Below are 72089 nucleotides of genomic sequence, written 5' to 3' on the forward strand. Positions count from 1 at the left end.
AATCTTATCTTCAATTGCGGTCACTTCCACTTTACTTCGGATATCCTCGTTCTTAATCCTGTAATTTCTCCTATGCCCCCACGTCCAATGAAGCATTCTCATCTCTGCTACATTCATTTTTTGCATGTGTTGCTTTTTGATCACCCAACATTTTGTGCCATGAACATTGCTAGCTATATTGTCGTCTTGTAATTCTTCTTGAGCTTTAGTGGCATACGATGATTGCACATCACAACCAATACACTCTTCCACTTTATTCATCCAACTTGTATTCTATGGCTGAGATATCCATTTATTATCTATTCTAAGCCCACTATAGTCAAAGTATCGAAATTGATCATAATCTAACTGTCGAGCACAGAATCTCAATTCATCTCCTACATCGAATTCAGATCAAAATCCAATCCATTTAATAATGTCAACTGTACTAAGTAATCTTGAGAGAAAAGTCGAAGAAATCACAGAAGTCGAAGAGAGAGAAGAAATTGAATAACCGTTTTTCACTTTCATTCAATTAATGGTGTTATAATTACAATTTACAACTGAGAGTATTTATAAATTACAACAGTATACACTCATATAACTACATTAAGACACATCCAATTGAAGAAAGTTGAGGTTATAACATAAAAAAAAAAATTAGCAATATAAGGAGTAGCCCAATTATTTATAAGCGCATGCAAGGTCACTCATTTCCCTGATATGGAATTTACTCTCAACACGTCCCTCACGTGTGACGAATTTTCAAGCATAAATGTGGACAACACAAATAAGGTGACGTGGAACAAGGGTGGCCGTTGGGCTTCATACATAAAACAACCTGCTCTGATACCATGAAGAAAGTTGAGGTTCCACAATAAAACCAATTGGCAATATGGAAGTAGCCCAACTATTTATAGGGAACTTTAACGAAAAACTCACGGTACTGTTCAATTTAACGAAAAACCACATTTTTACACTAAAAAGTCAATCCTGGTACTATTCACTTTACCCCTTATTTTGTCATTATCGTTAAAATTTAAAGTTTTTAAGTCATTTTCATTAGTTTTCCTCTATTTATAAGCATATGTAAGGTCTCTCATTTCCCTAATATGGGATTTACTCTTAATACGTCCTCTCACGTGAGACGAATTTTCAAGCATAACTGTGCACAACACAAATAGAGTGACGTGAAATACGTGTGACCGTTGGGCTTCATACATGGACAATTTACTCTGATATCATGAAGAAAGTTGAGGTTCTACCATAAAATCAATTGGCAATATGAGGGAGTAGCTCAATTACTTATAAGCACATATAAGGTCCCTCACTTTCCCAATGTGAGATTCACTTTCAACACCAATGACACAATAACACATATCATAATCCTAAGTAAACATATTCTCTATCGAATTAGAGGTCTTAACCGTCAAACCGTAACAAAACAATATGTCCATTTGCAAACCCCCACTTGATATGCACATGCACAATCTTAATTTGTTGTGCTTGAGAAGCAACATGCTCACCTTTGTTGCTTGGTGGGCACAACAACTATGTTGGATGGGGCGCGGGTTCCAAACTTAACTGTTGGTGGTGTGGGTGTGGTAATCCGCGACTCTAATGGAAGTTTTATTGGGGTTGCTTCATTTGTTTTCCAGGAGGTGTTCTTCCTTGTTCAAATCGAAGCGTTGAAGATTAGAGTTGGTTTCGAATTGGTTATTGAAGGAGGTTTACATAATATAGTTTTTGAAAGTGATTCACTTCAGATTGTTTCCGCATTGAATGATTCTTCTACTGATTCGTCGACTATTGGACCTATCATAGAAGATGCCAAACCCTTTATGGAAATGATCGCTGAAGATTCTATTACCCATGTTCGCCAAGATGCCAACTTTGTAGTCCATAGAATTGCTAGGTTTGCTCTTCATTCGGAGGGTAATTGTACTTAGTTTGGTAATCTTCTTTTATTTATATGTGATCTTCTAGAGGAGGACCTCCTTTTTCCTTGTACTATTTAGCCTAGCTCATAGCCTTGGAATGAAATATCTAGTCTTTTATCATTAAAAAAAAAAATTTAAAAAAAAAAAAAAAAAACTATGTTGCATTTCATTGTATTATCAATTAGTTAACATGCAACTTCAACTGAACTAATCAATTTTTATAAGGGAATCGATAGTAATAGATTACAATTTTTTAGAAACTCAATTAATGAATTGGTAAGGGAAAGAACGTGTTCCATGTGTCCAGTTTGCAACAATACAACGTCTAAATAACGTGCGAATAAAGTATAGCCGGGACCGTTGATAATACAGAACACGTAAACAGATAAATTGCAACATGTCAATATATATATATATATATTAGGTTAGTAAACACTAACAGCAACGACGCTTTGGCCGAGTGGTTAAGGCGTGTGCCTGCTAAGTACATGGGGTTTCCCCGCGAGAGTTCGAATCTCTCAGGCGTCGTCTCCATCTTTTTCCATTTTTCTCATTCTTTTTGGTCAAAGTTTTTTGTTCATTCTTGTTAAAATAGAATCTTAGCAGGTGAGCAAGACTTAAAACCAAAGCCGGGTTATCAAGCCCAAAAACCAATAGCTAGCCCATGAATCTTAAAGAGTGGACTTTCTATATCTAATTTTCATCTTTGAACACCTTGTTTCTTTAGATACCTACAATTTTATTTTAAGAAACAACGGATAGAAGTTACGATTATTCACATCTTCTGGGAGCCGGGATTCGAGAAGACTCGTATATGCATTTCAACCTTTTTTTAACCATAAATCTGGCTTCCACACCAACAACGGATTTTAAACCCAAAACCTTCAGTTTTTAGTTTAAATGAATTTTTACAATCCGTCGTTTACTGAAACACTCATGTAAATTTATAATATTTCTAAGTTCTTCCTACTAGAAAATAGAGAAAAAAAATTGGCACAACCATTCGACCCGCTCTGCCATACCCTTCTTTTTCTTCTTCTTCTGCATCTCATCATTCTTTTTCAAAAACAGCGAATCTCAGTCCAGTCCAGAGCCCATTTCCATCTCTGGTGATCGCCATTAGGCACTCCAGTCTCCACTGCATCTGGGGTTGACAAGATCCACCGCAACCGCGGCTTAGAAAAGGACGACGCCATTTTCTAGATTCTCATTCAAGCACCCTCTGAAATCCTTATGGCTTGGAGCACCAAGAGGAGGTGGTGGACCCACCTACAATGGGATGGCTCTTGACGATGCCGTCCCCTTGCCCTCTAAGGAGGAGGAGCACCACGGCGTCGGACGGCCAAAGTGGGAACTGGGTTTGAAAGATTTTACACGTGAGGTCTCTCTTTCTCTACCCAGGAGAGAGGAACAGCATGGGGCAAGAGTGGCGACGTTGCATAGCTTCCTAGGGAAGATGACCGTGGAAGGTTGACTCTGAGAGAGGAGAGAGAGATAGTTGGGTGGCTGCAACACCGTTTCTGCGTTCATTTTTTTATTTTATTTTTAAAATGTTAAGAACTATTACCTAAAATTTAGTTGGGTATTTTGGTAATTTTACCATGGATACAATGGTCTTTAAAATAAAGAAAAACGTGTGGTCCATAAATAAAAAAAGTGGTGTACAAAGAACCACTCAACTTAAAAATTATCAGAGTATACTGTTGATTTTCTACTTAATTATCATGTGAGTGAAAACGTTCCTACACTATTTTTCGTTGAATTAAGTCCTTAAAGTCATTAGACACTGTCAATTTCATCTTTAATATTCTATTTTTTTTCAATCAATATAAATCATGTGACTTGCAAGTGGTAATATCGTCATTTTCTCACCCATAAACTCTTAATATTTGCATATAGATTGCGAATCTAGCTATTAATTTACTCTCCAAATTTAACTTCATTCACTATTTTCTCGTAAAGTTAAATTCTTAAATTCACTAAAAATAGCCAATTTACCATTAAAAAGTATCACATTCAAGTGACTTGACTTAATTGATTAATTAATATTTAAATAGAATAACTTTGAGTATTATAGTAGGGGAATGAAATTGACAAGTCTTAATAAGGTTAAGGACTTACTTAAAAAAAAAAAAGTTTAAAAACTTAATTTGTACTCAGGTAATAATTCATGAACCAAATTGACACATTACCTCATTTATTATTATATTTATATGCCACATGGTTAGCATATAAAATATTAGGTTTATTACACTTAGTATCCCTCTAGTTTATGATTTGTAAAAGTTAAGTACCATATTTATTAAAAAGTTTACAATTACTATTCTAAGTTACAATTTTTTACACTATATGTCCTTTATAATGTTCAAATAAGTGGGATAGCAAACCCGGTCCACAAACCTTTATTGGGATGAGGTGAGCATAAGCACTTCTCTACTCTCCTTTACATTGGCCAATGTTATCCCGAGCTCACAATCGATATATAGCTTCACCAAGCTTTCCTTTTCGACTCCTGTATGTGAAGAGTGTGAGGAATGTGATGTGTATGTATAGAGAATAAGAAGACATGATAATAGCGGAAAATATATTGAGTGTATTAAGATAAACTGTAATTGAAAAAATAGAGGTTGATTTCTTTGGCTGCATGATAAATCTGAAAAAGAAAAAACATAGTAGTGAATAGGAATCCCATGGGTGGGTGAGTGGATGGTTTGGATTAGGCTAAAGATACTGTAGGCCGATGCGACCATGGTGGGGAAGAAAGAGTGAATTTTTATTTTTATTTTTATTTTTACTTTTTAAAATATTAAAATATGTTTAATGTTGTTATGCACACATGGCAATGATATGGAATCACGTAAAAATAAGTGGGCACCAATTTTGCCACGTCAGTAAACTTAACAGAACTTTTATAAATTGACGGAAATTAAGTTTTCGAAAATAAAATGAATTCGAAGTAGAGTTTTAATGGGCATAACAAAAAATAAGCATACATTGTAATCTTCTCGCCCTTAATAGAAATGTGATAATAATATGATATTGCAGACCATAGTAATGACCTACGTGAGAGACATTGTATTATTAGGAGGTTACATTAGTATATGTACAGGCATTACACATTATATTATACAAAGGAATTTTTTAAACAGTGGTAAAATTTAAAAATAGTTTTTGCTATTTAATGGTCAATTTAATTTGTTCGTATCTTATATTTTAATCTCAAATTCTTCAAGTTGCTAGCGCTTAAGATTTACAACCCCATATATAAAATTATAAATTAAAAGTTCACATTGGTTGACATTGTCCAATTCCAAAAAATAAAATTAATACCGACTTCTGCTTGTGGATGGTATTCGAATTTGAATGTTCCAATCATGTACGATATGAACTCAAATTACCTACTACCTTCTTTTCTATCCCAAGTGATAGCGATGTTTCGTTAAAAGTTATAACATGAGTACAGAAAGGGTGACATATTGGATGCATTTTCTCTAGTGATCAAAACTTTGATATGAAGGGAGTAAAGCGCAACAAAGAACATAATAAATCTCTTATATGATCGTCACAAACAACACAATACATAAGAATAAGAGGTGCAAATCTGCCACAATAGATCAATGATGCAAGATTCGAGATCGAGGAACACAGAACCATGACGGAAGTGACGCCAGACAACAGCTTGGCGGCACAATCAAACACCAATTAGGAAACCACCAATTCATCTCCACAGTTAAAAACAGGGCAGCGTGTTCGGACCATCAACAACATCACCGTACCTCGAACAATCCGCATTACCACGACCAAAGCAAGGAAACCCGCTGCCATTCCTGCCATGGAAGGCTTCATGGCCACAGATCAAGCCATGATTCCGCCGTGGGCTCACCCCACCACAACCACAATACCGCATAAAAACTCATGAATTAATCTAAATTCGGAAGAGAGCGTAAAGGAGGGTTTGAGATGGAGCTAAATTAAATTATGGAGTGTTGCTCCAAAACAGTGGGTGAAGAAATGGAGAAGGAGGAGGCGCGGGATATGGCATGAAGGAGAAAAAAAATTGTAGAGAAGAGGATTGCTGCCGACCCCAAGCCCTGTCAAAGGGCCAGCAGCTAGAGGAGAAAAGGTTTTCGTTTTTGTTTTGGTCGCAAATTACCTACTACCTAAATATTTATGTACACAATTTTATTTTTTTTTGGGAAAAATACGTATGTGCGCTTTTGACCTATAGTTAAGCTTGTTAAAATTAATTAGTACTCATTCTTGTCGATCTCTATGCCATTCTTCAATAAAACCAGAATTTGTCAACTGAAATTCGTAAATTATTAATTATGCTCCTCACAATCTTTTAAGTTTTAGTCGTTGAATTTCAGTTTTTACAACTCTCATTATCTCTCTTCTATAACATATATTTTCTTGGTAATTTACATTACATGCATTGCATGTTCATGTTGCTCGTTCACATGAAATATCTGAAAAGGAAAAAGGAGAAAAAAAAAGAAGAAGAAAGTCTTGGTGTTGTGGCATATTGAAACTCCTACTCCAGTACAGGTGTTGCACGTACGCATGCATAGAAGTGCAGTGCTCAATCTGCACGTAGAATTTCATACGTTTCTTAAAAACAATAAAAAGGGATAAAAATAGAAAACTTTGTACAAAATAAATAAAGAAAAGAAAAGGTTAACATAACAAGCATGATATGCATGTTGTTCAAGTCATTCAATCTAACGTAATGGACAATATTGTCCTCTTAAATATCTTGACAAAACAAAACTTCATAAATATAGGAAATTAATTCTTGCGCACAAGTTTTTTCAATTTTTGTACACTTTTATTTTTCTCATCATGCACACTCCTATTTGTTTTGAGCTTTAAATCAACCAAAACAAAAAAAAAAAAAAATTAATCGACATAAATAAATATAGATGTGCAAGAAAAAGAAAAGTGTGCTTAAATAGTTTTCTCAAATCCAAAAAGAATTCAGAACAACAATTCAAAATGAATGCATAAAAATATATGTACAGAAATCACTTTTATGAAATTGATCATTTTTCTCTCAATAAATCTGATTAAGGAAATACTCACAGATTTGATTCCAAATCAAATCTCAAACCTTAATTATTTAATGGCCCCACATACCCCACCGAAAAGAGGATGCTTTTGTTCTTATTTCGTCAACTCATTCTTTTATATGCATAACCTCATCAAAACCTCCCCCTACTCTATGCTCCTCACGCCTTCCACACCCCTCACCCCAACACAACCACATGGCTCAAGATCATGATCTCCACCGCCAAAGCCAGCCGCTTATACGACGCGGGTTCCCCATCCGGCGCCGGAAACTCCCCTTGGTCCGTCTCGGTGGGCCAAAGCCGAGGCGAGGTGTTGTGTTTGCTAGAATGCTTAAGAAGATCAGACTAAGGTGGCTGAAACTTCACTACTTGTGCATATTGAAGGAGCTCAAGAAGTCTTACAGGAACATGGTCAAGGACCTCATGGAAGCTGGGGCGAGCTTGGAGACCTTCCACCAGAGGGTTTTCATGGAGAGTACATTTGCTATTCCAATGGGAGTTTCTCTCTCTAGCTACCCTTCTGTTGCTGGATCAGATCGGCCTCGAACCCTTTTCATGTAGATGTAACTCTTTAATCTTATCAAATATCATCAAGCTTCAATACATGCATTTCATGTAGATCTTACCCTTTTGTTGTTTCTGTTTGTACGTTTTAAAAATAAATTGTTATTTTATTTTGTTGAATGAATCTCTACCTCTGTATTATGAGTAACAAATTGATAAAAATGTATAGTTTATTTCGGTTTTAATTTGGAGGGATTGTTTGTGTGCAATGGATCTTAATTTTCGTGTTGTCTTGCATGCGGCTTTTTAATTTGCAATCAAACAGATATCAACATTTTAATTTCTGGCAATATACAATAATAATTCAATCATCATCTTAATGTCATTTAATTTACAAAATTTAGTCTACATTTAATAGCTCCCTAGCATTACTCGAAAAGAAAAACCATATATTACATAAGGGTAATGCTAGTTAGACCGGATTTTTGAACCAAATATTGTAAACCAAATTATGTGGTTGTTGATGATTGGATTATTATTTAAGTGTTGATTAGCGTGCTTATTTCTTATTGGTACCACATTATTTATTTTATAAATTTTGTTTAAAAATTTGGTTTATCTAGCATTACCCATTACATAATGCATCTTTGCTCTGCAGAATCAACAATTGTACACAATTATATGTATATTTCTCCTCATGATCAGTGTACAATTATATATATTTCTTATTACGTAATTATATATCTTTCTTATTACGTGATTATAGAATTTTATAGTGAAATAATTGCACCGAAGAACTTTTAGACGGTGCATGCAAATTTCGGCATAAGTAGACCATCTTCAAGGGAGATGTCAAATTTTAAACATAAAGCTTAAATTTGATAACTTATGTCGCACTTTGACATCTTTTAAAGTTTTGCTCTCCATCCGAGATATCAAATTTTAAACATAAAATAAAAATTCATATTTTTTTTTCTTTGCATTCGTAATGAAAGAAAATGACTTAAAATGTATAAAGGTATTTAAGCATTGCATTGGTCATAAAAATAAATTAAAAGGCAAGGCCTTAAACTAATAAAAATTAATAATAAGCATTTAATAATTAATTAAAAAATTGAAGCTGATGTTAAATTTGGCAGAAATGTTATTCTATGTCATGTCACATCAGATTTGGCTTATCAATTGGAAAACATTACTGCTGTCTTTTACTACTGTTATTGAGTAATTGGACATTTTAACATCTATTTTGAAGATGCTCTTAATTAAAAGTTACTTACACATACAACATCGCATTGCCGAGTTTGGAGTTATTTACGTTATTATTTAATGTACATTTAAAGGAGAAGATCTTAATTAGTTATTACGTCTGTGGCGCCTGATCACTAAGGATGACAATTCTAACCGTTAAACTCGATAATCGTGGATAACCGCCTAAATGGATTGGATTTGGGTATGGAAATTCGGGTATATTTTGGGTATGGGGAAAAACCGTGAATATTATTCAGTTATGGTTTTGGATATGGTTATAGGGGTCCCCAATCCATATCCGTACCCGAATCTGAACCGAATAATATATAATATAATTATATATAATATTGAAGTATTATATAATATATGTGTGTGTATGTGTATTCATTATTCACCGAATCCATTACCTTGAGAATACAAAAATTGCATTGTGTGAGTTGCATTTTATAGCAAAGTTCAATAGTTTTGATATGAATCAAAATCTATGAGAATTTAATGGTATTTATGGGCGATATAAAAGATCAACCAACATTATCAATGTTTAGCTTTAATTTTCATGCTCCACAAGATCCATTAATTAAATCATTTTAAACATCAAATATTTAATAACAAAATTAATATTTACTAAATTATCATGCGTCAGTTGGGCGAATATATTTTTTGTACTAACGAAGATGGATAACCGTTAACCGATGAGGAATCCGTTATCTGGTGGGTATGGTTATGGATAATACCCGATGGTTAATTTGCGATTATGGATATAATTAATTTTCGTAATTATGGGGATAAATTTAACATTTCCGTCCCTAAACCGATCCATTAACATCCCTAATGATCATAATTCAACTTATATTATATGTACCATTAAATCGGGCTTAAATCAATGAAGTAAAATAACTCCTTTGCAAATCACTAAGAGCTTTGGGAGGTACACCCTGACTGGTTTGGGAATCAAAACATTTAAGCAGAGCATCTGCACAAGATTCTTTGTTATATGTCATCGATGGAAGTTGACATTTCACCGTAAATTCTATTCATAATATAGAGAGTAATCCAACTATTTATAAGTGTATGTAATGTCTCTTCTTTTCTTGATGTGAGATTTATTCTCAACACATTTCATTACGTGTGGAAATTTTCGAGCCTAACACATAAACAACACAAATTGGGTGACATGAACACTGTGATCATTGGCTTTACACATGAGACAATCTGCTCTAATACAATAAAAAATTTGAAGTTCTACCATATCACCGATTGACAATATAAAAAGTAATCCAATATAAGCACATGAAATGTCTTTTATTTTCCTAACATGAAATTCACTCTCAACATTTCTTATATATACGAGATGAGAGATAAACACAGAAAGATATAGGACCAGTTATACCAAGCACATACTCCGACCATCTACGCAACGAGCGGAAATTGATATTAGCTTGAAAGTAGGGGCAAGGTATCTTAGAAAGCCAGAAAGTAATAACCTTGCTGATAGAGAACTGTTGATAAATAAAGATAACTGACAGATTAAGAAAGCATGCAAGAGATGGTAATACTACATATATGACGGTGAAATTAGATTGGTATCTAGTGCTCAAAATAGCAGGATGAGATGGGATCCAATGACTTCTTCAATAATTTTCTTCTTCCTTGATGAATTATTGAAGTGCCACTCGCAATAGCTAGCACATTGTATGCTTTTGTCTGTCTGAAGTGATAATATATGCTTTTGGTCTTGTACTTTGTGTTCTGTGTATCTGCTTGATCTTGCTTAGCAGATCTACATTAGATCCTGAAGTTTATCAAACTAAACCATGACTAGAAAATTTCAATCCAAAACCTAATTAAATTATATATCTGACAATTGTTGCAAAATTATATTAAATTAGTCTGTGCCTCTCTGCAATTTTGCTTATTTGATTGGAATACCACTTGCTTAGTGCTTGATTTCATTTTCGTTTATGCTTTGTTTGACAGTTGGGAAAGTACACAAAGACCAAAATAAATTGAAAACTCCGAATTAAAATGCATTAAGCAATCGATTCCGAACGAAATTTATATTCTACACTAAACTAAGGAATGAGACATTTGAAGCCCAACTGCAATGGATAGAAGAAAATGTAGAAACTCATGATTCCGAGAGAATATTGAAGGTAGAGAGAGAGAGATAGGGAAATTGTAGAGAGAGAAAGTAATTGAAGTTGTGTGTTTTCCATATATCCAAATGAATAAGTACACATGTATAAATACATTACAATATTGGTTGAGTCACCATAACAACTAACAAACTCTAACGGATTCTATGAGCTAACAATCCTATCTTAACAGCTAAGCAAAGATTTAATCTGGTGAACCTTTTTTATCCTTAACAGAAAAAGCCCTATCACAAGTGGTGGCATTAATACTGAAGAGTACTAACCATTTGCATGCCCAACAGGTGTGACCTCATATGACACACAAAGCTGTCATGAGATTCCAACGTTTGCTCGCATTGCTTGTCTACCTACCTATAGTTTTGAGCTACTTGTCTTCTTTTAGCTGCTCCACCTACGGGTGAGTTTGATTCCAATAGGATCCGTATTTTCCCAAACCGAGCCGAAATTATTGATCGATTCAGTTTGGTTTGATTTATTTTTTTATTTATTTTCTATTTTTTTGGTTAGATTTCGGTTCGATTTTTTCTAATAGATAATAAACAGATTGACGTGCGAATTTAAAGCACTACCTAAACAGACGTCTCTTGTATGCAAAAGTGAACAAATGTGGTATTTACATTGACCAAGCAGCATCGTCAAGAGAATTGGAAAAAAAGGGAAAGGGATGTGAGGACCTCGAAAAGAGCATCACATTTGGATATCTAAACAAGATAACACAACACTGAGTAAGCACCAATTTTGGCTATCTAAAAACAGGCAGACCTCCAAGCCAATGCAAAAAGTGTGTAAATGTGATTCCCACTGGCATGCTCTTGAAGGTGTCAAACCTCCTAAACTCACTATTCTAAAAATCCTCACCTAGGTCTCGCCTAGGCGCTAGACAACTGACTACTGTCCTAATTAATGCATATGTGTTTGAAAATTAAGAAATGACATCTAGACCTGTTGAGGCGCCCGCCTAGACTGCCTAAGCACCCCCTAGCTTGCCCAGACCTGCCTAGGCAACCACCTAGATTGCGACTTACTTAGACGGAAAATAGATAACTTTCATTTTGCATTTTATTTTTTTCAATAAATTGTAAGAGACTTGTTGAATACTTAAATGAGTACACCTTATATGCTTGTTCCCTATAGTTTCATTATGTTCCAGTACTTCATAACATATATGTCATTCTATTTTGTAGTCTATGATGAAATTATATATATATATATATATATATCTATATATATATTAAGTATAAATAGACACTTATTTACACAAAATATAATAGATTTACTTAAATCCGCCTAGTCTGCCTAAGCTCCCGAAGCCCTGCATAGCCGCCTGGGCACTAGACCCCAACCCGCCGCCCGACTAGCGCATAGCATCTTTTAGAACCTTGGCTAAACTGCAAATAGGAATCAAGATTCGAGTTCAAGCAGATCATGTGGTAATGGGAAAAAGAGGCAGAAAAACAGAAGGCTGGAAAAGGTGGGACGAGTGTTGTGAAAGTGGTCATGGTCACGGTTTCACTTGTTCAGATAATAAAACCTTTGCATTAGCAGCTGCATTAGGGCCTTTTAGGCACAAAAGAAATTGCTGTGTGTGCACACTAAGAGGGATTTTGGTTGGTGTAAACATTCTTTGCTATTTTTTTGTTTTCCTACTAGTATCACACTGATCCATCTTCAAGGGCTGAAATGATTGTCGAAATTTACCTTTGTAACCGTATATATCAGAGGATCAATGAGAGAAAAAAATCCCAAATGATATATGAGGAAATAATATGTAATGGAATTGTTCCATCAATTACAAAATGTTACTGGAGTCTAGTCAACTGTGGACTATATCGACTCAAACCTAGGTTGTGAACTTGTGCCTCCAAAAACGTTGTGCAAAAACACATAGCTTTTCTCATGGAGTGTTCTCTAAAGAATTATTATTGTTTATTTATTTATTATTAAAAAGCTTTACCTTGGCACAAAATAGATGGACATACATTGGCCTTCACAATTAAATACTCAACATAAATAAATAACTAAAATTAATATATATTTAATTTGATTCGGTTCAGTTCAATTCAGTTTCTAAACTATGAAAACTGAAACTAAACCAACCAATTTCGGTTTAGTTCAGTTCTCACATTTAGTTTGGTTTTTTTTTTTTTTTTTTTTTTTTTTGTTTGGTTTTTTCGATTTTGGGGTTCGGTTCCATTTGTTTTGATTTTTAGTTTTTTATATCTACCCCTAACTCCACCATGGCTACAACAGATACACTTAAATTATAGCCACTTTTATTTCGAGGTTTTGCACGCAACTCGCGTTTTTGCTTCATCTCTATTATTACATAGCATCATAATTAGGACAAGGAACTTGAGGATAGACTCAAACATTATATAGCATAAAAAAAAGATTACGAGTTTATTAAAATCCCGAGTCCTGCTCGTATGACGACATGCAGGTGGTGAGTACTATTTAAGATGAGTGGATCTGAAAGATCCATCCGCCGTATAAGACAACAAAGTCCGAAATTTCTACTTACATATTCACCACAATATCACGTCACCTTTGGAATGAGAGTTTGAGCATTTTTGAAGTTTAAAATCCAAAGCAGCAGATAAAGTTTAACAAGTATATGACTGGCTGTGTGAAAAAACAATTAGGGTTTGTTTTCAAGTCGAAGCCCCACTGACTGTGCATGCAATAGATAAATAGTTACAGTTGTTTAAATGTCATAAGTCAATTCTGATCAACCCTAACCCATCTCTTTCTACTAAGAAATAAAAATGATGGAAATAATAAAAGGAATTTTAACGAAAAGTTCTCGGTATCGTTTACTTTAATGAAAAACTATATTTTTATATTAAAAAGTCAATCATGATACTATTCACTTTACCTTTTATTTTGTCATTTTCGTTAAAACTCAAAGTTTTCAAATATTTTTCATTAATTTTCCTAATAACAAACCCTACATCCACCCCCTGAATTACCAGGAAAATAATATGGTCAATTATTCACTGAATCTCGGGTCAATAAGTTAAATAGTTGACTTAAGTCGGGCAAAAAGTATTCTCAAGAATGTCAACCTGTACGAAAAGGTCAAGAACTACATATTTGGCAATTAGTTGATGGATTCAATGGCACTTTGATGTAGTATTATATTATCTTGTTAGTCTATCAATGTCATAAATAATTGACAATACTCAAACTCTAGTTGAGAAACACGAGGACAATCACGCTGCAAAATTTTATGTTCTTCGGTTCATTTGGTAACAATATATAAAGCGGTCTTCAGATTGTGTATATACTAGGCATACCAATTCAAACCCATTGTTGAAGACATATCATGTCAACAAGATGAATAAAACTAAGCAATTACGTTAGCATAAATCAATTATAGCTCCTCAAACTATTAAACATATTCTTAGAAGTTGTATATTTGCTTTGTGGGTGTGAAATTGAACACTATTTCATTCAAATCATCATGATTTCTCCTTGTCCTTTGAGGACAGACTCGGCATTAATCTTAACAAATCATCATTTTTCTTGGAGACTAGTCTTCATTGCTCGTGACGTATGACCGAATTGGAGTTATTTTAGATGTGGTAAATAAAAGAAGAAGGTTACATTTGATTAAGAAAATTAGTGATTGGAAAATTAGTAATTCACAAGTTAAAATGTTAATAATTTTCTACTGGTATATTAAAAAAGTTGTTGGTTGGACTTTTCAAGTTGCTCACATAACTTTAGAGTTGGAGCGTCTGCACGGACATAAAATGTTAGCAGACAAGTTCATGAAGTAGCTCAACAAGTGTAAGCCTTTTTTTGAATAAAAGACGACATACATTTCATTCAAGGCATGAAAAGGCTAATTAGTACAAAGTTGTAAACTTTTGGATTCTCATTATCTTTCTTTACAAGGTTACAAGGATTTATATACATGACTTCAAGTATCAAGATCAAATCACCCTAAATTAAGGGATACAAGTGTGTAGGTAGGACGGCTTATACTTTGTAGGTAGGACGGCTTATAGGACGGCTTATACTTTGTGGGTAGGACGGCTTGTACTTTGTAGGTAGGACGGCTTATGACTACTAACAACCTTATCAACATCCCCCCGCAAACTTGACTCCGGGGAGGAGACAAAGTTTGAACACAGAGATCGAAAACGCGCCGTAGACAGCCGCTTCGTAAAGACATCTGCAAGCTGCAATGTGGAAGGCAGAAACTGAACTCGATGAGTACCAGAAGCAACTCGTTCACGAACGAAATGATAGTCAAGGGCAATATGCTTAGTGCGAGCATGAAACACGGGGTTAGCAGCCATGTACGTTGCACTTAAGTTGTCACAATGCATCAAAACAGGAAGACGAACAGGCACCCGTAGTTCATGTAGTAAACTGAGGATCCAAATGGTATCGGCACAAGCAAAGGCAAGAGCCCTATACTCCGCTTCAGCACTAGAGCGAGACACTGTCCGTTGCTTCTTGGCACACCAAGAAATTAAATTATTCCCCAAGTAAACACAAAAACCAGTTGTAGAACGGCGGGTGTCTGGACACCCCGCCCAATCCGCATCCGAATAGGCAGCAAGCTGAAATGGTTGAGCAGAGGGTGTGAACGTAATTCCCATGCCCAAAGTCCCTTTAAGATATCGCAAGATACATTTAACAGCATCCATATGGTCAGTGGTAGGACGTCCCATAAATTGAGCAACAGTTTGCACCGCAAAGGAGATGTCAGGACGCGTTAACGTGAGATACTAAAGTGAGCCCACAATTTGTCTATAAAGGGATGCATCTGGAAGAGGTGAACCTGAGGTAGCAGATAAAGAAGTCTTGGCAACAACTGGAGTAGGGCATGGTTTACACTCAAGCATATTACTACGTTTCAAAATATCAAGAGTATATTTGTTTTGTGTCAACCGGAGGCCAGAAGATAGATGGGAGACTTCGACACCCAAGAAATAGTGTAAACGCCCAAGGTTTTTAAGTTCAAACTCCTTACCCAAAACTGCAATAAAGGTTTGAAGTAGAGAAGAAGCATTACCCGTCAACACTATGTCATCAACATAGAGAAGAAAAATCAAAATTGTAGAACCCTGATGAAAAGTGAACATGGAGCTATCCGCCCTACTTTGAACAAAGCCAGAATGGACAAGGAAAGCACTGAGGCGTTGAAACCAAGCACGTGGTGCTTGTTTAAGACCATAGAGTGCCTTGTGCAATTTACACACATAATTAGGGCGAGTGGGATCAACGAAACCTGGCGGCTGCTGCATATAAACCTCCTCCATAAGAGAGCCATGAAGAAAAGCATTCTTCACATCAAGTTGATGAAGAGGCCACCCAAAGTGCACTGCTAAACTCAAAACTGTGCGAATCATCGTAGGTTTAACCACGGGACTAAAAGTTTCTGAATAATCAACACCGGCTTGTTGGTGAAACCCCTTGGCGACAAGACGCGCCTTATGACGTTCAATCGAGCCATCCGAATTCTGTTTCAACTTAAACACTCATTTACAACCGACGATGTTGGCACGAGGAACCGGAGGAACCAAAGACCACGTACGTTGTTTTAATAAAGCATTGAATTCATCTGACATCGCTTGTCTCCATTCAGGGGACCTAGATGCTTGGCTGTAACATGTAGGTTCAGAATCTTCCCCAACCAAAGCAATGAAGGCGTGAGGAATGGGATGACGCGATGCAAAGTAAGACCGAGCTTTGGGTTTAAAGATACCCGATTTGGAGCGAGTTTGAGGTCTAATATATGGAACTGGGGCAGTAACAATAGCTTGAGATGGCTCGCTAGCTGACGGGAGTAAGCTACCAGATGCAGGTGGAGCTGTGACGCCAGGACCAGAGGGAGGCACAACACCCTGTCCAGTACCAGAATCTGAAGTAGCTGCTGCAGAGAGAGGAGCAACAGGTGGTTGCAGAGAACTAGTAGATGGCGGTGTAGGCAGAGTTTGCGTCTCAGAGGGCAGCGAGTAAGGTGCATGAATAATTGGCACAAATGCAAAGTCTGATGGTGGCATCGTGGAAGAAGCAGCAAGAGCACCATAAGGATAGGAGTCCTCATTAAAAATAACATGACGAGAGAGATATACTCGGCCAGTCGGAGGGTGAAGACATCGATAACCCTTGTATTGGTCACTGTAGCCAAGAAAAACACAAGCCAAAGATCTAGGTTGTAGTTTATTAGTCATATAATCACCAAGATACGGAAAGCAAGCACAACCAAAAGTTCGGAAAGCCATATAATCTGGAGATCGTCCAAATAGCATTTGGAATGGAGAGGCCCACTTAAGAACATGAGAGGGTAACCGATTCAAAACATAAACAACGGTGCAAAGTGCCTCAGCCCAAAATTTAGGAGGAAGATTGGCAGCAAGTAACAATGTGCGTCCCATTTCAGAAATATGACGGTGTTTGCGTTCAGCAAGGCCGTTTTGTTGCGGGGTATGCGGACAAGAAAATCTGTGGTGAATCCCTTTTTGCGCACACACGGTCCGAAACGATAAATTATCATACTCCTTACCCCCATCACTTTGGAAGATTTTAACCATGGTCGAAAATTGATTATAAATAAGAGTGAGAAAAGTATTAAAGTGAGTAAAAACCTCTGACTTATTACGCATGGGATAAATCCATGTATACCGTGTGTAGTCATCGGTAAACAAGACATAATAACGAAAACCGGAGACTGACAAAATAGGAGACATCCAAACATCAGAATGAATTAATTCAAAAGGAGACTTAGCATAATGTTCAGAAGAATGAAATGACAGACGATGGGATTTAGCCAACGCACAATGATTACAAAAAATTTTATTTGAAACTGAAAAAGACGAGCCTAATACATCACTAGAGGCTAATACACTAAGAACTTGACGAGATAGATGCCCAAGACGACGATGCCAAAGTGATGACGACGCTAAAACGGAAACAAAAGCACGTTTGGGAGCTGACCAATTCCTAGAGGCAAGACCAAGCTTAATGGGATAGAGGCCATCCTCACATGGGCCCTGAAAAAGAACAACACCGGTTTTTAAATCACGGATGACAAAACCCCAAGGAAAGAACGTTAAACTAACAAGATTATCACGTGTAAACTTAGCAACCGACAATAAATTCTTTTTAATTGCTGGAACATGTAAAACTTGGGATAATCGAAAAATAAACGACCCAGACTCAAATGAAATATTACCAGTGTGCGCAATAGGGAGGGCCTCACCACTACCAACAACCACCTTGTCATGAGAACCATACCCAGTAGCCGAAGTCATTGTTCGAGCATCACTCGTCATATGATGTGTAGCCCCAGTATCGGGATACCATGTTGGATCAGAGGGAGAAGCAAGATGCATACCAGCAAAGGCACGAGAGATATCATCATTTGAACGAGTAGCTTGAGGACACAATGCAGCAATGTGGCCAAATTGGTTGCAGGCCCAACACTGAGGACCACGATTGACAGGAGCAGGTCCAAGAATACCAAGGCGTTGTTGTACAGCACCACGTTGACCATATCGCCCAACACCTCCATGTTGATTCGATCGGCCACCACTAGGGGTACGGGGAAACCGATTGCCACCAGAAGCACCATTGGGGCGAGAAGAAGAGTGACCACCACGTCCATTAGACGAACCACCAACCGTATGACGGGCAGAATAGAAAGCAGAATGGGATGATGCAGCAACCTGTTTCATGGCGTGCTTGGACTCAAAGACTAGGAGACGGGTACGCAGATCATTAAAGGATGGCAGAGGTGGAAAATTGGTCAGGGCCAAGACAAGCATTTCATATTCAGGCCCCAAGCCGTTAAGCACATACGTAACCAAATCATCATTCTGAACAGGTTGACCAATGGAGGCCAATTGATCTGCCAAATGCTTGGCCAGACCCAAGTATTCTGCAATTGTTTGGTTCCCTTTCTGAAGAGAAAGCAACTGAAACCGATTATGGGTAGAATTGGCAAGGGATTGTTGAGAAAAATTCTGACGAAGATGCTCCCATATCTCACGAGAAGTGGACAGCCCAACAGTCAAAGAAAGAACGGGCTCAGTAAGCGTAGCACGTAGCAGGCTCACAAGTGTCTGATCAGTCTGGTACCACACAAGGTAATCGAGATTAGGAGTCGTAGTGACCACAGGAGGAACCACCGTAGAAGTAACATCAGAATCAACAAAAGCAGTGGGGGAGGCAGCAGGCGCAGGGGTGGTGATAAAGAGAGGAGGACAGGGGTGAGTTCCATCAACAAAACGCCAAAGATTTTGGCCAATCAGAAAAGGCTTAACTTGACTTTCCCAAGGAAGATAGTTGGTTTCAGAAAGCTTAACGGAAACGAGGGTGGAGATATTGGGGATTGAAAAGGTGGAAGATGAAGTTGCGGAAGCCATGAAAAAAAAAAAAAAAGGAGGATCAGAGGCTCAATACCATGTAAACTTTTGGATTCTCATTATCTTTCTCTACAAGGTTACAAGGATTTATATACATGACTTCAAGTATCAAGATCAAATCACCCTAAATTAAGGGATACAAGTGTGTAGGTAGGACGGCTTATACTTTGTGGGTAGGACGGCTTATAGGACGGCTTGTACTTTGTAGGTAGGACGGCTTATGACTACTAACAACCTTATCAACAAAAGTAATGAGACATCGTCCACAAGAAGATCACTAATTATATGGACGGCCATTCATCTAACCAAGTACAATCATTTCCACAATGGAGAGCAAAACGAGCTAATTGATGAGCAACTGAGTTTGCCTGGCTCAAATAAGAAGGATCAGTTTCTGACGAATAGGAAGTTCTGTCCTTTACGGCTCAAATAAGTTTAGGTGTTTGTTTATGTGGTGTATTTCCAAAATTTGAGTTGCGTGTTTCATTCAATATTTAAGAAGTTTTCCTGCATTTTAACCGAAGATGACCATTTGTGATCCCTTTACTTACAACTATCGATGTATCAACTTCTTTGTGGCATTATAACCCCCTTCCTCAAAATACTCTCATTCGATTTTTAGAAATTGGTTTGATTGAAAGCTGTCTCTGAATACTAAGCCTTCTAAGCAGATGTTAAAGTTAATTAAAAATATCACTCTATTGGCAGGTATAAACTCAATATGGATGGTGGCCTTCAAAGTACCAGATTTGTGCGAGAGAGGCGTAAGTGTTAAGAAATTCTGATGGTGGATAGGTATGCTAATCTTGGACTTGCAAGTATTATTGAAGCTCAATTAAATCGTTTATTCCATGGTCCGATGGCACGTTAGTTGTTATCTCTCAGTGCATTGGTGTTGAATGCAACTCTTTAGTTGTTGTCACTTTCGAATCATATAAGGAGTTTACGTCCCAAAACCAGAGCTGTATCGTGCACTATATTCCGATATACAAAGAGATGAACTCTTTAGTTTACCTGTAACGGCCGAGGGCAGCTGCTACCCGGAATAGGCAACCAATTATCTTGCAGACGATGACTGATTCACCATTTCCCCACATGCCATTTCAACTCCTCTAGTATAATTATTCTGCCCTTAAGTAAGCTAGACCGAGCCCATGAAGGGCGAGTTAATCCAGAAACTTTTAGAAAACCATACCTTGGGAAGTACTTTGTCTTGAGAACATGAACCCAAAAGTGTCGGGGTTTTCCAAATTCTCCGGCACTGCTTTGCAAGAAGAGAAATATTAAAGTTTTCAAAGTTCTTGAAGCCCATTCCCCCGTACGCCTTAGAACGACACAAGTATTTCCAGCTTTTCCAATGGATGTGATTCGCCCTATCAGAATCACCCCACCAAAACCTCCCCAGATCTCCCTTGATGGAGTTGCAAGTAGAGATCGGGAATTTGAAGCAGGACATAGTATAGGACCGCCAATGCCACTGATTTCAGAAGCACCTCCCTACCAACCATCGTTAGTGTATTTGCTTTCCATCCATGTATCTTGCTCAAAACCATATCCTTGGTGTAAACAAGAGCATCTTGTTTTAACTTACCCCATATTGAAGGAAGACCGAAATATTTCCCTGGATCGTCAGAGGCAGAAATGTTCAAAATAGAATATTTTGTGTTGACAAGAGAAATAGGTGTGTTTGGGCTCAAATAAATTGAGGATTTTTCATAATATGCTCTGCTCAGATGCCATGCAATATTCATAAAAAAATTGCATCAATCTGCTGCAATTTGTCTCACTTGCTCTCAAAAAGAAGAGAGAGTCATCCGTAAACAAAAGATGAGACAAGGTAGGGCCTCCTCTTCAAAGTTTAATTCCCCACAGAAAATTGTTGTTGGTTGAACAAAAAGAACTTTTGGGATAATACTTCACTAACAAGAAGGAAGAGAGAGGGGAGAGGGGATCCCGCAGTCTCAGTCCTCCGGTGGGATCGAAAAAGGGCCCTGACTTTCCACTGATCGCTACTAAGGAAGATGCTGTAGTGACACACATCATGACCAGCCTAATCCATCTCTCATCAAATCCCTTCTTTATTATGGTAACACTCCAAAAAGTGTCATTCGATCGTAAGTCTTATTCATATCTAACATTAGCCCAAATTCTTCATCTTCAAATAATGATTCGTGGGCAATTAAAATACTATCTTGTATTTGTCGATTGGGCACAAAAGCACTTTGGTGTTAAGAGACAATGTCAGGTAGTATGGCTTTGTGTCAGTTGGCTACTATCTTGGAGAAGATTTTGTAGGAGTTATTGCAAAGGCTATAATTAATCTATAATGCGAGGTGGATTCGGAGTTGGGAACTTTTGAGATTTAGGGTTATGTGAGTTTGGTTAAGTTGTTGGAGCAAAACCATCCCTCTTGAAACTCCATTGTCGTATCAACTTTGGTATCATAGATGGTCTTCCAAAATTTATGAAAATAGATCGAGAAAGCCGTCGAGCCCGGAGTCTTCAAAGACCAAAGTTGGAAAGTGATGTCTCGTACTTCTTCCATGGTAAAAGGACAACATAGAGTGGAGTTCATAGCTTGTGTGACAGTGGGTTGCCTGAATAACTGATAGTTTCCCCAAAATCTCCCCATTCTTAGCAGAATTGTTTGGAAATTTCAGCTTACTCCAATATATTAGGTGGCGTCGATAATGGCCAAGTCTGGAAAACCACCTCCTGTGGGCCAAGGCGCATGTACCTCCGTCCCATGCATGCTTAACAATATCACCACAAGTTTCTTGGGTCTAGCTTGTTTTGGTTGTAGGTAAAGATGAGGGGACAATGATCAGACCCAATTGTTGGGCCATGGGTCAAACCTTTCTTGTAAAACATTAGATCCATCCTCAATCTTAGGCTCTTGAAATCCATAAAGTTGCGGCGGGGTCTCAGATCTTGTTACCGACCAAGGACTATCACATGTTTCCCATGAAGCTTCATTTGAAAATAATTCAAGTTTACTTTGTCCTCCTAGCTAATTGTATTTTGGGAAGAGACTTGTATGCTATATCAAAAAAATCGCAAGAGAATAGAGTTCCAGGTCAAAAACTTCACAAATTAAATTACAATTTATATATTAAGCAGTTTCGCTTCTAGTTGCAATCGATGTTTTTTGTGATATTAAATTGGAATAATATCGATATGATCAATTGTGGACAGATGACTCAACCTTAAAGTCTTAACAAAAATTACGTACATAGATGGCACAAATTATTGGCTATTAACCCCAGTGCTAACCAGGACGGTGGAGCATGCATGCATGATGCACGGACTTTTATAAAAGGACAATAAATTTTGTTTTGGTTTATGTTTGGACTTGGAAGTCTTTGCAGAATCTGTTGTTTGGATTTCCAGCGCTGATTCCTGGCCGGTGCAATGGTGACATGCATGGTGTGTTAGGTTAACGCTTTGAAAATTTCTAATTATCGGCTAGCGCTGGTCAAGATTTGGCATTCGGGAATGAAAGTATGCCTGGTAAATGCTCGGGAGGGCATGACCAGAAAAGATTTATAGCAACAATTATTCGGCCACCTACAATTGTTTGGTGTACTGTACTAGTAATATGTGTCTCTCAAGCATATACGTGGACCACACACACACACACGCACACGCACACACACGCACATTTACGTGGAGCATGCATGCACACACACATTTACATGGACCATGCAGGCACACACGCATTTGTATATTATAATACATATAAAGCTGAAGACGAAGGCATTGCTTCTAACCTTAATTTTCTTCTGGTATGTTTTTTTTGTTTTTATAAAAAAACCTCGATGGTACGAGAGAATTTCATTAAAACAAAAAATAAAAAAAAAAGTTATATCTAGTGGGACATAAAGCCTGACTCTCATAATATAGAGCAATTGAATTGTCTTCTAGTATTAATTATATATACATATATACCACCCATCAACCGTTAAAACATTTTTCAATAAACGCAAAATTGAGCATTCTATACAGAATTTGAAGATTGAGAAAATATTTACCACGAGATTAATATTGTGAAGCTAAATGATTTAATAAGTAATGGAATGAACTGATGAAATAAACTATAAAGAAGCAAGTGATGAATTGTCATGCTGGTTGTGGTCTTCCTTTTCAATACACTGTGTTCGGAATTTGACTCCCTTCTTCGTCCCCTATCAACTTAGTATAAAATAGCGCTTGTATTAAAAACATCAATAAAGAAGGGTAGCGTATCCTAACATTGTTATTGTTTTAATCTTGACGATAAAAGTTCGACAAAAAGAGAAAATTCTTGACAATTAAAGTCAATGGAAAGAGTACAAATTAAGACAATCTTAACAATAAGTTGACTTCATATTTAAACATTGAGAAAAATAAATGATGAAAAATAAATAACTGCCTATGCATGTTATGAAGGTTTGATTAAAAAAGTGAATATAAATATTTTTCGTAACTAACTGCATATGCATCTTATTAAGGTTTGATTAAAAAAAGTGAATATAATATGTTTCGTTAATAACTGCATATGCATGCATGTTATGTACAAATTCTATTTTTATTTTATTTTAGTGTCGTTCAAGGATGCATGTATGAAGTGGAGACGAAAATAATAGGGTTTAAGTCATGACAGGAAAACAAAAGAGGAAAATAATAGCGTATGTGCTAATTTCAATTAATTTAGTGGTAGAAAAAAAAATTATTTCATGAAAAGTAAAAATTCTCTCTTAAAAATTGAACTTCTTTCTAATGTAATAACCATATTGAAAATTTGTCCTACAATACGGTTAACGGATTTACCATCCGAACATTATGATCGAACCATTGATGCTTTTTATCATCATCATATTTGCAAAAATAAAATAAAATAAATAAAACATTCAATTTGGAGACCATTTAGTCATCTGTAAGTGTTAAACCAATCAACAGTTATGGTAACAAGTAGCATTCTCATAATGAACTGTCCATTTGTTTTATGCATATGAATGGCTAGAAGATTTTCAAATTGAATAATCATTTGCATATATAATATTTAAATGATGGTAAAGAGAATGAACAGTTATAATTATGTTGTTTAGATGATAAAAAAATAACAATTTTTTCAATTGGGTATGGCTTCGATTATTCCTCAAGCCCGCCAATTAGTTAACCACAGCCATATTTTAGTTAATGGTCGTATAGTAGATATATCAAGTTATCGCTGTAAATCTATTATTACAGTGAGGGACTAGCAAAAATCTAGGACAATCATTGATCCTTAAAATTTCTACAATACAATTAATACAATTAGGTAGGTCGCTAGTATAAGTAGGCGTCCATGAAGAACACAAGCATTATGCTGATAACAATTTCTAAATCTAAGTTTGAGAAGTTTATGACTTGCCTAGCGGCAGTGTTCCATTATTTAATTTAATTTACTCATGGACTTCGAATACAATCGTAAAACTAGGACTTGAATTATTCTATTACATATGTTGATTGAATCAACTTAATATTGATTACTAAAGTTTGACCAACCTAATAAGTAATAAAAGTCTGTCTTTTTATACTTATTTTTGTTCCTTTTCTATTTTGGTCTTCTCTAATTTGGGTCAAATTTCAAGAGGAGTAGTTCTACGGTCAATGGCTAGCTATGACCCTCAATCCCTCAATGTGAGAACGAATTAGGTCTACTAGAATCCACAGTTTACTAAACATTATATAATCCAATTAACTATTTTGCAAGACCTATATTACCATTTCATAGATAAATTTTATTTTCTTCAAAACCGTGGGTTGAGAAAAGGCAAATCATTCGCACCAACAAAGAAGAAACCACTACCAGAAAATTGAGCAACAATTATTAAGATTGGTAGCTATTTCGTTGTTGTTGGCATAACAATAATGTTACTATTAAAAAAAATAAAAAAAGCTACAAGTAAGTAATAACCGCACCACAATAGTAACTAATACATTAAAAATGTACACATTTTTTGACCTTTCTGCCACATTTTTCTTTTTTGTAACATCATTGTTACGCCAACCACAACAACAACTAAATAGTTAATTTTGGTAGTTGTTGCTCACTTTTCTTATAATAAAAAGTATCAAATCATTGAGATTAATCTGGTGTTGTTGGTGAATAGAGCAATGAATTCTCCAATGTAACATTAAACGAGAAAATATCTACTTCATGTGGATATGTATCATCTCTGTCCAAAAAGAATGAACATGCTCAGTAATTAACTGAGATCATTTAATATTTAAGATAAGTTATACATATGAACCATGTTAAAATGTACTTTGACTAAAATGTTAAAGTTTTTTTTTTTTTCTTTTCTTCAAAGTATAACTTTTATTAAATTCTAATAGAAACGTTTACATCTTCATTAAGAATACTAAATAAAAACTCGGGACTAAGAGCATCCCAACGGAAAGCACTTCCATGCGAGGCAACATACGAGGCTGTAGCATGAGCAACGGGCATTTCCATTCCGCTTGACAAACACAAACCTCACACTTCCTAAAAATACCTTATTATGAAAAAGAATAAAATATTCCGATGAGATTATTAAGAATTCTGAATTTTCCCTAAGTCCTTTATTTTCAACTAAAGTTTCACTCAAATGCATGACATGCCACCTTCATTTTCTTTCTCAAATTAAAGTACTGATTGCGTTATTGAACTGTCTCCAATAATTCAACAGATAAGGGTTGTACAGAATTGACCAATTAACTAGTAATCATGCAGCCTTAACTTAAAACTCAAAGTAATACAGCCTTCTAAGCTTTCATAGAAATTACAATTTCGATCAATCAAATTCTAGTGAGATTTTGATTAATATTTATTGTTGACTGCTTTGCAAATGAGTTGTTATCAAAATAAGGTTGATTTGAATTAAGAGTCATCAGATTGCTCTTATGAGAAGCACTAGAGGAAAGTTCGTGCAGGTGAGGTATGCAGCCAGCTTTCCGAAATAATTTACTTACAGAAGAAATAATTTACTTACAGAATGTCACAATTGCGGCACGCTATAAATTTGCTAATACTTATGGTTTTCCATGACAATATGCAACTATGCAAAATCCACTAATTAGATACCCGGCCCACTCTACTTTTAGTGGCAACAATGTCCCTGTCCAAAGCTATACAAATGAGGGTTACTTTTTAAAAGAGGTCTCGTTTGACAGTTCAGACTATACTGATTATTTCAATCGAATATGATAAGTAGCTATCAAATAATACTGACTAAATTAGTGATGCAATATCGGATTGATATCGTATTATTTATACTGGATTGGCAATGCACCGATAAGAGAACTTCGAAAATATATTATTATTTTTAAGAAACAAATGATGATTAATGAAAAAGAAAAGGGGAGAAAACAAACTTTTTAACCTGCATTCGCAAACTTTTCTTCTAATTTCCCAAAATCCTTTCACCTAAAAATGTAACTTCAACAACTACAAACACAGAACCAATCAAGCACCCAAAATCTGAACAACCCATATCATAATCTACCATTTTACAAACAACCCATATCGCCAAAAGGAAAATTCTCAAATCGAACTTCGACACATGCTGAGGACGATGAAAAATGAACATAGATTGACCTTCTGGAGATTTGGGGTCCTTCTGGAGATCTTTGAGCTCCTTCAGATCCGTTTGGAAGCCATGCGGGGGTCCTTCTGGAGATCTTTGAGCTCTTTCAAGATCTGTTTGGAAGCCATGGATCGACCTCGCAAGTCGTAACGGATCTCAGGAATGGAGGAAGGGGCGTTCCTCTGACGGAGAGAAGAAGAGAGAGAGAGAGAGAGAGAGAGAAAAGGAACTTGGCAAAGCAGAGAGTCGGACTAATAATACACCGATTTTGAGGAGGATAATTAGTCGGGTGTGAAGAGTATTAAAGTGATGGGGTCGGATATTTAGTCCGGGTACTATTAAATACGTTAGGCACCAAACATTTGATTTTTTATTATTAGTACTATCCAATTCTATATACGGCATACCAAACGAGCCTTAAGGGTATAATTAACGTTTGGAACTTTGCATGCGCACATAGATTTGGTAACAAAAAGCAAACTTCAAAGTATGGCAGCTTTCCTAGCGGAAAGACGCATGAATATACATTATACAATGTAAAATATACTGGTCACAACTTTTTAAGGCTTACAATTTATCAACAGACTACAGTCATTTATGTACGTATAGATAATTGACAATCGTAAATATATCACTCGTGTGGATATCAACATACTATTAATAGATGTATGGTGGAGATTGGTCTAGTAAGAGTTTGTTAGAAGGTTCGAGTTAGTTACTTTGTAGGCTAGTATAAATTGTAAATTCTCTCTCATTTTCTGTAATCTGTTCAACTATCAAATACAAGCAGGGGCGGATGCATTGAAGGGCATGGGGGTCAGCTGACCTCCTAAACTTCAATGAACGTCTATAGATACTTTGGTTGATGACCTTCCGAACTTCGGTGAATGTCCATAAATACCTTGAGTGCTACCCTTTTGAAGATTAGAGTTGACTTCATACATGCCCTCCAACATCATCATTTTTGGACAAACATATTAATGGATGCAATGATATCAAACATTATTAGTGTGTTCAAGATAAGTGTGTTTCTTTGTTAAGCATTCATATGGGAGCACCCTTGAAACATGTTAGTTACCCTCGCAAATGAAGCATTAATAGGTGTGCAGTATGCATTTCTAAATAACTTAAGGTCTACCAAGATTCGATGAAATGGCGATATGCATGCTATTTATGGTAAAAAAAAATTTGCACACGCTATTTTACTAACCCCTGTAATATTATTTTCTGGATCCGCCACTGAATACAAGCTTTGATTTCCTTCTAAATCTTTTTCTCTGTAATTTCGATAGTTTCATGCCTCTTCTAATGTAGTTAACACATACAACCTACATGCATGAATGGTTGAAATATAGCATCTACATATGCATGCATGATTGGTTACACTAGCAAACACAGTTATAACACGTGCATGAATGATTGCTAGTAACCTTCGTGCATGAATTATTGAAATGTGTAGTATATCTAACTTGATCAATCTGTGGCCAAACTCCGAAGTCTCAATTTGAAGTCTTCAGAAGCAGGAATTAATACGCATATAAATAAATCTGATTACGAGTTACCAAGTGCTCTAATATTGCACTTGGGAAATGTCATGGTGGTCAATGTGGTCGTGGCCAAATTAATTAATGTTGATTCTCTTGCAGTTTCTGGGTAGCTAGATGGTTAGTCGAACAGATTGACGCGAATCACTATGTTTAAGATATAAGGGGACAGATCAGCACACAGAATTTTTCAGACCATTTTTTTCAGTCAAATACAAGATTATGTTTTGGATCCACCCAAAAGTTGATTCGGGTTGAGTCCATATCCCACTCGGTCAGCTTTGATCGAATAAATTGCAGTATGCTTACATGAAGTTTCCATGTCATTGTCATCTATGGCTCTGTACTACTTTACTAATATTCCTACCAAAAATTTCAGCCACTAAATACAATATAGTATTATTCTTCACTATGTATACATGCAAATTAAATGGACGTATTGTATATAAAATTTGATAGACTTTATTTTACTATTAAATTCAAGTGTATTTAATATAGATTTTTAAGAGCAATCCTAGGTAATATTGTAATATCCCACATCGCCCAGGGGAGTGATCTTTATATGTATATTCCCATCCCTACCTAGCACGAAGCTTTTTGGGAGCTCACTGGCTTCGGGTTCCATCGGAACTTCGAAGTTAAGTGAGAAGGGGGCTAGAGCAATCCCATGATGGGTGACCCACTGGGAAGTTGCTCGTGAGTTCCCAAAAACAAAACCGTGAGGGAATGGTAAGCCCAAAGCGGACAATATCGTGCTACGGTGGTGGAGCAGGCCCGTGAAGTGGTCCCCCTCGGGGCGGGATGTGACAATATGGTATCAGAGCCTAACCCTGGTCGTGGTGTGTCGACGAGGACGTCGAGCCCCTAAGTGGGGTAGATTGTAACATCCCACATCGCCCTGAGGAGTGATCCTTATATGTATATTCTCATCCCTACCTAGCACGAGGCCTTTTGGGAGCTCACTGGTTTCGGGTTCCATCGGAACTTCGAAGTTAAGTGAGAAGGGGGCTAGAGCAATCCCATGATAGGTGACCCACTGGGAAGTTGCTCGTGAGTTCCCAAAAACAAAACCGTGAGGGAATGGTAAGCCCAAAGCGGACAATATCGTGCTACGGTGATGGAGCGGGCCCAGGAAATGGTCCCCCCAGGCCGGGATGTGACAATATGGTATCAGAGCCTAACCCTGGCTGTGGTGTGCCGACGAGGACGTCGGGCCCCTAAGTGGGGTGGATTGTAACATTCCACATCGCCCAGGGGAGTGATCCTTATATGTATATTCTTATCCCTACCTAGCACGAGGCCTTTTAGGAGCTCACTGGCTTTGGGTCCCATCGGAACTCCGAAGTTAAGTGAGAAAGGGGTTAGAGCAATCCCATGATGGGTGACCCACTGGGAAGTTGCTCATGAGTTTCCAAAAACAAAACCGTGTGGGAATGGTAAGCCAAAAGCGGACAATATCGTGCTACGGTGGTGGAACGGGCTCAGGAAGTGGTCCCCCCGGGCCGGGATGTGACAAATATGCTACTATGCATATTTGACACAAAAGTCTCTCAAACCAAAGTGTTATTTGCACTGGATTTGAATGTTTTGTGATTTGAAGTCAAATTTGACATCAATGTCAAATTTATTTTAATTCATTTTAATGGTAGGTCCCTCATTCCACTAACATTCCAACTTTTTAAACATTTTTTAATAATTAAAACCATTTATAACTCTATTTAAATAATAAAATAACATTTGTCAATTCGGCTGAGAAATACAAAATTTGACAGAAGGTTTCAGATTGCTACATCAGTCATCAATTGTAATGTGACTCTTATAATTTGACATTTCCTTTAAGGATGATCTAAGATGTCAATAAGTCACCTTGTATTAAATAAAGAATTTTTTGATCTAAAATATCTACAAAAATCTTGTGTTATTTAATTGTGACTTTTTGTGAGTTTGGCAAAAGTCTAGGTGTTCAAAATTTCATCTACTTTAAAGGATTTAAAAGCCATGATGCAATGACTATTATTATCAACTTCCATCACCATGTCGCCTCATAACCTTATTATGACCATCTCCTCCACCTCCACCACCGCCAACATTGACACCATCATCGCCACCACTGACATTCCAATGAGCATCATCGCGACCTCTACTTTGATCACCACCAAACACCACCATATTGCATGTATACAATTCATGAAGTTTATCAGTTTACCTTATGTCCAATAAATTAACGTTTATATGATATTTTAATCCATAACATATATTTTTGCTCCTAAGAGATTGTTCTATTAGTGTTCATGTTATAAACACATTGAAATTTCAATGAAAAAAAAAAATTGAAAATGCTTTTTGTATAAGCATACAGTAGGTTTTTTTTTTCAAAAAAAAAAAACGTTTGTACGAGTCAAAAGCATTTCCAAATTTTTGTCTCAAACGTTTTTTGCCTTTCAGAAACAAGCACAAAACATATGTACGTATTCAATGAAAATATAATAATAGGTTCTTGATAGTTGACCAAAAAAAACTAGGTTCTTGATACATCATGAAGAACAAAAAGAAAAAAAAAAAAAAAAAAAAAAAACTTACCTCTTTCAAACAAAAGATATTGAGAGAGACAATCCAAAATGGGACTTCGAATATAACAGTAAATGCTTTAACCATTTAAACTGTAAGTTATCAAATGCTATAATAAAACAAAATAAAACTTTTTCTCTTGAAGAAATGTCAAAAGTTATCAAGGTTAATTAGTGATCAATAGCGGTAATGGGTAAAATAATTAGCATGAAACTATGAATAGCCTAAAGATTTAGTATTGCAATTCCTATTTTGTAACAAAAAAGTGGATATATTAAATAAGAACCAAACATGGTCAAAGAGAAAAATGAAACTTTAGTTTATAATACGATTTTCAAAGACTTCATATGTTATCAAATCAACCATGGACCATTTGCTAATCCCCTTCTCCAAGAATCAACTTCACACTCATGAAACTTTTCAGCACACACGGACGCAGTTGCCATTTCTACAGAAGACAAGGAGACACTCGTCCTTTGCAACCAACATATCTTAGTTTCTCGTTGGCTTCCCCACGTTACCGCACCGCGTTTTTACTCGGAAGCCTGAAACTCGTTTTTGACTCGGACCCGTTTAGTCTCTCTCTCTCTCTTTGAATTCGTCCCCGGAAAAATGTTTCCCAAAAACAAAAATACAAAAAACGAAGCCAACATTAAAAAGTAAGGGAAAATGCCCAAGTGTTTTTTACAAGCACATATTTTAAAATAAACGTGTGGACGGTGTGATCGAACTTTTCTCTTGCATGATCATTTTCTCTTTCTATATATACACTAAAGCAGAAGCACCAACTCATCATATTCTGCGTATTCCATTGACAAATAAATCATCTCCCTTCTTCTGCAGCTACCGTTCTTTTTTTTTTTTCTCTGCACAAAGCAAGGAAAAAAAAGATTCAAACTTTCTCGAACAAATTTAAGTTTGCAGAGAATTAAGGAAGAAGAAGAAGATGGCACTGACTAAACAAATCATGGGCAGTTCTCTGATTGAAAAATCTGAGTTTTTTTCATCATCTTCTAAGTTGTTTTTGGCAAGACCAAGTTTGGTGCCTTCACAGAGGACGGCGGTGCATTTAAGGAGGTCACAGAGGGGTCCTTTGGCGGCCATCAGTGAAGATTTGGTGAAGATTGTGCCTGTTTTTTCTGCCGAGAAGCCTGTGAAGTTCAAGGTGAGAGCTGTTGTGACTGTGAGGAATAAGAACAAGGAGGATTTTAAGGAGGCCATTTCCAAACACTGGGATTCCCTCGCTGACCAAATTGGTAGAAATGTTGTTTTGGAGCTTATCAGTACAGAATTAGACCCAAGTAAGCAACTTTACTACCTGAGTTTTCTTAGAAGAAAATGATTTACTCACACTTTTTTTCTCCTCTTATCTCTGTCGGTGATTTTTTTTGTTTATTCAATTTGAATACTAAATATAAACAAGGGTGTGTGAGTGTGTGGAAATCACTTAGAAATATGAAAGTTAATTTCTTTAAGTACACTATTTAAAATTGTACTAAGATTTTTATTTCCTCATTTTTGGTTTTTTTTTTCCCTAAATTTTTGTAGGAACGAAGGCTTCCAAGAAAAGCAGTCAAGGTGTGGTAAAAGATTGGTCTAAAAAATCAAATCTAAAGGCAGAGAGGGTGAATTACACAGCTGAGTTTATGGTGGACTCAAATTTTGGCGTCCCAGGAGCAATCACAGTTACAAACAAGCACCAAAACGAGTTCTTTCTGGAGACCATAACCCTTGAAGGTTTTGCCTGCGGTCCACTGCATTTTCCTGTAAATTCCTGGATTCAATCTAAGAAAGATCACCCTGGGAAAAGAATAGTCTTCTGCAACAAGGTAGATTCCATTTTTCCATTTCCCATCGATTTTGCTTGGCCTAGGTTGGAAAGTCAAACCTAATTTTTTATTTAAGGCTTTGAATACATCTGCAAGTGACTAATAATTTATGTGGGTATATTTACGTCAGAGAAGTTGAATGGTTCAGTTCGTACCTTCATGGCAAGCAGCCTGTAGCATTTACAGATATTATTAATATTCTTATTTTATTTTTTGTTTTTTGATGGTAGAAAATTTTCATTGTGACCGGAACACGTGTGATACACCACATATTATTATATAAATGGTAGAAAGTTTAATTTTAAATTATTAATTTTTTGTCACATATATCTCACCAATATACCATCCTGTGTTATGGTCATATTGAAAAATCTCTTGATGTAAATTTTTTTTATTGTGACCGGAACACTAGCCCCCACAGAGCATTACCAACGGAAAGGGATCCTCTCAGGATCCCTTCCATTGAATCTTTTCCATCAACTAATCCGGACCCTTGAAATTTGATTCAACGGCTAAAAACAGAGGTCCGTTTTAAAAGTTATAAGAAATTTAGCCGTTAAATCAAATTTCAAGGGTTCCTATTGATTGATGGGAAGGATTTGGTGGAAGGGATCCGTTTCCATTACCAACTATCATCATTCCAGTCTTTTTGTTCTATATTACTTAATTTATTACAGAATTTTTATTTTTGGCAGCATGTTTAAATGCATTAAATAATTATCGACTTTTATTTAATTTTGAGCAGCCATATTTACCAGACCAGACCCCTGAGGGGCTTAAGGAACTGAGACAGAGGGAGTTGAAGAATCTGAGGGGTGATGGCAGTGGAGTTAGAAAATTATCAGATAGGATCTATGACTATGCTTTGTATAATGATTTGGGAAATCCTGATAAGGGAATCGACTTTGCTAGGCCTACACTTGGCGGTAAAAAAATCCCTTACCCTAGAAGATGTCGCACCGGTCGCCTCCCTACAGATACTGGTATGAAATGTTCACTCGTTAGACTGTCTGTCATATTATGTTACCAAACTGCTATCTTGATAACTTAAATTTGAATTGTCTGTTTGCTTTGTTTGTACCACAGACATGCAAGCGGAGAGCAGGGTTGAGAAGCCACTACCAATGTATGTGCCAAGAGATGAACAATTTGAAGAGTCAAAAATGGACACATTTTCATTTGGAAGGCTCAAGGGTGTTCTTCACAACTTGATCCCCACCCTTATGTCCAGCTTCAAGGCTGACAAAGACTTCCGGGGATACGCTGACATCGACAGCCTCTACAGTGAAGGCGTCCTCCTCAAATTGGGTTTGAAGGATGAATTCCTAAAGAAGCTTCCGTTGCCAAGTATGGTTAGCAAATTCCAGGACTATAACCAGGGCGTTCTCAAATATGACACCCCCAAGATCCTAAGCAGTGAGTTTCACTTATAAACATGCTCTTAATCAATATAAACCCCTCAATGTGCCCACTGAGTTTATAAAAATATGATTGCGCAGTCATTGTGTGGGAAAATAATAAACACTAAATAACTAATTAATGACTCAAAAGCCATGATTAATCTTTTGATTAACTTAGATATTATTTCATGTGCAGAGGACAGGTTGGTTTGGTTGCGAGATGACGAATTTGGCCGCCAAGCAGTTGCAGGGGTTAATCCATTAAGCATTCAGAGGCTTAAGGTTTTTCCACCGGAAAGCAAACTTGATCCTGAGGTTTATGGGCCATTAGAGTCTGCTCTTAAAGAAGAACACATCTTACCGAATCTCTATGGCATGACTGTTCAACAGGTACTGCTCATTATCTCTTTTTTTTTTTTTTTTTTTTAATACTTCCGATATTTTTTTTAAGGAAGCTGTTATTGACATTCTGATCGTCAATCTGTAGTGCTGGTAGTTTAAATATGGCATACTAGGAGTTGGAATAACTTTTTCCAATTTTTATGGGACCTTACACCTCCTTCATGAACCATATTTTGTAATGTTGTTGCTCATTTTTGTTTTTTGTATTGTTTAATTTTGCAGGCATTGGATGAGAACAGGTTGTACATAGTGGATTACCATGACGTATACCTTCCATTTCTTGATCGGATTAATGCTCTGGATGGGAGAAAAGCATATGCAACTCGTACCATTTATTTCTTGACACCTACTGGAGCTCTGAAGCCCATCGCAATTGAGCTTACCCTCCCCAATACAGGACCAAGTTCAAGATCAAAGCGTGTTTTGACTCCTGCTGTCGACGCCACCACCAACTGGATGTGGATGCTTGCTAAGGCGCATGTCAGCGCGAATGATGCCGGCGTCCACCAACTCATACACCATTGGTACATAAATTCTCTCTTTTGTCATATTGGCTTATATTATTATGTGATACTTGATTATATATTATCAAAATTATTCATACCAATTTATGTGACCGACTTAGAGTTACTTATTTTATAATTATATATAATTTTGTTGCAAATGTTGTTTGTGCTAAAAATTTGTTGCGTTGGTTTCAGGCTACGTACCCATGCGACCCTAGAGCCGTTTATCTTGGCAGCACATAGACAGTTGAGCGCAATGCACCCGATTTACAAGCTTTTGGATCCTCACATGAGATACACACTAGAGATCAATGCACTGGCTCGCCAGAGCTTGATCAGCGCTGATGGTGTCATCGAGTCATGCTTCACTCCAGGTCGGTATGCCATGGAAATCAGTGCTTCAGCGTACAAAACCTGGCGCTTTGACCATCAAAGCCTTCCTGCAGATCTTGTACAAAGGTAGGTGACTAAAGATATAGCATGTTGCATGCGTTTCCATTAGGTTTACTATTTTCCTAAATGTATGGTTCAAATTTACAGCTTGACAATATAAGTCTGGTTAGCGTACGCTACCTACATATACTATATATTTTTATGTTCTTGGTCTAATTTATTTGGTATATTATTTTGTAATGTAGGGGCATGGCAGTGCCTGATCCAACACAACCCCATGGTGTGAAACTTGTAATGGAAGACTACCCATATGGCAGTGATGGATTACTCATCTGGGGTGCAATCGAGAGCTGGGTTCGAACCTACGTGCACCACTACTACCCCGATTCAAGTGTAATCCGAAAAGACAGAGAGCTGCAAGCCTGGTACTGGGAGTCCATCAATGTAGGTCACGCTGATCTCCGCCACGAAACCTGGTGGCCTTTACTGTCCACAGCAGATGACCTAGTCTCAATCCTCAGCACATTGATCTGGCTAGCATCAGCTCAACATGCTGCACTTAATTTTGCACAGTACCCTTATGGAGGTTATGTCCCCAACAGGCCACCCCTGATGAGAAGATTGATCCCGGAAGAGGGTGACCCAGAATACGCAAATTTCGTATCAGACCCACAAAAGTTCTTTCTCTCAGCTTTGCCAAGCGTCCTGGAAGCCACAAAATACATGGCTGTGGTGGACACATTATCGACACATTCGCCGGATGAGGAGTACCTCGGGGAGAGGCAGCAACCGTCTACTTGGTCAGGGGATGCTGATGTGGTGGAGGCATTTTACAAGTTTTCTGCAGAGATTAGAGAGATTGAGAAGGAGATTGATAGGAGGAATAGTGATCCAAATCTTAAACACAGGTGTGGAGCAGGAGTTTTGCCTTATGAGTTGCTTGTACCAAGTTCCGACCCTGGGATTACGTGTCGTGGTGTGCCTAATAGTATTTCGATATGAGTCTCGAGAACATTTAGTTTATTATTTTGAGGTGGTGGTGGCAATTACTGACCGTTCTCAATAATTTGTAATTAAAATTTTGTCTTTGGGTTATCTAGTGGGATGTCTATTCGGGACAAAAATAAAATCTAGTGGGATGTATATGGTAAATAATTTAATCGTAATTAATAATGTTCTAGAAGTTGGTCATTTTCTCTCTGTTTCCTATCATCGACTTCTTTTTAATTATATTCCTCTTCTATTGACAAATTTTTATGATCAACAGCCAATTATTTTTCCTACCAGCATAAATAAGTACTAATTAATTAGAGAGCGAACAAAAAAAAAAAAAAAATTCTTGAATTTTACAAATTTGGTTGTAAATTATTGCACTGTTTTAACTTTTAAGAGAAGTTTAAGATCACCTCAATTTGCAATGAAATCTTCCATAGGAGCAGGCCAGCGGAATATCACTGAAATAAATTGTTATAGTGACCAAAGTTTTGAAAATTTGCCATGCAAGTGGTAGCAACAGAAGCCCCCCAAATTATTCATGGGAGGTGGATTGTCTGCCTTTTCATTTCCATACCCTCCTCATGTTTTCCTGTGATGTGTGGTTACGGTTAAGCCACATCAACATTTTATATTAATTTTTTATAAAAATAATAAAACAAAAAGTAATAGGAATATAAAATGTTGACGTGGCTTAACCGTGACTACACAAACAGGAGGGCATAGGGAGAGTATGGAAATGGGAGGGTAGACAATCCACCCCCTTATTCATCAGTGTCAGGTCCAAGCTAAAATGATGGACAAGGATTGTCTGCCCTTCCACTTCCGGTGCCCTCATGTGCCATCTTGTTTTGTGTGATCACGGTTAAGCCACATCAACATTTTATATTGTTTTTTTATAGAGCTAATAAGACAAAAATGAATAGTAATATAAAATGTTGACGTGGCTTAACTGTGACCACACAAACAGGAGGGCACCGGAAGTGGGAAGGTAGACAATCCTTGTCCTAAAATGATTCCAAGTTGGAATTTCCACCAAGCGATTGAGAATATTTTCTCAAAAAACTTGGCAGAAAGTTTTGGTTTCCGTAACTATATAATTCATCAATGTCAGGTCCATTAAACCTTACAATCATGTAATATTTATCCTACGTTGGCTAAAATCTTACGTTGAAATGTTTTTTTTTTCATTTGATTTCTATTGTTTATAGAGTTGAGAAGATGAGTTTTTGAGTTTCAATTTCGCCCATCAACACTAAAAGTTGAGAAGATGGGTTTGGGGGGTTTGGTCTTCGTTGTGTAGATGGTGGCAAAGTCTCATCTTGGACTTAAGACTCTATTCTTGGTTGAATATTTCAACGGAAAAGAAGTGGTTTCTCAACTTGAGAAGGAGATGAGTGTTCCCGACGATAAGTCACCTCTGAGTATAACACATCATCTCCACGGTAGAACTTGGCAAGCTCATCCTCCATCACTACAGGGCACACAAATTGTCCATCGCCATTCTCTATACCTATGCCAGCTTCATCGATACCCCTAGCATTCCTGCCTAAGTGCCGCAAATCACAATATCTGCATGGAAAGAAAAGTAATTATTAGTTTATTTTCTATGGTGTTTTAAATATAGACATATGAAAGCATGTACTTTATGCTTATGCAAATACAATCATGAGGACGTAGATATCAAGAAAGTATATGAAAGATTCATAAATAAGTAGAAACTTTACCAAATTATTCAATTGAGATTTTATTTTTTAAATAGATATCAAGATAAACTCACATTTTGAACTGGGTTTGTGAGAGTAATTTAGATATAAAATTGAGTTTAAAGTGATATTAATTATTTCATTAAAAATAATATGGATATAAAGACTAAGTTTAGTCTAGAGGTATATGTCTTCAAATAAAATTTCTCAACGATAAAACAGGAATACGATAAAACAGGAATCCATGGCCTCCTTCAAGCCCTCCATTCCCCCACAAGTGACTACTTTTCTACCTCCGGCGAGGTCCATGTCATCATGGGTCCCATGTTCGCCGGAAAAACCACCGCCCTACTCCGCCGGATCAAGTTGGAGGGCAACAGCGGCAGGTAAAGTTTAAATTTTTGGTTAAACCCAAGTTTGATTTGTGAAGATTTTGGGTAGAGATTGAAGCTTTGTGTAAGGTCGTGTTAAAACGGTACTAAATTTCCCTTAAATTTAGTACTTTATTTATTTATTATTATTATTTTTTATGTGCAGGAATGTGGCAATGATAAAATCTAGTAAGGATACGAGATACGCCATTGATTCAGTTGTGACGCACAACGGGGTGAAGTTTCCGTGCTGGGCGCTGTCTGATCTGTCGTCGTTTCGGCAGAGCTTTGGAGGAGATGCTGAGGACAAGGTAATTTTGGAGTTGGGCAAGTGTTTAATCTTTGTTGGGTTTATGTCAATTCTTCTCTCTTTTTTTTTCTTTAATAATTATTTGGACTATTGTTTTACTTTAGTATGTTTTACTATTGGGTCTTGGACCTTTGATTTCTGTAAAACATGTTATGGCATGGTAAAACAATTAGATGAAGGTCTGTCGTTTGCAGAAATGGATATTAGGGGGAGAGAGAAACGGGAGAGCGGGGGTGGAAGAGAAAAATGGCTGGGCTCTTTTGCACTAATTATTTTTATTTTTATTTTAATTTATTTGAGGTTTTGTGATAAGGGAGGTTGTGGTCTGGTAACATGGCTTAAATAAAAGCAGAAACCATGATGTCTATGAACTGGACAAAGTTTGTCCAACTCTTTGCTCTTTGTTCCAGTTCTTCTGCAAAGGGTGTGCATAGAGTGGCAAATGCTTTCTCTTTGTTATCTGTTGTAAAGTGCCAAGACTAACAACTATTTTTTGCTTTGTCTAAAATAAAGAACCAAAAACACAATGTTGCTCTTTTTTTCTTTCTGTATCTTATAAAAGCCATAACGTTAAAGAAAACATAATGTTGAGCGAAGAAGAACTCAGCAGATTGTATGTCACTCCTCCCCAACATTTTCTGTATGTTTTCTTCAATTATTTGTTTTTGGGTTTGTTTCTTTCCCGAGAATAAGAAGAAAGAAACAGGAAAAATATAATATTGGACAGTTAATTATTTATCTTGGGAGTGTTATATTTATTCAAGGCATCCAAGGAATTAAGTACTTAATTGATTGATTACCTGATTGAATTTCTTTGATTTTTTCTGAAAGAATTTGTATTTTGTCCTCTGGGGTTTGGATATTTTCTTGATTTTTACACTTTGGTCGTGGCTTCCACTCAATTTTTAATTTAATTTAATTTTTTTGGTATTATAGCAAATTATATATATGGTTATTACACTATATATAGCAAATTAATTTAATTTAATTTTTACACTATAATCAACTAATTCGATTATTCATTTTTTTGTTCCGATAGAACATCTATGGTTCCATGAAAGATTCAGTTTTTGCCTGATCATTGTCAAATGCTGTAGCAACTGTAAGTTTGTCAAAATTTATAATTATGGTTATTGATGGTTGGAATTTTGATCGTAGTGATCCAGATTTACTTGCTCATGATCTTTTTATTGCTTTACTGTGAAAAGATGGATAATTCACTGTGAAATGTGCTTAATTTAATGGAGATTTGCTAGGTTTTTAATACAATTAGGTTAATTGGATAATGGATATTGGAGATTTTCTCTAAGGGATTATGATTAATATAGAATTTATAACATTAACAAATCTCAGTGGCTCAGATTTCTAACATTGGCATTTGTAGAAGTTCCATTTTCTCTCCCAAAACAATTTGTTAATTGAAAATTGTTTTCTTTCTGCAGAAGGTGGTACTGAAATTGGATTTACATGACGATTCAATTAGACTGTGTATTGCCTAATTAGTTATTAACATTTGTTTATTTATCTCTGCAAAGCTTTCATGCTTGGATTTTAAACATATGATTCAATTAGAAACCTATAATGTTGATGGTAGTAGAACATTCAACAGATAAATATTCAACATTAGGTGGCTCTGGCAAAATCATATAGGCTAAGATTTGGTAATATATGGAGGTGAGACGAGCTATTTCATTCCGAACTTAGACCTAAGAATCTTTGCAATTCTTATCCTTTAAATTTTGTATTTTTAAAAAAAATATTTATTAATTTTTTGGTGATGCAGAATCGCAGATAGATGAACATATTCAAAGGGAATTCATGAACCATAGATCACTGAAGCATCCAAATATCGAATATCATTCGATCCAAAGAGGTTAGTGATCATAAACTATTTTCATTTTGTATTTTTTTAAAAAAATATTTATTTATTTTGGTGAAGCAGATGGATAAACATGTTCAAAGGGAAATCATGAACCACAGATCACTGAAGAATCCAAATATCATTCGATTCAAAGAGGTCATTGATCATAAACTATTTTCGTTTTGTATTTTAAGGGGATGAATTTGGCAAGTTCTGTTTGATTTATGTATGAGTATCTGCTGGGGTTGGGTGGATGACAACAGAACATGCTAAATTTGGCCTTTGGTGTGCTTAAAGCCTTAAACTGGTATGGGGGATGGTTGGAACTTTGAACCCGGAATGCAGTAGGACTAAGAAAAATGCCCTACCCAACGGGGCAATCCACTACTTGAAGAATTGTTGTTAAAATAACACTGCTAAAAATATGAGCTTTGCTTCCTGCACTTTGTGTCTTATTCATGCAGTTACGCCTGAAATAGTTGGTTTATTTACAAGATTGCACTGGGCTTAAGAACGGTTTTTCAGTGTTTGGGCTGGATCTAGACTTTGAGTCGGGGAGAGAGAGGGAAGGGGGACAGAAGGGTTGACGGGTTGGAGGGAGAGGTTCGCTGGGATTTAGGGGAGAGGGGAGAGGGGAGAGGGTTTTTGGCAGTGAGGTATGGGTTTGGGGAGAGATTAAGGGAGAAGTATGGGGTAGGCTGACTTCCAGAGATTTCTTTTCACCCCTTCACTCATCACGAACCCACCTTTCCGCTCTCTCTCTCTCTCTCTCTCTCTCTCTCTCTCTCTCTCTCTCTCTCTCTCTCTCTCTCTCTCTCCCCCTTCGACAAAGAGTAAGGGAGGTATGGAGGTATGGGTTTAGGGAGAAAGAGTAAGGGAGCAGCTTCCGATCACTTCCCTCCCTCCCTTTGAAACAATCAGTAAGTTCCTCCCTCCCTCCCTCCCTCCCTCTCTCCCCCTCTCTCAGTTCAATCAATTCAATTACACGATCTGTATACTTATAAATTCTGAGCTGATATACATATACTCTTAAATTCTTGACTTAATATCAAATTAGCTTTTGAAAAACGATTTCTTCTTTTGTTCGGCGATGAATTCCAATAATTTTCTGTATTTTGGGTGGGTTTATAATCCCATTTAGCAGAGTTATGTCGCTTCCAAATGAAGAAAATGATAAGTCCTCTTCTTCTGATGCTCAGGTATTTCCCTGTTTACATTCAAAGCAACACCCTTTTGTTCTTTTTGCATTTGGGTTTTTGCGGGTTCTGTTTTTTTTTTCTTTGTTGTTTTGTATTTCTAATTTATCGTTTGCTGCTGGACAATGGTGATTGTATGTTTTAGTTTGGATGTTTCTCTGATTTTGGGTTGGTCAATTTTTTTTTGGGCTGCTTGAGAAAATGTGATCCCATGTTTTGATTGAGTGGAATAATTAAGAGAAAAAAAAGAGTGGAGAATTAAGAGTGATGATGGAAAAAATGAGGAAAAAAGATAGATGTGGAAGAAAGGGGGGGCTTGAAATCGAGGAAAGTGAAGAGAAAAAAAAAATGTGGGTTAAGTGAGCAGCCAAAAGAGAAAAAATGAGGAAAAAAAAGGCTTAATGTGGGGAGTAGGCAAAAGAGAAAAGCAAGAGAAGGGAGACAGAACAGGAACAAGGTGTTGTTTTGTTGTCGGTTTTATCCAAATTTTTTATTTGGAATTTGATTTGAAGCTTATGTCTTATTAGTTTAGTCTAATTTAGTGTTGGTTTGTCTAGGTTTGTAGCTAATTTAATGTTAATGTTGATCTAGGCGTTTTAATTTGTTGTGAACTCATATGGGTCGTTTTTTAATTGTTATTTTACAGTTGCTAGGAATGACTTTGGCTTTTATATTGGTTTGGGTATTTTTTTTAATTTTATTTGAAGATTTAGTGTCGTTATACACCTTTGCACCACTGTTTGTTCTGTTTTTCTCAGTTTCTGTATATAGTTTTGGTAGAATTGGACTGTTCTTTTTAACTTAATTAAAATGTTTGAGACTTAATTGAATGAAAGTTTAGTTTGGTTTGATCATGATGAGGTGTTTGATGTTGGGCGTATGATCCTTAGGTCCAAGGGGAAATGTGTAATTCCCATCTTCCAGTGAAGCTTTTAGGATTTTACAAATTGTGGTTCATAAAGATCATTCACTGTATAGAAGCATTATGATTTCTGGGATTTGATATTTCATTTAGTTTTGTTATGTTTGGAATATAAGTTTTTCAAATGGTTTGGTTCTTCTTGGGCCGTGCTATGCAAGAAGGTTATTGAAAGAATTTTTACTAAGGGTTCATCGAAGAGCTCTGTGTGTTTACCATAAGGTACGGTGTTCATTGATCTCAACTTTTAATTTTTTTCTCAATTTTTTATAGTTTTGGATTTGTAAAAACTCTTGATCGAATCGGGTACTGGCATGGTCCCTTACAGGAGAAAAAAGCTTCATTTTTTTTTTTCTTAAAATTATTGTTTTTGTTAATTTTTTCAGAGGAACTCAGGTGGTAGCTATATTACTAATTAGCTACAGAAGTTATATATTCTTATGAGTACGCTATGGATGCTGGTTTGCTATGTCACTTTTTGAGATGAAATTACCATAAATACACAGGAAAAATTGGATTGATATTATTGGTTTGTACGCAGAAATACAAAGTACACAGAAATCTGAAGTGGAAAAGAAAGGTATCCATCTCTTTTTCTTCGACTTTTGCTTTGTTTTTACCTCTTTTTCCATTTTTGGGTGACGTTTTGTGCTTCATAATTGGCTTTGATACAAAATTTTTGAAGCTACTAAACCCTCATTTGGTTCTGTTTGATTGATTGCCTATTTAGGGGTTTTTTTTGTTTTGCTTGCTGGGTTCAGATTCATTTGGGTTTATATGTGATTTCCAGTCGATTAATTTTTTATTAGTTGCAGATCATATTTACTGTGGAAGTTTGAATCTTTGTGGTTGTTTCAGTGTAGTTCTTGGGTACACACACATTTATCCAATAAATAAGTTCATGACATTGTTATTAGGGGATGGACAGAAGTCCCAGGCAACAATCTCTCTGTAATCATCGCCGGGAAAATATCATGGTCATTTTGAGCTCAGATTCAGCCAGCATGTGGTAAGCGTTTCTTTTCCGATTACTTTCATTTGTTTATTTGTAAAAACTTTTTTTGGAATAATGAATGTCACAATTGCTGATAAATTGATAATTTGTTCAGAGCTTTAACTGTAGATCTGTGCAATTCTCAAGGACCTGCATCAGGTCCTCTCCCTGATCCTCCCTGATCCTCCTAATGATTACGACACATATTACTCAATGAATCAAGAAAGATCCATAAGGTTGTAGTTGATTATGTTTCTTTTCGGTTTACTAACAAACACTCATTCAGTTACTCCCTAAATTTTGATGGCAATGGTGATAACCTTCATACGTACAGAAATTGCTTACCCTATTATCAGTGTTGTCAGTTATTAACATCGGACAAAAAAAATTCTTTTTTCATAAGCGTTTGTTTTATATTAGAGTTGCAATAATCTTTCCATACATGTTGTCATACCCCCATGAGCTTGCCAAAGGTACTGAGTGGTTGCTGATTTCAGGTTCACATACAAATGTGACTAGCGGGTCAAGTTCCATAAGGAGGTGGAAGCAGAAGAAGAATTGGCGTCACCCTTCAGTTTTTCAACCAAAAGGGGGTAACCTTTATAAATGATTTATACAAGCTTCTCTGTTTTGTATCTCTGAAATTTGAGTTCTTTGACTATAACTGTGAACAGTGATTGGTAAATATTTCGCATTTTTTTTCCATGGGCCATTTGTGTTCTATTTGGGTTGTATTTTGAGTCATGTAATTCAAATTGCAAACAAAAGGCTAAAGAAGACAAATCCAGTACAAGCTCTCATGGAAAAGTTGAAATTGAAACTACACTATGGAATGTTAAATATTTAGTCTAAATCTGAAGACCGAAAATAAAATAACTATTGAGTAGAGTTAAATTTTTAGCCTCAAATATCGTTAGGTGGACACAAAATTTTGACCCCAACATCCAATTTAATTAATTCAATTTTGATAAGTGAGTTAAGAGTTTTTCTTTGACTGTATTATTGTATTTGATAAATGAATGACAAATTGGAAATAGTTTCTTACTTATGTTTTTCTTAGGTGTGTACTAAATTGGATGTTGGTTTGGTTATTTCCAAACTTTTCACATGACTTTCATTGCCCAATAGAGAATATGAAAACCCTAACCTTAATTTTGTAAATTGATTTGGGTACCTGCAAATGAGAAAAGGGTAAAGTTTCTTATCCCTTTAGTGTTTGATCCTGAAATTAATTTATCCGTGAGTCCTGGATCTCTGTACATTTTGGTTAAATTTCAACGACTTTCTCTTTTCGAATGCCTTTTTATTTTCTATTTTTGTCTTTGAGCTTCTGCTTTTTGGGCATTTTGGGTTGTATTTTCTATTTCCCAGTTGACTGGAAATATTGAGGGGGAGAAAGAAAAATTGCTCTTCAATAACTATGCTTCAATATTTCTCAGGGTCTGGTATTTGATTAATTAGAAATGACAGCTTTACTTGATTGATGTTTTTTTTTTCTTTTCTCTTTTATCAATTTAAGGTACCATGAATTGGGACCCGACAATCCACCATATGCTGCCAAGTTCTACGACTTTTGTGGGGCTGAGGATCCTGAGGCATCCAGCTGCACTACCAGTTTCCATGTTTCGTATAATGCTGATTGATCCATGTAATATCTCTCTTTTAAGTTTCATCATTTCATTCAGTCTTGCTCTTGCACTCTAACCAAGGTTCTGTATTTCCAATAATCTCATCTCTTTTATATAAACATGAAGTTGATGCGTAATTGGGTTTTATTTTTATTTTTTTTATGTGTTTTCGTAAGGTCTGTTTATTTTCATTACTCTATTAATGTTTTCTGCTGTTGTTTATATAATTCTAAGAGGAGAGAGATTAATGGCATGAGGGAAAAAAAAACAAGGGAAGGAGGGAAGGATGAGGAATGCACCTGTTGGCCTGTTTTGGCCTGAGTTCTTTTTTCAATTGGTTTGAGATTTTGTTTATGTTTGGGGTTCTTTTGCCCCAATTAATAGTGTTTTGAATTCATATAGAATTTTGTTTATGTTTGGGGTTGTCATGTTCGAGTATTTAATTTGGTATTTGGAAGTTTACGTTACAGTTGTTGTCGGTTTTCTTAAAGGATAAATCCAAGCGATAATGCCTTTTCTGATATATGTGCAAATGTAAACACTTTGTAGATTTTCAGTTTTTAAACAATGAGAAAATGTAACCGTTCAGACTCCAGAGTGCTATACCATTAAGGTAAATGATTTTCGTTTTTTGCTTTCTGCCTTTTGTGATTAAGAAAGTTTAGTAATTTGTTTATTCACTTATTAATTAATTGGTGAGATGAAGAAACATTTCACTGCTGGTTACTAAAAAACTAACAGAATCTGACATAAGAGCTTTCGTTTCTTTTTCTTTGCTTGCATTAATTTTGTATTGTTTTTTTTTTAGAAATTTTTGTGCATATTTTTGGGAATTTTTATTTGGTTAGAGAAAGGGGAAGAATATAAGGAGAGGAGAATTATATCCTTCTAGTTTCTAGAAGTTTTAATGCGTTTCTAGTCCTGCATTTTCGTAACGTCCGTACAAGCTGTCACTTAGATCTTTTGGTTTCTGGCTACTTTAGTTTTTCAGCATTGAATTGTAGGATTAAAGTTTTTGATTGAGTTCTTATTTAATTCCAGATCAGAATGGGTGCAATCTGAGCACTCCTAAAACTGAAAAGTTCTCCGAAATTTGTGAGAATGGCTGTGTCAGATATGGTTTATCGTCCATGCAAGGATGGCGTACCACACAATGGAGGATGTTGTGAGTGCATTAAACTTTTCTCTTCCTATTAGAAGTTTTCAGAACATAAAATTCTTTTATGTCTATTCTCAGAAGTTTCTACTGTTGTATCCTTTTCCGTCTTTATTTAGCATGCTAAAGTTGGGATTCAACTGAATATGATTTTACTTGACAGGTTCAATTGACTGCATAGATCTAATTCCATTGGCGGATTATTATTTGTCCTTAGTCTGAATGCATCAGTAAACATTGTTTGTTTCACCACCAAGTACGATTACTGAAAACATATATAATAGAGAATTTATTTACGTTTTGATGGACATACTAGGGAATTCGTAAACATGCTAATAGAAAATACTCTTGATAAGCACTAAAGAATGATGTTATTCATGCAGTTACGCCTGAACCAGTTGGTTCCCGCCACAACGCACGGGTTTATTATCTAGTAACAACTATACTACAAGAAAAGGGCTCTTTTGCGACACTCTATTTGCAACAGAGCACACAGCCCTCGTAAATTCTCAATAATACAGCACGCAAGTGTTTGCAAGAAAACTTTTGCAACTCTGCTTTAAGTAAGGTCGCAAATGATGTTGTGACGTCAATGGATACCCTCTCTGAAAAATTTATTTTAGCACTTGATTTTCAATTAGCACGCCTCATCTTAAGATGGAAAATATTCTGCCATTGTCAATTTTTTTGGTAAACTTGGCGCCTTCTTCTCAGATCTTCAATCAGGCTGGCCCCAAATCAAATCCTCTCCCTCACTCTGAGTCGCAGTCGAGTACCTCAAAGAAATTGACAAGGCTCGCTGTGATCTTCGCGCTCTCATTTACAGCTGTAGCTACGCTCCGATTATGCTCCGTTTGGTATATGCTCTCTCTCTTTCTCTATTTGTTTAACGATAAAATTTTCGATGAATGAAAAATCCTGTTCCTTTTCTTTCCGTTTTCTCGGCCAAACAGAACTATTGCATAGTGTTTCATACTTACAGAATGGCCTTTGATTTCTTTTTGTAAATGAAGTGTTTGCATGCCATTGTTCGCATAGATTTTTGTAGAGTTATGATTGATTGTTTTTGGAGGTGTGAAATCGGGTAGTACAATGCCGGGACCTACGATGCCAAGACGAAGACGGGTGGGCTGAATGGGTCGATTCGGAACGAGGAAGAGTAATCTCCTGGTTCCAACAATGGCTTCAAGAAGGCTATTCATTTTGCGGTATGTTCGTTTCTTTGGTTTCGTATCGTCAAATCTTTATTCATTTAACCCATTTTTTTACAAATAGTGCTACACTTACTATTGTACCATCATTGATACTATTTCTTTAATAGAGGTAGCACCCATCAATGCATGTGGATTCCATCTGTATAAGAGAGACGGTACAAATAGATTGTAAGAAGAATAACATTTTTGTTTTCTGGCTAATGTACAGATTATTCGTTTTTTAATTCTCTTGTTTTGTTCTTGCACCCCATTTTCTATCTAATTTTCTAATTTTCGGCATTGGTTTTGGAACCAATCGCTTCTATTATATGCTGTTATTGGGTTTGAGATTGAGCTTTGAGCTATTGGAGAGGTATGATTTGCTTTGCCTCTATAATTTTCAAACCCGAAAGTGATACTTGTAAAGCTGTGTAAGAGAAACAGCTGAATGGAAGCGGAAATACGACGTTGAGAGAATTCTCCTCTATGCGATGGGGATTTGAAGCTCCCTTTTGACACTAGAAAACAGAAAAGGAAAAACAAATCCAAAAGAGAGATATTGAAGTAAGCTCAGTGTAATTTTCTGGATAAACAGCTTTTAATCATCTAATATCTTCATATGCTTTGTCTTCAATATGCAGTTCTCGGCGTTGGCTGCGAGCTCCTTATGCAAATAGTTCCATGGCATTGCTATAAGCTACCCCATGTTAAAACTCAACCCACTTGTCCCCATCTCCTAGCTTTCTTAATGTACTTAGAATGCTGAAGATTTATGACAAGTTTTCATGCTTGCTTGTGCATCATTTTCAGTAAAATTGTTTGGGAAATGTTGATAGAAGTTGAATTTCTTGTCGGTGTTTTTTATCTTCTGATAAGAGGTGCGCCGCATTGGAGGGAACGGAGCTGTCTGACAAAGATATTGCTGCACTATCTGGGGGCCATACACACTGATATTGCTGCGGATCCAGGCAAATATAGTTTTGATGGTCCTTGGACTAAAGAACCTCTGCAGTTTGATAACTCATGCTTTGTGTAAGAATTGAAAAAATGGTGAGAATTAATCGTTTTATGTCCTTTGGATTTTCATCTCATCTTGTTCTTCTTGCGTTCTCTTAGCAGTCTCTGTACAACTAGTAGTGTGATTAATACACTCATATGAGATGATGGTGGTGCTTTTAAGTTTTGACGATATTTATATATAAAACAAAGATTCATGTATTTCTAGTTATATCTATTTTATTCTTGTTGAAATGATGAAACTATGTTTTTTAAAAATTAAAAAAAAAAAAAAATTCATACATTATTGATGGTTCCAAAACTTCACTTGTTGTAGGTTTAAGATAAAGACTACATGATGTCATTCAGTGGCTGATCTAGGAAAAATTATTTGGAGGGTCACGAGTAAAAGTTCACAAACATTTTTTAGACATATAATAACTTTAAAAATTAAACCATAGTTCCATTAGACATAATTTATGGAACAAATAACAATACAAGTTACAATTGTTGACGATGCTTTTTCATTTTCACACTTCACATCTATTATTATCGATATTTTAGATTACGCTGCTATGTTATCGCAATTTGCCACCGATCATGTCACGTCGTGTATGGTTGTTAAAACATTTAATGGATATAAAGTTGATAGATTAACAAGGCGACGTCACCATAGAAGAGATGTCATCTTATTTATGGAGGGAAAAACTAAACATATGGTTATCATCCTTCATAGTCTTGATTACTCAGGAACATGGAAAAATGAACATTCATGATAAATTGAGGAATATTATTTTTGCTTAGTTACCAATCTAATGGATTTAAAGTTGACACAATATGAAATTAAAAGCATAATTCGTTGAAGAACAAAAGTTTTTGAAATCCATTAGTTTGATAGAAATCCCAAACAATATTTGTGCCCTTCCCATAACATTCTTTTATTGCCACTGACTACTACGGTCTAATGGTATTCCTCTTTACTTGCAAGTGAGAGATCTTAGGTTTGATTCTCGCCAAAGATGAATTTGAACCACATTATTATTAGCTTATTGTGAGGTTAAATTCACTCCATTCTTCTTAGTATAGATAATATCATTTGTTAAAAAAAAAAAAAATTTGATACAAAAAGCTATCCAAGTGTTAATATATATAGAAATTGATCAATATAATACAAAGACTTTGTGTAGAAGCAAGAACCATGAGCAAATTAATTAACAAAGGCTCTTTTCTGGTGAAATTAATAAGGCGACATCACCTTAGAAGAGATGTCATCTTGTTTTTTTTTTTCTTTCCTTTTTTTTTCGGAGAAGAGATGTCATCTTTTTATGGAGGAAAAACCAAACTTATAGTTGTTGAGAGCTAGAGTTGGTGGTGCGGTCGCTATAGTGGCTAGGCCAAGTCTTCCAACCTGTTCTTAGGAACGTGGATTTGAATTTCCCTCTAGGCTGTAGTACATCCTTTATACTCCTACAGGTTCGCTACTCGATTCATTTGCTTTCCACTTTCAGTACAACAACCTGAATCGATTTACTAAACAACAGAAAAAACTAGTCTTTCAAGTTGAATCTATCTATGACATTACGAAGGAATATTACTATTTGACTCACCACGGCCATCAGGACTAATTTTATTCTTCACTAGTCTGGACTATTATACATAAAATTAATGAACAATAATTAATGATTGAATTGAGAAATACCATTTTTGTTTACTTGTCTATCTAATGAATATAAAACCAAATTACCCAATAGTACATACTGATGAAGACTTATCCAACCATAATTTTTCTTCAATAAAAAAGACGATTACGGTGTATTTGCTAATAAAACTATAACGACGTCATTAAGTATAAAAAAGTCCTGAAAAACCGGATATTATATTGTGGATTATGAGATAACTCCTCTTACATCCCACAACCATAGAATGTAGTCATGAAAGTAAATGAAAAAATTAATGGGGAACAGCTCTAGTCTCCATAAGTGTAATTTTCCTTTGACAAAAAGTAATATAAAGTTTAGACGGGTCAACAATAATAATAAAAGTGCAACCTTTTTCCGAGAACCATACAAGTACAAGTCTGCTTCCCATGTCATTGTTTGTTTGTACCTTTATCTGTCCTCGAAATTTCCTTTCAACAAAAAAAGTTAACCCACTTCGGAAAATTATACACCACAAAATCGTTTCTGGGTCCTTCAAACGCAAAATGGCTAACTTCCCTCCCACCAACCCAAAATGTGACCCGCACTATGTCCACACTACGCGATCTGAATGTACGTGTATTAAAGAATTGTCACTAGTATTATGCTTCGGTCTAAACGTTCTTTTATTTGTAAGTGAGATGTTAGTTTAATTTTTGTAAATAACGATTTGAATTTTAGTTATAAATGGTTATTTTGTGGCTTAGCGGAATTTTCATGTTTAATAACGTTATATTATATGTATACAGTCAAATATGGGCATAATGCACATATTCCTCCTTTTACGAATGACATATTTCCATATAATCGAAACGATTCAATTTCGCGATCTTCATTTAAAGACCATATCTACAAAAATAATCATTTGAATCGAAGTTCTTTTAATCATCCAAATGTTCAAAAATGAATAATTCATCATAAACATGTTATTTGGTACTCATATAATCGATTTATTTAATGCATTTAGATGCATAAACAATCTAAGATTTGAATAATTTATTGCCATTTTGCATGCATCAACTCTTATGTCGGGAAGTTTCCATGCCACTCGTTTATTTCCAATTCTATGTAATAATGAACAAAATTAAACAAGGAGCGGTCAGTTATAACCTTAGAACAAAGTTAAACAAGGAGCAGTCATCGAATCCAAGTGAAAAAAATTCAAGATGTTTTTAAGTTGACTCCAATTCTAACATATTTATAGGTAAATTTGAACAACATTATTGCTAGCCTATTGTGAGGCTTAACCCACTCCCGCACCCTTTAGTGTAGATAATATCACTTGTTCAAAAAACAATTGTAACGTACCTATATCATTAGAAGACTACAAAACTTTTCCAAGCGAAACATATTTAAGATGAATTAATTCTGAAGTGGTAGATTATAAAAAAAAAAAAATCTATAAATATAGGTAGGTAAAAACAAAATATCCGTGATATAGGTAGATTATTGACAAAAGAAATATATGATATAACAATATTAAACAAGTAAAGACGGTATGTAGTATGGTTGAAGGGGTTTTTTTTTACCGTAAAGATTGGATTTCATTCAAACATCATTCAAAATCATAAACATCAACCTGCATGTTACAAGGAAACCGCCTATGAAACAAAATTTAACCGAGTAAAATCCAGTGAGAAAAAAGCCTAACCCGCGTTTACAGACTCATGTATACAATACATCAGCCACGGCGGCCCCGTTCCCACCCAAAACGATAATGCCCAAAATTAAACAATTGTTTGTACAATTTGTGTTTGTGTGGTCTTTCATACATATATAATACACCTCGACGTCACGAGATTTTAATTGTGAAAGATTTATTTTCATTTTTAGGCCAAGTGTTGCTGTCTGTTTGAACGGTTTCATAATTATATAATACAAGATGATTAAAATATTAACTTGTTCAGACAGTGCAATACCTACGCATTATTGTGTGTGGAGAAAAAAATTATACTAGTCAAAACAACAATTTACGGTAAATAACCGTGACTTACTTCCAATTGTCTTTTTTTTTAGGGGGTAAAAAAAGCAACAATCTACCACCCTAAAGGTGGATAAGTGGAATTATATGGTCAAGCAACATTTCCACCATTTCTACCAACTACCACAAAAACGAAATCATGCAATCAGTGGAACTTGTCAAGGCAAGAATGTTTCATGCCCATGATCAAAGGTAAGAATGTTTCAAGTGGGAAAAGGTAGACATATTATCGGCAATTTGATTGCAATAATTTCAAACACTGACAAAATTGAGCGTTAGAGTGTCTTTTTGCAAGCATAATCGTAGAATGAATCATGTATTGATGTGAGAATGGACTTTGCATGGACTTGTAAAGAGTTGAGTTACTCTCCATTTGGTTACAATTTGTTGAGAATAAATCTCATATTAACGTGACTAGAAATATATACGAATAAGGGCGGAGTCATGAAGTTTTATAAGGATATATGCTGTGATTTTACTTTATTTATTTCATTTTAGGACTTGCTGGAATGGAGTGAACAATTTTTAATATAAAATTACGGTGTGCTAATATTCACTAACTAAGGTGAATTTCACCAAAATTAATATGAAATTTCTATAATTCCAAGTTTTCGCACTGGATTTGAACCCGCAACTTAAGAATGGCTCTGCCCTTGTATGCAAATATATATCCTTAGAATTAAGTCTTATAAAAGACTCTATAGCTAATATCTAGTGAGATTTTGAGTCTCCACATTTACACCTTTTGTATTTACTCACATTAAATCTTGGCCATTCTATTAATCTAACATCTTCAAGACGTGACATGCCAAATTTTAAGTTTTGACACCTATGCACTTGATTTTTTTTTTTTTTTTTTTGATGATAAGAGGTAAATTCATTTACCAACAAGAAGCTTACATAAACATAGGCCCAAATACACATAAAACACAAGACAAATGATGGGCCTCCAAAACAACAACCACAAAAGCCCAACCCGTGGGTTGAGCCGACAATAGAAAACATTGAACAAACCCTAGCTGCCAAGTTCTCTTGCCGCAGCAGAAGCACTTCCCGACGACCACAAACCAGCCTCCTTGCAACTGACAGAGAAGAAACCAAACCAAACCCCAAACACAAACTGAGAAGCTGTCGTTGTCCTCAATCAAACCCAACAATGAACCAATCTGCCACCACCAAGGGAATAAACCTGAAAACGAAACTAGTGGGACCACTAGCAACAATGTCAAGATCGACACACAAGTGGAAGGTGGTGGTGTGAACACCCGAGCCTGAGCTCTACTCACCTTCCGATAAAGCTGTGAACAATGGCGAAACAAAGTAGTGGTAGATCGAATCACAGGTGGAATCGAGAGAGGGCAAAGCCAAGTGGGAGGGGAAGAAGAAGAAGCAATTGGACTCATGGAGGGGGAAAGACAGTGGAGGGAAGGATAAGAGGGAAATCGAAAAAAGAGGTTTTTCGATTGTGGCAAAGCATGGCTAAAATTGGGGCACATGGACTGGGAAACAGAGAACATACAGAAGGGGGAAAAGCATGTGTGAAGGGACATGGGCTACCACCGACCTTAGCCAAAACTAAGATCGGTGGCTAAACGAGGTGCCGAAGTTGGAAGCACTCAAACAAAGTTGAGGAAACCTCTCACACAAAGAGGAGGACTCACCAAACGGGAGAGAAAAAAATCTATGCACTTGATTAACTCCAACTTATCACTCATAATTCTAAAAGAAGAAAATAATTAAAAATAAAAACAGACGATTTAAAACACCCATCGCACCCCCAAAACCCTATTTTAGTTTAGAGATTCACAGCATTTAGAACCAACGTCAAAGTATTGGTACGTCCGTAACAATACGGAATTCAGAGTTCAGACCCTATTTGATTGAATTTGGCAGCTATGGACCAATAACTCGTTGATTTCTGACCCTAATTACATTGATTGCCGTGGTGGGGATGGAGTCGAGTGGGGTAGCTGATTTGGGGCGTGGGTGGGGTGGGGTGTTTCGTAGGTTCGTACTAGGTTGTAGGTATTGTTGGTTGATACATTTATTCTTTATTGCTTTATATATGTTTATACGCACTTTATAGTTAATTTAAGGTTGATCAAGTGGATAGGTGTCAAAATTTAAAATTGACGTCATATGTCTTTAAACATTAGATTAATGAAATGGTTGAGATAAATTTAATTCAAATAATTAGATACACATCGAAAAAAGAATAAATAATATATAATATGTTATTTCAATTATATCTAGCTGATTGTAATTAATAAAGCAACAAAGAAAAATAATGAAGGGATTACTTACATAGATCCTTAGCCACATGTGCATCACTTTGTATGATCATCCTTGTGCTTGCGTTCTTCTTCTTCATGATTGATCATGTGAAACTCCCTAAGTATTGAGCATGTAGGAGTATCCACATTGATACACCAATGACAGATGATGGAGTGATAGTTTTGATTGTGCTAGCAAGATCTCTCTCATGGAATAATTTATAATTCGCGTAACATTATTGGTACTATTATAGATGTATGACCTCTTTTATAACTAAAGCTGGCAATGAAATTAATTGATAAGTTAATTTAATTCCACAAGCCATGAATGACATCTAGCAATATGTTATGGCTACCTGGAATAGATAGATGTATTGTGAATCAAACATGATACTCTTTCGAACCTTGATTGTAGCTATTGCAATTCAGTTCTTCTATCATCAATATCCCAATCAAGATTGATGTGATATGGATAATGTCAAATCACATATAGATATCTATGATAACTATGATGAATCTCATGTTAAAACAGTTCTTACAAACATAGTTTGATCAACAAGTATTTCAATCGAAATTTTTTATACGAATCTTCAAGTGGCTTCAAAGGATATCTCCTGCTATTGAACAATTGCCAAAAGATGATAGCTTCATTATTGTGCATCCATATATCTTCATACTTATACATATGAGCCCAAACAATATACTATTTTCCCATGCTAGTTAGCGAGGACTTTGAGGTGAAATTAAAGTTCATATTTATAAGCACTAGATATCTAATGATACCTCAGGTCTAATCGCTATTCGCATACTACAACCCGGAGTTTTTAACGTGTTACATGTGGTATGCATCTATACATTTAAGCTTCTTGGACAGTCAATATTTAGTAAACTTATTCAACAGACAAACACGTGTATATCCATCATGTGTTCAACACACAGCACGAGACCATACTAACCTTATTGCAAAATATACTAGCCTTACCAGATAATCATAGGTGTCTAAACTTTAAAATTTAACGTGTGATGTCTTAAAACGTTAAATTAATTAAACGATCAAGATTCAAAGAAATGCAAAGAAATGCGGGTGTATAAAATGTAGAGACTCGGAATATATTTAAAAGAGCCGCCTCTGAATTGAGTGAAATGTCTGCTTAAAAAAATTAAATAAAAGAAAACCACTTTTTGAATTGTCTTTTCACTTTTGCATCCGATCCCAAAATATGATCCAAAATTTTCCAGGAAACTCATAAGAAAGTAAAGTGAATTCGGTCAAGTTCTTCAGAGTAATAAATAAAGTGAATTCGGTCAAGTTCTTCGGACTATTCACACCTACCAACTGAGGAAACATACTTTATTTTCTTGTTGTATTGGCTTGGTAGGTTTCTTGTTATTTTCCTAAAGACAAGTGTATTGATCATTGACCAAATTACCAAGTTGGCCTTCCCACAGTTTCTTAAGACATTTCACTATTATTATTTAGGAGCCTATTACTAACCCTATTTTTGTAGCTAATAATCACAACATTATTTGAGTTGTTGTGACTCAATTGGATATTTTATTTGGACAATTCAGTCTATATTTTATTTTATTACGTAATTTGGTTCTCCTTTACTATTATAATCGTGGGCAATCGAGCAAAACGCAAGGAAAAAAATTGTATTTACAAAGATTCCATGCGACTATCATATCCTAGCTGTGGGTATGAATGCAATAGTATTCTATGAATCACTTGCGCTCGTAATTATTTTGAATAGAAGTGCTTTACATAAATAAGAAGAAAATTAAATCAAACAGTCACAAATACTTAGAAGTGCTTTCTGAACAAGCACATACCATCTCCTTCTCCAAAAAACGCTTTTATGGCTGAAAAATCATTCTATGATGGAAAAAAAAATTCCAAAGTTTTTATGAAGTAATTAGAAGAACTTTAATTGTTAAAAAAAAAAATTATTTCCAAAATCAAACATGTGTTACAATCTCTCCCATTGAACTCACTTGCCATTTACTAACCATAATCAACATTGACTCTACTCCAGAAGGGCAAAATGGCAATTCAACGAAGTTGTTATGAAGCATAAGTTGGCATCGTGAAAAACGACAATAATAATTTCATCACGACTTGTGTACTGACTTCAATTATAAATCCCCCTCCCACCACCTCAAACATGCATCAATAATTTCATCACACAACACATACCACTTCACCGCTACTTCCAAGAAAATGGAAGCCACTTGGGTTGCATACGCTGCCGCATGGCTAGGAGCTCTAGCCCTCATCCTCCTCTCCCGCCGCCTCCGCCGCCGCAAGTTCAACCTGCCACCCGGACCAAAACCCTGGCCCATCATTGGAAACCTCAACCTTATAGGCCACCTTCCCCACCGTTCCGTCCACGAGCTCTCCCAAAAATACGGCCCCATCATGCAGCTCAAGTTTGGGTCATACCCCGTCGTCGTCGGATCTTCAGTAGAAATGGCCAAGGCCTTCCTGAAAACCCACGACGTCACTTTTGCCGGCCGCCCCAAATTTGCAGCCGGCAAGCACACCACCTACAACTACTCAGACATCACTTGGTCCCAGTACGGCCCATATTGGCGGCAAGCCCGTAAAATGTGCATCATGGAGCTTTTCAGCAACAAACGCCTAGAGTCGTATGAATACATTAGAAGGGAGGAAATGAGTGCCTTGCTTAAAGGCTTATATGACTCCTCCAACTCCAACATTTTGCTCAAAGACCACCTCTCAACCGTGAGCCTCAACGTCATAAGCCGGATGGTGCTCGGAAAAAAGTACACCGACGAGACTGAAGACTCCATCGTGAGCCCCGATGAGTTCAAGAAGATGTTGGATGAGTTGTTCTTGCTCAGTGGGGTGCTGAACATCGGCGATTCGATACCTTGGCTTGACTTTCTGGACTTGCAAGGGTACATAAAGAGGATGAAGACTTTAAGCAAGAAGATGGATAGGTTTTTGGAGCATGTGTTGGATGAACATATTGCAAGGAGGGAGGCTAGCGGGAAAGACTTTGTTGCAAAAGACATGGTTGATGTGCTACTGCAGCTTGCTGATGATCCTGACCTTGAAGTTAAACTTGAGAGGCATGGGGTCAAGGCATTTACTCAGGTATGATTTGCAGTCGATCTATAGATATTTACTTGAGTCCGAGGCAAAAGGCCTAGGGGGCTGCAGCACGTCTGCTGTCTTCTAACTTCGTCTCTTCTATGTCTCTCATTTCTAATTGCTTGACACGTGTCCTCCAATTTAACATAGAATTAACACCGTTAACTTCTACTATTTTGCATTATTAAAATAGAGTTCCAAAAATCTTTGGGCATTACCCATATCAACCCAGATCAACACGGCCGACAAGACCCCGTCTGGTAGTCGCCGGAAAAAAAATCCTCTTCTTTCTCTACATTTTTCTCTGCTTTCCTCCTTGTTTATCTCATTAATATTATAATCCAATCTTCCAGCCAATGCTATAAACACAACCTCAATTCACAAAATTAAGTCCACGCCCGTACCTGGACAAAATCAAGATGAGAAAAATCGAGAGCTGCGATGCAGATTTCAAACGTTTTAGAAATGAAATTGAGTCGGAATCGATAATTGAAATCTAATTAATTCGTAGCCTGCAATCGCACTGGGTTGGCCGTGAGTGATGCCGATTCGGTGGCTGTCGGGGCTGATCAGTGGGCATTGATGGCGATTCGGTGAGGTGGGTTGGTCGTGGGTGATGACGATTTGGTGGCTGTAGAGCTCTTGGCCGTCCACGGCCTTCGTGTTTTTTGATTTTTTTTTATATATTTTTAATACAAAATAATAAAAGTTAACAGTGTTAAACTATGTTAGGTTGAGAGACATGCGTCATACAATTAGGGAAAAGACACAAAAAGACATGAAATTTGAGGACCCCATACCTGCAACTTAAGAACATCTCTTGAAGAAATGTCAAATTGTCCAAATCAGTAACAACGGTAACAAAAGACAGCATTAATGTTCAAGAAGCTAAATCTGATGTGGCATGACATGGATTGACATATCTCCTCCTTGTTGCCAAATTTGACAACACCTTCATATTTTTTTAATTAATTATTAAATGCTTTTTTATTAATTTTTTACTGGTTTAGAGCATTATTCTTTTGTTTCTTTTCATTCCCAATGCAAAAAATACATATGAATTATTATTTTATATTTAAAATTTGACATATCGGTTAGAGAGCAGAAGTTAAAAAAAATGTCAAAGTGCCATCTAAAAAATTATCATTCTAACTGTCTCATCCAAATCGAGCAAAAATAAAAAAAAACATGGACAATTTAGTAATTACATGTAACATAAGTTTTGCTAATTTTTACACTAACCTCACAGCCATATGAGCATAACATGTCCTATTTAAAAATAAAGAATTAAATAACTAAAAATTAAAAATTTGCTCACGTTAGAAGAAACTACCCCATCATTGTTCCATTTTTCATAACTGACTTTTTTTCTTTTTTAAAATTTTAAAAACTATCACAATCCTTAATAAAAAAAACAAAATGAAGTGAAATTGTTCACACATATAGTGTGTGTGGGCATCTATTATTTATATGATAATAATATGTTTATTTAAATTTATTTAGTCTGCTTAAGCTTCCGTCTAGGTCCCACCTAGGGACCATCTGTGGGCCTAAACACTAGGTTCCAATTCACAGGCGGTTACTGTCTAACGTCTCTTAGAACATTAATTGACTATAATTATTGAGATATTTCTTAAAGTTTAGTAGATGTGCGACATATGAGGTGTGAAATACTAGTGTCATGTACAGTAGATATACGAGGAATGTTAGGCTGCATTTAGGTCTCACAATACAGTAATAGGTCATAGTTTTCCGCTCACACGCAAGAAAGAGATTCAAGACGAGCCTAGATGAACACTGATATCTTATTTGTGACTGAAAATGTTGAGATTTATTTTGGTGTACTCTTGCTCAGTATTTGTGTTGATCGATTCTATTGCTATTAGGACTTAATTGCCGGGGGAACAGAGAGCTCAGCGGTGACGGTGGAATGGGCAATTGCTGAGCTCCTAAGGAAGCCGGAGGTATTCAAGAAGGCAGTGGAGGAGCTAGACAGGGTGATTGGAAGAGAGAGATGGGTTGAGGAGAAGGACATTGTTAATCTCCCATATGTTGATGCCATTGCCAAAGAAACCATGAGGCTACACCCAGTGGCACCCATGTTGGTGCCAAGGCAAACCACGGAAGACTGCCAAATCGCTGGCTATGACATTCCCAAGGGCACCAGAGCCCTAGTCAGTGTGTGGACAATAGGAAGAGACCCTGAATTGTGGGACAACCCTGAGGAGTTCTGCCCCGAGAGGTTACTAGGAAAGGACATTGATGTCAAAGGCCAGGACTTCGAGCTGCTGCCTTTTGGGTCAGGCAGGAGGATGTGCCCTGGCTACAGTCTGGGCATAAAGGTCATTCAGTCAAGTCTGGCTAATCTTTTGCATGGGTTTACATGGAGATTGCCTGATAACATGAAGAAAGAGGATTTGAGTATGGAGGAGATTTTCGGGCTTTCGACACCGAAAAAATTTCCCCTCGTTGCAGTCTGCGAGCCTCGTCTTCCACCTCATGTTTACTCACTGTGATCACGTGAGTCTCTTCGTCTCAGCTAGTTCCCCCTCAATAATGTAGTACTTGGGAAAGTGCGTTATGAGTGTGTTTGGGCCCGATGTTGAGTGCTTGGGAAAGTTTGTAATCCCTATCCAGGCCTTTACTGTATTCCCATTTCTGATACGGTCATAGAAGTCCAAAAATATAAATAATTGTTGAAGATAATTATTAAATCACAACTGACGAGTCATGACTCATGACCACCCATTCCTGTCGGCCCTTTAAAAGTACCTCGCTTCTTTACCCTTTCAGTTCCTATATGCTTTTATCTCTTTCTATTTGTACGATTACGGTTAAGTCACGTCAATATTTTATTACTTTTTATCGTATTATCTTTATAAAAAAATCAATATAAAATGTTGACGTAACTTAACCATAACTACACAAAATAGAAGAAGATGGGAGTGTATGGGAACTGGAAGGGCAGAGAAGCCGGATCCCCTTTAAAATGCCATGATTGAGATGGAACAATTGAAACTGCAAGTTGCGTGTATTTAGGGTTTTTAGTTGTTAAATTCGGATCAGGATCTCTTCCTGATCTTCATCGGGGATCGTAAAGATTAATCAATCTCGCTCACTATATATTTTGCGACCATAAATCATTTAATTTTTTAATTCTTTTTATGTGGAATAACGATTTTCAACGATGTGTGGTGAGCGGTTATCATTGATTGATTCTTAGGATCGTTTAAATTCTTGATTAAAATTCATTGACTAAAAATTAATGATAAAAAATCTTCGTGTATAATATACAATAGAGCTTATAAAAATATCTATGAAAACTAAGCAACAACAAACAAAACGATCGAGCCAAGATTCTTGAGTCTGAAAGCTGAAATTGAGGTTCTTACATGATTTCACATGAACATACTAAAAACATTAACATCAATCGATGCATGAACAAATTCTTTCGGCTAGACTTAAATCGATTCCACAATGCCAACTATTTTATGGTCTAAACTAAACAACCAGAATAACATTGTCGGTCATTGAACTTTAAGAGTTATGAGTGAAATTTAAAGACGATTATTTAAATTCACATGAATATATAAAAAAACCATAAATCCATGCCATAAACAAACTTTTCTACTAAAATTGAAATCGATACCATAAACCAACTTTTTTTTTTTTTTTTTTTTTGGTACAAAACAATGAGAATGAAAGTAACTCCAAAATTTTATAGTTTTCCCAGAAGAAAAAAAAAAAAAAAAGTAACACCAAAACTAAGAGGGGGTTTTTATACATATGCCTATTTTTAAAATTTTTAGATTAAACTTTTATACCTTTTAGAGTTTTGATTAAGGAAATTATTATTAACACTCCAAAAATCTCATTCTATACTCCAAACTTTCTATATTAGGAAAGAAAAATACTCCAAATATTTTCCTACAATTTAGGTGCCACATGTATTAGAAGTAGCCTTTTTTTATAATTTAAATTACCCAACTTGCCATTATATAAATATACCTTTTAATTCCTAGATAATACATCAAAACTCTTAAAATCTTGTAGATAAATATTGTGGAATTTAATTCCAATAAAAAGTCTTTCAAAATACCCATGAATGTGACTTGCCGTTATATTTAATATACCTTTTAATTTTCTTAGATAATATCTCAAAACTTCTAAAATCTTGTAGATAAATATTGTAGTATTCAATTTTAATAAAAAGTTTTCAAATTACACATGAAACATAGATTTCTTCTTGGTACATATGTGATACGTTACTTAATATATCTTCTTGGTACATATTTGGTATGTTTGTTTTTTATATTTATTATTAAAAAAAAAACATATTTGGTATACATATATTTCTCCTTGGTACATATTTGGTACGTTACTTTATATATCTTCTTGGTACATATTTGGTATGTTCATATTTCTTTTTTGTATGTATTTGGTACATTTATATATTATTTTGGTACGTTTATATTTATTTCAAAAAACGCATTTGGTACGTTACTTTATATATCTTCTTGGTATGTATTCGGTACGTTTAAATATATTATCTGAACATACCAGCCTCAAGCTTCCGAAAATAGAAAATACGTCTAATTATCTTGCATAATATCAATATAAAATAGTGAAAACAACCACTAATTGAAATGGATAAGTCCATTCAAAATTCAAAAATGAGGATCACATAATTATAACGTGGGAGAAGAAACCATACGGCTCAAACGTGGGAGAAGAAACTGGCTTCCTAAAAAAAAGGCCACGTACAAAAATATATCAACCTAAAAGGATATATATGGAATTTAATAATTAGCATTTTAAATTAAAAAAAAACACAATAATTACATGTAATCTAAATAAATATAAAAATGATGACATGGCTATTGTTTAAGCGTCCTAATTAAATTTCAAAATAGAACCAATATTTAACCTAAATAATATTTGAAAAGTGCAGAGGATTCTAATTTTCCCAAACTAAAACAACCACAATTCCCCAAATTAAATATAAAAATATAGAACCAAAACACACCCAAAAGTATGATTCAAAAACTAAATTGGGCCTTGGTTTTGCTTGTTTGTTTGTTTTTGGTGTTAAATAGAATAACCTTTTAACTAAAAAAAAAAAAAAAAAAAAAAAAAAAAACTAAATTGAGCCCACATAAAATCATATCCTCCACAAATAAATAAAAAATCTGACAAATAAACAAACAAAACAAACGTAGGTGGGCCCTGTGTTATGCCCATCACACGATTCACAACCCACATGCCAGCTTCAATTCGGTTCTTATCGGTTTGTGGTTTCAAATATTAAATTATTTAAACACCAAATCATCATGCATTCAAATACATATTCTAAAACGGATTATATAAAGTTGCATACAACACATATCCTTTTTAATGCAAATATCTTTGGTCAGTGGCACCAAGTCAACAAAAAGAGGCAATTAAAAGAAATATGCATTGGTCAGCTAACAAACAAAAAAAATCAAGAACTCAAGCAGCATTAGTCTCTTGATATTCGCAGTAGCATCAACAGCAGCAAGCAAAAAGAAATATTTAAATAGCATTAAAGGAAATATGCATTGGTCTATTGATATTGGCAGCAATAAGCAAAAAAAAAATCCAAATGTCCTTGGTAGTGGTAGATTCTTTTTCAAACAGCAACTCTTGTATACAATCAAACAACTTATAATCAAATCAAACAACTTATTTCAGAGAGCAAGCAAAATCAAGCAACTTCTTATTTCAGAGAGCAAGCAAACAACATACATCAAACAACAAACTGACAATTCAAATTAGTAAGGAAGGTGCTAAAAAAACTAAAGTTACATACATACCAGTAGTTGTAAAACGTGATAAGTTAGGACTTAATAGTTTCTGAAGCCCCAATGCTAGATGTGCCGCCATTCCTTTTTTCTAGAACATATAAAAGTCAAGAACTCATTAGAAAATAAGAAAGTAAGCACACATACATCAACAGCTTGTATTCTCTCATCCGTGTAAAACACCAACCCACCCTTTCCCTTCCCTCCCCTTCTGAGTTTCAATCCAATTTTCAATACAAACAACAAATCCATTCACACATATACTAAATTATAGAAATATACATTCACACATAAGGTGTGGGCATTGTCCTTAACAACCCATGTGATTTTGATTGTCCTTAATGTTGTGTTACCAATGTTGGTTTATAAAATCACAACCCATGAAAACCCAACCCACCCGCATGGTATTAATACAAGCTTTTATCTTTAAAACATGCCACATGGCATGCTCTTAATGGATGCAAGTTAGAACTTTGTGGTCTTTGCCACACCTTAGCATTTGGATTTCTAAAATATCATAAGCCGTTTTCCTTCTCCATAATCCCCAACTTCAGTTCTCTCCGTTGCATCCTCCATAGCCACTCCATTAAATTTCCTCTAAGATTCCTAGTTTTCTATGCATCTTTGTTGGTATTCAGAGCATGTCGACTTGGCCTATGGGTTGTGGGTAAACCCCGTCCAATCCACCCAATGTCCAGTCCTACATTTTAATTCTTGGCAGAAATAGTAAATGCTCTTATTGATTACCAACATATGGTAGTTTTAAGTGATACTATTACAATTTAGGTAGCAAATCACTCAACATGAGCTAACCTCACAAGAATACAGTAGTATGACAACAAAACAAGAGTAAATTGTAATTCAGCCCAAGGGAAAATGGAAAACCAGTAGAACTCAACCATATTCCTAATCTCAAATATGAGAAAAGATAGAGAAGATACCAAGGAGGGATGACGAAGGACGAAGAGTCGTGAGCTGTCGCAGAGGAGGGATGACGAGGGTAGTCGCAGAGAGTTGAGGTTGTGGGCTTCCTGAGGAATCGTTGATATTTTTGGATGAGAAGCTGTGAGTGAGGTGGTTGGCTGAGTGAAAAAAGAATGAAAGTCTAAAAGTGTGAAATGGGGGATATGAGGCCGTGAGTGAGGTGAGGGTGAGGTGGGTGTGTCATATGCCAGCCTAGGCTCCACCACATCCCAGGCTCGACTCCACCGTAGCACGATATTGTCAGCTTTGGGCCCTGACCACGCCTTCACGGTTTTGTTTCTGGGAACTCACACGAGAACTTCCCAGTGGGTCACCCATCTTGGGATTGCTCTCGTGCGAACTCGCTTAACTTAGGAGTGCCGATGGAACCCGAAGCCAGTGAGTTCCCAAAAGGTCTCGTGCTAGGTAGAGATGTGAATATACATATAAGGCTTGTAGGATCCACTCCCCTAGGCGATGTGGGATGTTACAATCCACCCCCCTTAGGGGCTCAACGTCCTTATCGGCACACCACGACCAGGGTTAGGCTCTGATACCAAATTGTCACATCCCGGCTCGGGCCCCCAACACATCCTAAGCTCGACTCCGCACGATATTGTCTGCTTTAGGCCCTGACCACACCCTCACGGTTTTGTTTCTGGGAACTCACACGATAACTTCACAGTGGGTCATCCATCCTGGGATTGTTCTCACGCGAACTCGCTTAACTTCGGAGTTCCGATGGAACCCGAAGTCAGTGAGCTCCCAAAAGGCCTTGTGCTAGGTAGAGATGAGAATATACATATAAAGCTTGTAGGATCCACTCCCCTGGGCGATGTGGGATGTTACAGGGTGAGCCCTAATTAGGATGGGATCCACTACTTTGCAACTTGGTGAAACTAATTTTTCAACCTATTATACCATGACATGTGTGTATATATATAATTTATTTATTTATTTATTATTAATAAAACGGTTCGGTTCGGTTCCGGCCGATTCTTGTTCATTCGAAACCGGAACCAAAACCGGTTTATACCGGTTAGGTTCGATTTTTGACTCAAAGTTGACTTTTTCGGTCAACATGGTTCTTTTCGGTATTTTTTCATACGGTTTGATGTGGCTTTGCGGTTTGGCGGTTTTTATGCCCACCCCTATGGACTGTTGGGTATTTCTAATCAAGTGTCTAGACTTTTTAGACAAAAAAAAATATATAAATCAGAAAATTTTGAATTGTTACTATAGCAACATATCCCTAATTTTACGATTTTATTAATTTTAAAAGAGTGAATTAACCAAAATGACCTTAGAGGCTAAGATTTTGACTTTTGTTGACCACCGTATAATGAGATGTATGACCCATTCTTTTGGCATATTTGTGTAGTAATCGTCGCCAGGAACTCGTAGGCGCAAGTGGATTTGAATTCGGAGCTAAAATGAAGATCTTACGAAACACCGAATACCAAAGGCAAATTGGTAATTTCGCGTTCGAAAGATATTTTGGGCTTTGTTTTGTGAGCCATGTGGGGCCCACACCCCACTCTTTCCTTGTTCCTGTGTCCCATTTTCCTCCAGAACTCTTGGGGACTCTATCACATTTCTCAACTCTCTCTTCTCTTCTCCCTCGCATTTCACTTTCTCTCTTTTCCTCAGCCCTCTACTTCTTCTTCTCTCTATAAACGCAAAGGCAACAACACCAATCCACTCCGGTGATCCTAACCATTTAGATCACCACCACATCTCACCCCACTCTCCTATCTTAAACTCACATCTATAACTTTCCCTTATTCCTCTGCAAGCATCAAGTGGGTGCAACAGTAACACCACCACACCACTTCGCCGACTCTGGTGAGCCTCACAACAAGACCACCTTCAAATCACTGCCATCACCACCTACTTGTACGACCAGAATTGAAGAGTAAAGCTTTGTGCTCGTTTGTCTCTCTCGTCTCTTTCCTCTGTAAATTAAACCGAACCACCAAGGGAGCTATGTTCCCTAGCAAGTTTCTTGCATTTTCGACTAGGGGTAAGCCTCGGGAAATCCTAAAAACCTTTCATTTTATTCTTATGGTTCGATATTGATCTTGTGTACATGTTTTAAATGAACAAAATAACACATAAATCTCGATGGGGGAGATTCCCCAGTTTTTCAGCAAAGGAACCATAATCATCTAGTCACTTTCAGCTCATTTCCGCAGCCAACACCAACCATAACTTGGTCCCATTTTGGTATGGATTTGTTCCTTACATTTCTAGCTTAGAATTGGCTTTTGAATCATCAATTTTGGTTGAGTATCGAGCTCGAAATGAGCTCTAGAAGCTGGAGAGAAAACCTGCAAAAATCTAGAAACCACGATGAAGGCGCGTGGTGACCGACGCGTGGCTGCCAGTGCAGCTACCTTGTGGCGGCACGTGGAGGAACCCGAGATTCATCCTTAAGTTTCTTGATATGCCGAATCCATATCTGCCCTCCATTTTTTGAAATTTGATCAATTTAAAATAATTTCTTTATTGACCGTACTTTGTACAAATACTCGAATTTACATTAGTACGTTATATATTGATGTAAAGGGTTTCGTACCTAGGTGAAACACATCGCAAGGATCTTTGATGCCCCCAAGGCAGGTTCGACCCAGCGACATGATTTGTGAGTGGGTCTTTACTTTTAAATATTATATATTTATTTAGTTTCTATTTATATATTTGATAAATAATTTTCTACGTTACGCATAGATTAGATTAACATCTATAAGAATTAGCGTATTGACGGAATTCATGAAATTATGCTATGTCCTATAAGATGCACAAGTATGCGTATTATTATGGATGCCTTGGTTGTATTTATGGTCATGAATAATATTTCATTGATTAGAATTATCGAATTGTCGATTTACCGTTACATTATCATATTTATGTTATCTGCTTATCGTGTGCTATATTTGTGTTAGTACTCACTTGGACTAGGGCCAGTCTTCACATGTATGTTCATATCGCACCGTAAACTCACTTTGGATCCATTGTAAGTGCCAATCCTGTTCTAGATTGCTAAAGGCAATTAGAACTTGTATGTGACGTGCATAGCGCCAGTCTTCATGTGATTGTAGTACTAGCGCATAAATCATCATTACATCCAGTCCTATTCATGTCAGAATACTTATGCATGAGCTCGTGTGTGAGCATATGTCGATGAGCACCAGATATTATATGTTCATTTACGCAAGATAATGTAATTATTGGATGTTATATGTTTTATATGTGAAATATTGTGACTTACCGTATTTCTGAAGTATTACTGTTTACGGTAAGTGTTTTCATGCTATATATAGTATATATATTTGGAAACTATACTTGTTTTACGGTGATGGGTTATACGTTTTCGAAAACGTTTTACAAAACTTTATTTTTAGGCACACTCACCTTTGTTTTTTCGCTCCTCCAGGTTTTAGTGGCAGAGTTTTTGTGTCGACGAGGATTCTTGGCAAATGTTGGAATAGAATATTACCTTCGATAGTATAATTCTCATTTTACTTTTACTGTATTGTACTTGTGCTTTGACATCATGTGTGAAATGGGTTCATTCTCACTCACATGCGCACTCTTACATTTAGGCACTTTTAGGTTTAAATTTATTCACATTTTTAACCTCATTAAACTTTATGGCTTCGTCACCATCCGAGTGTCAGCTAGCACAGCTTGATTCGGAGTCTAAGTGGACATTCTGGGTCAGGATGTGTCAGTTACCGTTGGGATACATGTCAAAATCTAGGTTGTTAAGTCACGATTTTTTTGTAATCTAATGGTCTATATTAATTAAGTTAATAAAAATTATAAAAAAAAAGTACAGAAAAATATAAGTACCTAACCATGCTCTTCCACCTTACACCACATTTTAAATATTTTCAAAGGGAATTGTTATTGGCACTCCAAAAATTTCATTCTACACTCCAAACTTTCTATATTTGGAAAGAAAAATGCACTTATGAAGAGTGTAGAATGAGATTTTTGGAACGCCAATAACACTTCCCTTTTCAAATACTTTCAACTAATCTTTCTCTCAAATTTTTCATATACTTTCAACCAATCTATCCACAAAATTCTTACGGAATCATGACAAGTGACGCTACGAAATTAGTTAAAAATCTACTCGAAAATCTAACCATGTTTTTCCACCTTACACCACATTTTAAATATTTTCAAATACTTTCAACCAATCTTTCTCTCGTATTTTTCATCTACTTTCAACCAATCTATCCACAAAATTCTTACAAAATCATAACAAGTGACGTTGCGAAATTAGTTAAAAATCTACTGGAAAATCTATCTACAAAAATTGTACTTTCAGATCCTATTTGAAATTAAAAATAAAATTATCTTTTATTATTTTATATAAAAATAATAATAATAATTTAATACCAATAGCCTAAGCTATTTAGTTTAGGGATAAAGATGCACTTAGTGAGTTAATGTTCACTAAATGCAGTAATTGCTTGCTCAATTTGCTTGGGCAATTTGGCAGGGATGGAGTTGGTTTAAGAAGAGTCATTAAGAAGAATTAGAATGTAAGTGGCGAAACGGCAAAAGTTTATTAGTGCGGAGTAACTTAATGGGTCTGCTTTCTTCGAGCTAGAAAGCGGCTGCTTACTTGGGCGGATTTATTCTCGGACGTCTTTACAAGTCGTGCCAACACATAACATGTAAACTCATCTAGGTGATGCCAAGCCACAATCCATGTTCCCATATAGGTTATCAATCATTGTATTTTCTGAACATGTTCTTGGTTTTGGACAGGAGAGCCTTTAGTTGAAGGGGTTGCTCTTCCATATGGTGAAAAGTATGACGCAGACTGGGTGTGTGACGAAAAATACAAGGCTTAATCACACCTATGGCCCCTGCATTAGTGCTCTCGGTTACTTAATCCGGATCAGGCTGCTCATGAAGTTTCACCTCCTGGTGATGGAAGCTAGAAATTTTAGTGACAAGCAATTGCGTCAACTCGAACGCCATCCATTGACTTTCATCCAAATGGATTGTACAAAGGTTATCTTGGGGGTCTTAAGTCTTCAAGCCAACCCTATTTCTAGCTTAAGCTTTCCCACTTACCTAGCTAAAAGTTGCTTTGAATTTTTGTAACCCTGACCCTTTTCTAACCCTACTTGTTTCAAATTGGGGATGGGATGGATGTACACAATTTTTACTGCTCAATGAATAGTAGATCAAATTCTCATTTTTCTGATCATCAATATGAATTAATCGAATTCTCATTTTTCTGATCATGAGTAAGAATTATTGTACTATAAATTATTCCATATCGTTTTGCTTGTTCATCAATATGTGATTTCAAACGACATGGATATAAATGAGTAAACCTGAACACGAGCCCAATGAGACCCTTGCAAGTTGTTTACTAATTGTGGTCATAAGCAATGGCAAATAATTCAAAGTCTTGAAAAGACTTTCATCAGTTGAATCAGCAAAACTCATCTTATGAATTAGGCCAAACTTGGGATTTGGGTGGGTTTGGTGCAAAGGGTGGAAAAATATGAGGCAGGCCCCTGCAGAATTCTAGTCTAACTATGATGACCTTAACCCTGCAAATATTTTTGTGAAATCTGCTTGGTGGGTTGTTCAAACCCTTTGATTGGTGCACTACATTTGAGCTAATTTTGAACATAAAGGAAGAATTGATGGAAAATTGACTTGGAACATTGAATAGAATATTTTGCACTCCAGAAACGAATGGAAGATTAAAATAGTGAGTCCATAAATAATTTAATCAAGGTCATTTTTATTCTTTATATAACCTTATGCACTAGTAATAAATTCATGTAATATGAATTCTTTATATGGAAAGCATAGAATTTGAAGTTGAAAACAGAGTATTGTGTTTCTTCAAAGTACTTGTTTTTCCTTGTAATAATAATAATAATAAGCTACAAAAATCATACACAAAGGGAAGATCCTCGCAACAAATAAAACAACTCTAATGTATAAGTACAAATATATTGTTTGTTTAGTGTCTTTTCAATTCTATTTTCAACTAAAAGCTTGTAATCAGTTCTTTCTGTGCATATTTCGCCTTTTCCGTTTGTTTCCAAGAGGATGTATGACCAAATCATGCTAAAGCATGTGCATTTTTTCCCTAACGACATCAATTGCTTATTTGGGAGAGTACAAATCAGTTCCAAGAATTCTATAAAGAGCAGTATCAGAATAAACGGTACTAGACCTCAATGATTTAATCCGATTTCTATACCGATGACCTTTACGTCTCCTGTGGCGGCCCTTCGCTCTCGTTTCCACCACTTTTTCTTCACCTTTGCTCTCGTTTTTCACCACTTCCCACTCAGCTTGCCCCTCTCTTTCAACCCTATGCACACTAACTTTGTTTTCTTCCTCAGTTGGAACAATGTACACAAAGGGTCCGATTGGGATGTCATTAGTCAAGTCCATAAGAGGCTCTAAGGTCTTGACCACACTGCTCATCGTTGGTCTACATTTGGGGTTGTGGTTCAAGCATTGGTGAGCCAATGCAGCTGCTTTTCTAGCTCCTTCGGTCGAGTACTGACCCTCGAGCCTAGGATCCATCACGCGGTCAAGTTTATGTGTATCCTTCAAAAATGGTTTGGACCACTCCACTAGGTTCTGTTCTCTACCATGACGGCTCTCATCTACGGACCTTCTACCAGTTAGTAGTTCCAAAAGAACTACGCCGAAGCCATATACATCGCTCATTGCTGTTAAATGACCTGAAAACGAAGAGTATATGATTAATGAAAATTTAAAATTTCATGCTATTATGAATAAATGAAAGTAGTAACTTGAAATAATAAAACAATTTGTATAGTATTAACTGGACATGTGCAGCGTTTTCGATGTTTAGTTGATATAATAGTGGTCGGTTGACATGGTACAAATAGCAATACTCAAGATACCAACTTGAATTACCTGTCTTGACGTATTCTGGAGCTGCGTAGCCATGAGTTCCCATGACGTGCGTTGTAATGTGTGTTTCATCTCCTTCCGGGCCATCTATGGCAAGACCGAAATCAGACAGCTTAGCCGTGTAATCCTGCAGGAAAAAGGAAGACATAATTTTATCAGATAAGCAATATTTACGCAAGAGCGGAAGAGTGCTAATTAAGGAGAGAAAATTACCAAGTCCAGTAAGATGTTTGAAGTCTTAAAATCGCGGTATATGACTGGCTTTTCTTCCTCATGGAGGCAACTGAGGCCTTTTGCAGCTCCAATTGCTATCTTGATTCTTGTTAGCCAAGGCAGGGTTCCACCATAACCTGCATTAATGAACAAACAAACAATTCATAAATTTTCTGATCCAAATATTTTGTGCTCGTTTCAAAATTAAAAAACATAAAAATCATGCGTGCATGATCAGAATTGTAC

General features: G+C 36.3%; 4 protein-coding genes, 1 long non-coding RNA gene and 2 other non-coding genes across 13 annotated transcripts in view; 6 read left to right on the forward strand and 1 right to left on the reverse strand.

Annotated features, from left to right (window-relative positions):
* The first annotated feature begins 2365 nt into the window (after nucleotides 1-2365).
* Nucleotides 2366-2447, forward strand: TRNAS-GCU (transfer RNA serine (anticodon GCU)). The gene has a single exon. It is a non-coding gene; the product is annotated as a tRNA-Ser (tRNA).
* A 4650-nt stretch (nucleotides 2448-7097) lies between these two features.
* Nucleotides 7098-7737, forward strand: LOC148694264 (uncharacterized). The gene has a single exon (XM_088700599.1). The coding sequence runs from the start codon at nucleotides 7184-7186 to the stop codon at nucleotides 7547-7549; it is 366 nt and encodes a 121-aa protein (XP_088556725.1). The 5' UTR covers nucleotides 7098-7183; the 3' UTR covers nucleotides 7550-7737.
* Nucleotides 7738-31511: 23774 nt separating this feature from the next.
* On the forward strand, nucleotides 31512-36697 carry LOC137740857 (linoleate 13S-lipoxygenase 3-1, chloroplastic). Its single transcript, XM_068480664.2, has 8 exons — nucleotides 31512-32285; nucleotides 32533-32813; nucleotides 33559-33796; nucleotides 33900-34229; nucleotides 34410-34603; nucleotides 34838-35139; nucleotides 35317-35580; nucleotides 35760-36697. The coding sequence occupies exons 1-8, from the start codon at nucleotides 31931-31933 to the stop codon at nucleotides 36514-36516; spliced, it is 2721 nt and encodes a 906-aa protein (XP_068336765.2). The 5' UTR covers nucleotides 31512-31930; the 3' UTR covers nucleotides 36517-36697.
* Nucleotides 36698-38398: 1701 nt separating this feature from the next.
* Nucleotides 38399-38895, forward strand: LOC137740561 (uncharacterized). Its single transcript, XR_015966718.1, has 2 exons — nucleotides 38399-38599; nucleotides 38751-38895. It is a non-coding gene; the product is annotated as an uncharacterized LOC137740561 (transcript).
* Nucleotides 38896-39924: 1029 nt separating this feature from the next.
* Nucleotides 39925-48086, forward strand: LOC137724333 (uncharacterized). Of its 7 annotated transcripts, XR_015966723.1 has the most exons (14): nucleotides 39925-39996; nucleotides 40678-40767; nucleotides 40837-40911; nucleotides 41900-41954; nucleotides 43412-43450; nucleotides 43788-43879; nucleotides 43980-44023; nucleotides 44362-44457; nucleotides 45384-45512; nucleotides 46534-46657; nucleotides 47032-47149; nucleotides 47363-47505; nucleotides 47721-47856; nucleotides 47970-48086. It is a non-coding gene; the product is annotated as an uncharacterized LOC137724333 (long non-coding RNA). The 7 variants fall into 7 exon arrangements; XR_015966719.1 differs by lacking the exon at nucleotides 43980-44023 and adding exons at nucleotides 41220-41675; nucleotides 43035-43092; nucleotides 45951-46105 and having other exon boundaries at nucleotides 41879-41954; nucleotides 45384-45900; nucleotides 47032-48086; XR_015966725.1 differs by adding an exon at nucleotides 43035-43092 and having other exon boundaries at nucleotides 43257-43450; nucleotides 47032-47505; nucleotides 47721-48086.
* Nucleotides 48087-56908: 8822 nt separating this feature from the next.
* LOC137739572 (trimethyltridecatetraene synthase) lies at nucleotides 56909-60654 on the forward strand. The gene is made up of 2 exons (XM_068479193.2): nucleotides 56909-57909; nucleotides 59793-60654. Exons 1-2 carry the CDS (start codon nucleotides 57010-57012, stop codon nucleotides 60420-60422), a joined length of 1530 nt encoding a protein of 509 aa, XP_068335294.2. The 5' UTR covers nucleotides 56909-57009; the 3' UTR covers nucleotides 60423-60654.
* Nucleotides 60655-70572: 9918 nt separating this feature from the next.
* LOC137741075 (EPD1-interacting receptor-like cytoplasmic serine/threonine-protein kinase) overlaps nucleotides 70573-72089 on the reverse strand; it is a 2222-nt gene continuing 705 nt past the window's right edge. Inside the window, exons 3-5 of the mRNA XM_068480880.2 lie at nucleotides 71844-71980; nucleotides 71634-71757; nucleotides 70573-71434 (exon numbers count right to left, since the gene is read on the reverse strand). Coding sequence (XP_068336981.2) covers nucleotides 70845-71434; nucleotides 71634-71757; nucleotides 71844-71980 — 851 coding nt within the window. The 3' untranslated portion in view covers nucleotides 70573-70844. The remainder of the gene's footprint in view (nucleotides 71435-71633; nucleotides 71758-71843; nucleotides 71981-72089) is intronic.

This window comes from Pyrus communis, chromosome 9 (genome assembly GCF_041283825.1).
Source record: "Pyrus communis isolate YQ-2024b chromosome 9, ASM4128382v1, whole genome shotgun sequence".
Taxonomy (NCBI): Eukaryota; Viridiplantae; Streptophyta; class Magnoliopsida; order Rosales; family Rosaceae; genus Pyrus; species Pyrus communis.

Coding starts and splice junctions, on each gene's coding strand:
- LOC137740857 (XM_068480664.2), top strand. CDS start 31,931: ATGGCACTGACTAAACAAATCATGGGCAGTTCTCTGATTGAAAAATCT. Junction 32,286..32,532: donor CAGTACAGAATTAGACCCAA/GTAAGCAACTTT, acceptor AAATTTTTGTAG/GAACGAAGGCTTCCAAGAAA. Junction 34,230..34,409: donor CACCCCCAAGATCCTAAGCA/GTGAGTTTCACT, acceptor TTTCATGTGCAG/AGGACAGGTTGGTTTGGTTG.
- LOC148694264 (XM_088700599.1), top strand. CDS start 7,184: ATGGCTCAAGATCATGATCTCCACCGCCAAAGCCAGCCGCTTATACGA.
- LOC137739572 (XM_068479193.2), top strand. CDS start 57,010: ATGGAAGCCACTTGGGTTGCATACGCTGCCGCATGGCTAGGAGCTCTA. Junction 57,910..59,792: donor GGGTCAAGGCATTTACTCAG/GTATGATTTGCA, acceptor TATTGCTATTAG/GACTTAATTGCCGGGGGAAC.